This window comes from Amblyomma americanum, chromosome 8 (genome assembly GCF_052857255.1).
Source record: "Amblyomma americanum isolate KBUSLIRL-KWMA chromosome 8, ASM5285725v1, whole genome shotgun sequence".
Taxonomy (NCBI): Eukaryota; Metazoa; Arthropoda; class Arachnida; order Ixodida; family Ixodidae; genus Amblyomma; species Amblyomma americanum.
In genome coordinates this window covers 71,678,730-71,750,818 of record NC_135504.1, presented here as the reverse complement: position 1 = coordinate 71,750,818, position 72,089 = coordinate 71,678,730, and the positions used below count along the sequence as shown (strand labels likewise).

At 45.8% G+C, this 72,089-nt stretch overlaps 1 protein-coding gene across 1 annotated transcript; it reads left to right on the top strand.

The window, feature by feature from the left end:
• The first annotated feature begins 51,077 nt into the window (after positions 1-51,077).
• LOC144102491 (uncharacterized) lies at positions 51,078-65,247 on the top strand. Its single transcript, XM_077635754.1, has 3 exons — positions 51,078-52,100; positions 63,437-63,558; positions 65,241-65,247. The coding sequence occupies exons 1-3, from the start codon at positions 51,195-51,197 to the stop codon at positions 65,245-65,247; spliced, it is 1,035 nt and encodes a 344-aa protein (XP_077491880.1). The 5' UTR covers positions 51,078-51,194.
• Positions 65,248-72,089: the final 6,842 nt, after the last annotated feature.

Below are 72,089 nucleotides of genomic sequence, written 5' to 3'. Positions count from 1 at the left end.
AAAAAATTTAATTCGGGTAGGTCTAATGATCTCTGGCAAACTGGTTAAGGTAGAAATGAGAAGCTTTATCTGCGACGCACCTGCGCACGCATTTATATTCTTGACAAAAGGACATGCTGGCTACGTGGCGTACCCTAAATGTACTGCAGAAGGCAGTTTCAATGAGAAGATGTTTTTTCCTACCTCAGAATCGACGCTAAGAACGGATAAATTATTCCGGAAACAGGAAGATTTTGAGCACCACCACGGTGTGTCATTGTTGACGGAACTTCCTATTGACTGTGTGAGCAATGTGCCACTTGGTCTCATGCATTTGCTGTACCTTGGTGTAGTTCGTAAGCTGATAAACTTGTGGTTTGCGGGACCACTGACAGTCCACCTTAGTCCCGCAGATTGTAAAGAAATATCAGCCAAAAGGGCCGCCCTTGAGGGTTGTGTTTCACTTGAGTTCGCTAGGAATCCTTGTGGACTCTGGATGAGAAAGGCTGCTGGAAGGCTACAGAGTTTAGGCTTTTTCTGCAATACACTGGCCCACTATTGCAAATGGAGTCACTGCCAAGTCCCATGCTTTTGAATTTTCTGACTTTGCATGCAGCTGCAACTATTCTTAGCACTCCATCACTTTGCCGATACAGTATGCAGACTATGCAGAAACACTGCTTCAGCATTTTGTGAAATACTTTGCTAGAGTTTATGGACAGGAGGAGGTTTCGTACAATGTTCACTGTTTGTTGCATCTAGCAGCAGACGTTTGTTTGTATGGAACGCTTGACTCTTTTTCTGCATTTTCTTTTGAGAAGAACATGCAGGCAATCAAAAAACATCGTAAACCTGGTCGTGCATTGAATCAGATATATAATCGGTTAGAGGAAAAACGTGCCACCAGAGCACAGCAAAGTTACTTTGAAAGGCGGGCAAGGGAACTCTCCCTCCAAGCTGTAGACTCCCGCAGTACAAAGGAAGCAGCTTTAAATCCTTCACTCTGAGCTTGAGACCTAATGACAGCTGCTGCCAAATCAATGAAGATGTCATTCTCATTGAAAATATTGCCCATAGAGTGTCTGACGGAGAACCGTGCATAGTTGGCAGAAAGTTCTGTGAAACGGAACCATTGTACAATAGCCCGCTTGACTCTAGACGGGTTGACATTTCAGTTGTGAGCAAACTCTCCTCAATAATGTGTTGGCCTATTAAAAATGTGAAAAAACTGGTGAAGCTGCCGTATGAAGGCAAGTCTGTTGTCTTGCCACTTTGGACACAGCATAATTTTCGGGTAGTGCCTGTATGAAGGTTGTAAAGCTTCCTAAGAAAGGTTGTTTTTCGGCACACAAGCGTGGACTTTGACATCATTTGGGATGTTCATCTGGTCTGATGGCTTCTTGAATTTCGTTTCGCAATGTGCTTTGTATTTTCATTATCACAACTTTACAACTCCTTTCATTTGCTCATTTCTTACGGTTTTTGTGGTGAAGCACCGTTCAGCACGCCTAAAGCATTAGGATGCTTAGCACCAGTATTTATTTGGCTCAGCTAGATAAGCTGTATTCTGGTGCTAAATTTTTAGCGTATTTGCGCTTTAGTTTTTTGCTCTCTGGACGCCTACCCAGTTCTTGTATGCGCTTGGAGCGTTGGACTACAGTTTGTCTTATGTGCTACCTTGTAATGTTCCACTCATGCACATGTGCACATATGGAAAGTGGCTCAGTCTTTTCTTGCTCTGAGAACAATAAAAATTCTAATTTTGTGACCTTGTTAAGAATGCTACGAGCATTCAGCAGAACTATCCTGGGCTATGAATTATTTGCACTTTTGGAATGCGATCTGTTATGGTAGTCACCTGCTGTTGGTGATTCGTTATGGTTTTTTCAAGCACCCTTACGTTGGGTCCGGCAGAGCAAACGCTTGTTTCGAGTGTCGTCCAGAAAATACAAATGGTCATCGATCTTCAGCTTATCGTGAACCAACGATACCCTTTGTCTGTTCAATCTCTCGACAGCAACGGACTTCCACAATTTCTTGTACAACTTGTACAATATCTTTTGCATCGTCATTGCTGATGCTAACAGATGTGCCTTTACGTTTCTGACAGTTCTTAAAAGCACTGTCTTTTTCTTTGGAGTCATAGAATTTCTTAATTACTGGTCTAGTGGCATAAATGATGTAAATGTACTTTTCTCAGCTCCTAATAAACTTGGTAAGGTGGGGAAGAGAAAGCGGGAAGATTTGAGACGAAAAAGCGCCTGCAGTGTAAACCATGCGAATAATTTCGTTGCCTGCAGGTGGGCGTAATACATCATATTCCCTTTGGTTTATAGCCTCGCTTACATGAACCAGACAGGCCGTCGCATTGTCAGGCTCATAGAACACAAGACGTCTTTGGAAAAGAACGCAAACCTAGCAGAACAATACAACTTGTCAAAATCCAGTTGTAGGTTCAGTGCCGTGTTAGTCTCCACGTTCTTTGTCCTGCTGTCCTGTGCTGCTGAAAAAAGCTCGTTATGGATTACCAACTCACTCAATATACCACTCTTCTGCTCTAAAGTTACATATGCTAGGGGCGTTGTTTTCAACTCGTGACTCTAATGGCATTCGTGCATCCTTTGGCGCAAGGTGGCCAAAATTTGTTGAGCAACAATGCCGAGGGTGATTGCATTTTTGCCAGATCTAACGGCCCGGCACAAATCATCGTAACCACATGTCTAATCGGGAAAGTTCAAAGGTTAGCTATGAGCCATCATAAATTAGAATCATTTGACGAAGTTGGTACAATGGTACGATGCTACAACTAAAAAAAATAACACTTGGCCATGGTCCGTGCCATCACATATTACTTGGCTAACCGATCACAACAATACATGAAATGAGCTTTTTAAAGTTTGATATCATTAAAGAACCTGATATCAAAACACTCGAGCATACAATTTCTTTTTCTTGCGATTAGCTTCTTGTTTAGGTAACAAGATAGCTTTTAACTACGGACTATTTTTTTTGTCATAGAGAAATTTCGTGCGGTGGTCCTGAATGGGGCGAAGCTTCACTGTAGACATAGTCAACATGCTTCGCTTGTTTTCTTATGTCTATCAACACTATTTCTATGCTGCAGAAGCCATCTTTATATCTCAAAAAACCCATTTTATTAAATTAGTGACGAGCTTCGTTGAAACACCTGGAATTATTTGAGTTCTGGTCTGGAGTAACTTGTCTCGAGCTAGTTGAAGGCTGATTCTGCTCTTTGTATCTGTGCGCATTAACCCACTGTGCATGCATGTGCTGAACCTCTGCATGAGAAGCAAGCCGCCGCGGTGGCTCAGTGGCTATGGCGCTTGGCTGCTGACCCAAAAGACGTGGGTTCAATGCCGGCCACGGCAATTGAATTTCGATGGAGGCGAAATTATAGAGGCCCGTGTGCTGTGCGACGTCAGTGCACGTTAAAGAACCCCAGGTGGTCGAAATTTCAGAAGCCCTTCACTACGGCGTACCTCATAGCCTGAGTCTCTTCGGGCGTTAAACCCTCATGAACTATAACCCATCTGCATGAGAAGCAAGAGTTCTAGCAAGGCACGATTAGACAGAGGGCCTCTTCGGGAAACAAATGAGCGAATTAGTGTGTGTTGAATGTATACTGTCCCAATTCTCTTCTGTGGTCAGGTGTCCTTCAGAAATGTGCAGCACAAACCACTGGTTCCTGTCGAACCGTTGCGTAAAAAGGAAGCAGTTTCAGTATTCCACAAAGCTCTTTGGCATAGAAATCATGCATGTCTCCTACCAAATGCTTTTCTACATCTTAAAGGGACCATGAAATGACACATACTGAGGTTAAGAAAAGCACGAGTGATAGGTATTCTATCAGTCGTCATCGCACCGCAAATATTTTTAAGCCACCTTCGTTAAAACTGAAGGTCATCATCATCATCATCACCAGCCTTACTACACCCACTGCAGGGCAAAGGCCTCTCCCATGTCTCTCCAATTAACACTATCCTAAAGAAAAAAAATCCGCGTGTCGATGGAATTGCATAACCAGGCCTGGAGTGCGGCCTGATCTCGGTGACCAGAACCGACAACGCACTCTCGCACCAGAGCAGGATTTGGCCACCCTGGTGTAGTACTTGGCCACAACCTTCTTTGATCAAACCAAAACTGAAGGTATCGGCGATTAAAAATGGTGCTCCACTTCGTATCCCTCAACTCATACACGCTGATGTTCCAGAAAAAAAAAAGATAATAAAAACAGGCTTGGACTCTACCTCTGTACCCCATCCTGCCCACTCGCCCACATACGCTCTCTCAGCATGCCCGATGACGTCAGTAGGCTTGTCCAGACTGCCCTTTAATGTCATTGAGGTAGGGGATATGTGGTGAACAGTCGCCGTAATCGGTTCTGAGCTGCTGCGATAAACATTTTAAAAAATCTATTTGTAAATTATAAGGTCCACACAGAGCTTATAAATTTGATTCGAATACTCACAAAGATCATCTCTACAGATCTGTTGCATTAGAATGTGACCATCAGAGTCATTCCAGGGACCCTCTAGTACATACTTGACTGTGAAGAACTGTTATTACCCAAGGCCATCTTAACTTCACTAATCCGCTCTTGAAATCAACATAGTTCTGCCATATTATCATCATTTGCTCTTAAAGTAGGTAAACATCTGAGCGAACGGAATTTGGGTTTTATTAGACTTTTTAGCCTTTGTTCTTGAGTTTACAGTCCAATCTAGGCCAACAATCGCAAGCTGTTGAGAAATGACCTTTCTGTTATGAGTACATTGATATTCAAGGCGTGTAAATTTACATCTGTAGTTGCAGTAATGTGTGGTGTATGCACACACCTGCATCATTAGCACTACCTCATGATGCCTTTCCAATGCACGATTACCTGCTTTTGCAGATGAACAATGCCCTTGTGTCTTTGGGGCTTTTCACCTGCATATGTGACTATGCTTTGCTTCACTTTCAGGTATCAGGGCCAACAGAGAGAGTTAAAGGAATACAGGAAGCCTAAGGGAGGTCCTCCAAAACAGCTGCTGCCAACTACGTTGTCCCACAATGTTTTGCTCGTATCCTTTATTGTTGCATATTCAGTGATTTGCATGCGCAAAGATGAGTGCATAACAAGAAATGTGGTGGCGCTTTGGGCAGGATTACTTCATCATCGTCATTAGCCTGATTGCACCCACTTCAGGGCAAAGGCCTCTCCCATGCTTCTCCAATTCACCCTGTCCTTTGCCAGCTTCTGCCACCTTATGCCAGCACACATGTTAATCTCAACCACCCACCTAACTTTCTGCCGACCTTTGCTACACTTGCCTTCTCTTGGAGTACACTCTGTTACCCTTAAGGACCAGTGGTTATCATGCCTTCGCATTGCATTACCGTGGCTGAAATGCCATGGCAAGGATTGAGAATGATATCGTGTGTGATATTATTTGGATCCCGTAGAAAAACATCATGTTTAGAACTTTGTAATCATATCCTGAAGCACAGTACCAGGTGTACTTTTGTTTTCTATCCTTGTTATTTGAAATCTGCCTGAAAGAGAACAAATGGGCAGCTACATGTGCTAAGGCAGTTCTTGACCTCGCCTTTTATTCATTAGACCCTTTAGTATTGCTCATATCCTGTCTTTGCTCATGTACCGGGATCAAGCTCCAACTTGTTTCACTGCTGTTTGTTTCTGGTTTTCTTTTTAGCTTAACAACATCCTTGGAACCTTCTGATGAGACTATATGTCATGATGGAATTACATTAAAGGGGCCATGACAGCCTATTTTCACACATACCCTGCTTACTACATTTAATTCTCCACTTGTTAAATTAAAATTCTCCCAAGTTTCAGTTGATTCTGTGGGGTAAATATTTTTAAAATGATTTTTTGCCGTTTCTTCAGTGAACTGCTTGCTGGTCTGGCAACTTGTGATTGCTCACGTCACAGGGACATACCCATCCCGCGTCGTCTGCTGCGTGCTGTTGTGCTGTTGAGGTGCTTGCATACACACCGTACACGGCGGTCGCTCGGAATTTTTCTCTTTTTTAGCTTATCGAAATAAAATGCATTTTCAGTGTTTTCTTTTTGGTAGCCCTCGGCTTAGTACGCGACCTGAGTGATCCTTAAAAAAGCGGACTTACTCGTGGCACCCCTTTTCTGTTTGTTGAGGAAAGAGAAATCGGTGGACCCTTGCTTTATTATTTACGCTCATAAACATGTTATTTTTATGTTATGAGTGTAGTTTCTTTTGAACAGTCAAGCTCTCCTGTATGTGAAAAGCGGCATGTGTCGTGCATGCCGTCGTCAATGTGCGCCATGATAGCCGCTGCGTTTTGCAGCTGTCTCCCAATTTCTTGTCCGCTATTCTTCGGCTCGATAATTAAACTCAAATCATCACAAGGTGGCACTAGACTAACCTTGAGGCACGAAAGGAGCAGAGAAAAGTACCGAATGAGACAACTTCCTCCCTGCATGTGTGCATTTGTAAGTGGAACATACATTCCCTTCGGCTCGTAAAACCCTTTTGCAGGAACCAAGCCGCTTGCAAAACCCTAAGCGACTCGAATGCTTTCACTGCCCGCGCCGATGAATAGTCTCCACCATCTAAATGAGCGCTTGAATACAATAGTACATCATTTAGCGTTTACTGTGCGTGCACATTGTGGCCTAGGAATGCGACGATCACGACAACTGCAGCCCCGGGCTGGGGTTGTTTACATAGCTGTGTGCAAACACTACTGCTCGTTTGCTTGGCATAAAACGCAAGGTGGGCTCTCCTTATCTTAATTATTACATAGTATTGCTCACAAATTGTAGTTTTACTCATTTACACGCTATGATAACACTGCAATAAGCACCGCTGATGCTATATCGCCTATTGGGAAACGCTTCGCGTAGGACCGCGCTTTCCGCAAATTGTATCTGCTTCCTGTTATGTCGTCAGTATTTGATTTTAAAGCGCTTTAGCTAAAAATACGTTCGGACATCACTTGAATCAATGAAAACAACCAGATTTGTTGTCCACAGTCGACGCCGACGGCTGCTGCCGGCTGCCTTCAGCGCATGTCGGCACTTTCCCCTTATTGTACTTGCACCCTGCAATGTAGGCTGCCGTTGCGTTTAGGGTTCTGTGGCCAAAATTACGTTTGACAGCTATTTTCAGATGCTAAAGCTTGCGAATTCGCTGTCCGCAATCGCCGAAATCGCACACACGAATCTTCCGTACCCACTAGGCCTCGTCACGAAAGGGGCGGGCAGTCCACTGTCGGCCAAAATTCAAGCATCTGGCAGGAGTTCCCCACTGATTAATAAGAAAGTAGTAGTAAGTCTTTTTTAAAAATAATAGTAAAAATGGAAGTTAAAAGATTTTTTGTGACCCTGGCATCTGCCATCACTGTGCTGATGGCACCTGAGCTGGGGCAGCGGAAATAAAGGATAGCAGGCAGCTGTATAAAGAAGTGAGATGAAAGAAGTGAGGGGACAGCAAGAAATGACATAGGGAGTGGTCATTGAGACACTATTTACAAAGGGTAACAATAAAGTTGTCCAGGTTGTGCGCATGTACAGTCAAGAAAGAAAAAATAAAAACGCGCGCACAACACTTTGCACACAACAGCTTGGTTGGGGCTCCCAGCTGTTTCTCGTCCTAGGTAGTGCACGCGGAGGGTTCGGTTCGGTCACTGCGCGTCACTACGTGGCGCAAAATAGACGGGATGTCAAGCCCGTCTGTTCGAGAAATGCTCAGAGGCTCACCAAGGCTTGCTCACGGGTGCGTGCACTGCCCTGCGGCCACAACAGCGTCTTGAGCGAGTCCGGGAGTATGCCCAGCACCCTGTAGTTGCGAGCATATCGCGACGAGCGTCAGCGAACATGGCCATGCGAAGTAGCAGGTGCTGCAGTGTCTCCACTGCACCGCATCCATCAGGCACATCACTCGTATCGAGCCCGAGACGCACCTTTAAAAAAACAATGCCTGCTCACCTCGCTCGTAAGCAGGCCATTCTAAGAAAGTGTGAAGATATGAAATGCAGCTGCTCGGTTCGCTTTTTTCGATAAGGATAAGGTGCACAAGCGCAGTTTTTTTTTTGGCCGTCTATTCACCGGGCGGGAAGCTTTTACTCGGCCGCACAAGCCCTGGCGACGGCGACGAGCGGCACCGTCGTTTGGCGTTTTCTGCCCATGTCGCTCAATTGCCTCGCTGATATGTTCTATGCGCAGGCACCAAATGAAAGCACATCTTTGCTGGTGCACGCACATCGCATATGTCGCCGCGGCTAGCATCAGGTACAATAAGTTATAAAATTCTTAAGTTTATATAATGTCGTACCAGCTAGTCCCCCACCACACTCTGCCAGTTCACACTAAGTTCACTCTTACACTACTGCGATACGGGGTCGTCTGTCGTGCTGGCGTCGTCGTCGGTTTAGCTTGACAGACCAGTGCGTCAGCGATGACATTTGCATACCGACCAGCCAACCGACCGCCGATCGCCGCCCCATCGGCCTAGTGTAGCCGGACCCTATACCTATTCCGAAGAATAACTGCGTTACTATTATTAACGCCAAATTTCAGAAACTGAATCATAAGCTCTTGTATTAGTTACTGAAGCATAAAGCTGCAATATGAAGAACGACCATGTCATGGCCCCTCTAAGAGTTTCACAGTTGTAATCAAATATTGAGTGATACATTGTGAGCAGAAGCATTTTCTCTGCTGCTACTGAATAGGATATATGCTTTATTTTATTTTGTTTTGGGATTAGTGTTTGTAAATATTCTGTGTAAACACTGCTGGTAGTAATTTTTCTTATGTGTTCTCTCGGCACGTTTAATTGTATCCGTAGCATTGGCAGCAACATGTTAAACGAACCGACAACTCACCAAAAAGAAAACATATCATGAGAGTATGATGGGAATTAAAAGATCTCTATTCATATTGTAAAACTTAAGCACTGTAATTAGAGAAATAAGGATCTGTAGTGTAAAATTGGCATAGGAATAAATTGTAGGGGACACTTAAGCTCTGCCTTCCGAGTGACCAATAATTAATTTAGCTGCCATGTGCCATGGTGTGCAGTTAGCTCACTACCCAGTGGGCAGGTTGTGATGATGCCATAAGGTCACATGACCTAGGTGGCCCAGCTGCCTCCTAGGTTATTTTCTGGGGACTGCCTGGCAGACCCATGCCCGTGACTTTTCGCTCACAACGCCGGCAGCACTGATAATTGATTTTTGGGTGAACGGGGCCTTTAGCCCTGTCGCGATGAGAACGCATCATACCTACTGAAGCACCATCCCGTGGTGAAACCTTGGTGTTATCGGTATATCCCATAACATGACCACACCTCTGTAAACTATTACTTATTTCTGGATAAGATGTGTCCATCATATCTGATTATAATTTATGCTCTCTCCAATGCACCTTTTGAGCAATGCTCCCTTCACCACGGTGGCTTAGTGGTGAGGGCGCTCGGCTACTGAGCCGAAGTTCATGGTTTCGAACCTGGCTGCGGCAGCCACGTTTCGATGGAGGTGAAAGGCAGGAGTGCCCATGTACTGTGCAATGTCAGTGCACATTAAAGATCGCCGAGTGGTCAAAATTATTCTGGACAGGACTATGGCAGCTCTTTCTCTTTCTTCTTTCACTCCCACATTCTTCCCTTCCCTTGTGGTGTGGTCCTGGGTGTCCATGACATAAGTGAGACAATTACTGTGCATTTCCTTTCCTCAGAAACCATTTTTCAGTTTTCAATTTTTGCATCACTAATGATGTGCTTTCAACTTTCATTCCTAGATGGTGCCACAGTGCTTTACATTTCTTGGTTGACATGGTAGCCATGTTCCACTGAAATTTCCAAGGAGGTACACATCACTGTACATAACAACTCTGGGTGTGGAGACTGAAATGGTCGCTATGCTCTACCATCACTGCCTAATTAATATTTGACGGCTGTAACTGTGTCAGCTTTAGTTCATTATTTTTTTTCTGGTGCATGATTGTCGTCATGCTCACTGATCATTGTTTCCAACATAGGGGCACATGAAACAGGCTCATTGACAGTTTGAAAAATTCCTGGTAAAAACTTTTTATCGCATTTTTCACAAAACCATTGTGGAGTCGAACACCTTAGACAGTAAGCTTTTTGTTGTGGTGAAAAAGTATTGATGCCTAAAATTAAGCTGTCGGTCTTATTAAGAGTGTCTGTCTTTCCATGCTCTGTAGGTGGAATTCTTTTCCTTGTGTGTTGTATTACACATTTAAGTTGCCATGCAAATAAAGTGTTACCCTTTTTTTTTACTGGTTTTGTCAAACACTGAAAGGTGATGTAATTGTCACTCACGATGTGTCATTCTAGTTCAAGCCAGGCTGTGTTTTTTGTATTAATGTGATGACACCTAAAGAAAGTGCCCTTTTCAAGCTTTCTCTGGTGCTCCTGCGGACCTGCTTGCTTGCTTTGCGGGTAGAACTTGTTGCTCTAGGCAGTCCAAAATTTTGGCTTAAGTTATTGTTTTGGGGGACGCACTGTGGTGCACAGAAGCAGATGCTTTGCTTACATGAATTGATTTAATACCAGTCCTGTTGACATTGCAGAGTGAATTCAGGAATGAACATATGCACTACGGTAGTGTATAGGTGGCAGACGGCTTGCATAAAAATTTCCTCTTTTTTTCTGGCCTTACCTCACACACACTGGTGCTCTGTTGGTCTGCTACCGGTGTTTTGTACCTTTTAATTTGGTCACAATGTGCATCCACTTCTCTAATTAGTTCTGACTTCTTTTCCAGCTTAGCTGCTGGCATCAGATAAGTACCAACACTCTAGCAAAGAAACCCCTTGCTTTAAATCTATGGGTGCCTCTCAAAGGCGTTTCTTCCAAGAAAAGTGTTGAGGAGGCAACAAAGTGGCCTCATTGGCCTGACAGTGAGTGTGTCCTGTCTACATGTGTACCTTTCCACTGGTGTATGCACTCTTTCCTTAAAGACAGTGGAGCTGTTTCAAGTTTCGAGTAAGACTGCGAGGGCTACTGCAATGTTGTTTTCATGCTGGTGCCTTAGCAGTTTTACTGCATTCAACTAAAGTACCGTAGTGGCCTCACCACTGATTAATGTACGCAGAAAGAAAGATGAACCACTTATGACTGGAAAGGCAGAACAACCACCGTGCAGGGGATTCAATTAAGGGCCTTCTTTGTAGCTGCCAGTGCTCCTTATTTATGAGCAGAATGAGAGTATGAGTCTCTTCACTGGCATTGTTGCAGTTGGCATTGCACTTGACTTCTTTCTAGGTAAACCAAGCAAGTTGTGCACCATGAAGTGGCACTATTCGAACACTGCAGTCTATAAGCACTCGTGTTGGATGTATGAACCTCAGACATCCAGTGATTTTAGTGGCTGCAATTGGGCTCTGGTTGTAATATCACTGTTATCTTCTCCCCTGCAGATGGGAAAGCTGGAGACTTTTTTTTTCTAAATGCATGCATCCCACCCACACTTCGTCTTTCCTGTAAATACCTTCTTGAGTTAGGTTACTGTGCGTGCGCTGAAACTCTAGATCAGGAAGCATAGGGACTGCAGGGCAGAATTCGATAGAGTGGTCTGACTTCGAGGAAGAACTGTCTGATACACTGTGTACCATAAGTGTTGTTTTGGTAATGCTTTATTGTCAGCAGTCTCTACTTGGAAGAATACAGCGCCAATCAGGTGTTGACACTGAAAAACATTAAGACCGGGCACAGGTTTCAGTCTGTCACTGAGCGGTTTTGAAAGTGAAGAGTTCCTCTGTACCAAATGAATATGCTTGTACCGAATCTCTTGGACATGACTAAAAAATTGATTGTTTATGCTGGAAGCACCTCTGCTTGCGGCAATGTGTGAGGCTTATGCTGCTTTGCTCTGCCTATCTTACAAGACAGCGCAGACAAGCCAAGAAGCACCTGCTGCCGGAAAAGCACTTTTCCGAACAACTTTTGTGAACATTAACATTTCTAAGTGTTTCAGTGTTCTTGGCCATTCAAATACATCCTGGGTAATCATTGTCTTGTGTTGGCATGCAAAGCACAATACATCAGGCCTTGTCTTTTTTGAACCTTGAGTACAGAAAGATCCCTTCTTCTTCCAAGTTCACTTTGAACTTGAGTATTGGAATACACAAAGAATGCTGCTATGGCTTTGAAGCTTTGCTTCTGCATGAGCTAATTTGCTGTTCTTTATTTTGCAGGCATTATAACCAATGCTGAGAAGACAAGATGCTGGAAGAATGTTTCAGATCAACTGCAGTCAAACTATACGCAAATGCATATAGCTTATTGCTCACATTCTGTACAAGAGTATATTCAGTGATCCAAAGGGGTGAAACTCTGCAGGAAAACCAAATCGGTCTTCATATCCAACGTCCCCAATCACTAAGGCCTAAATTACGAGCATTGTAGAAGATGCAATATGTGGCATTGCACTTAAGCATACAGGAATTGTCATGGTCAAAGCTATGTAGGCATATCATAAGCAAGACGCCTGTAGTACTTTTTTTATTGTCCGTTATCTTTCCTATCTTTTTCCATCGAGAACTAATGGTGAATCCAGAGTAGTTTTTGCGTGTTGTTTGTTGTGCAGTCATTTCTAAAGCAAGCATTTTTGCATTGCTTCTTGTGGCACTGCAGTTTGTATTTTACTTACACTGCTTTTCTCTGCTTAATTTTGCAGGCTAATATAAATAAGCCAAGGGATATATGCTACCACAGGAAGAAATCTTCAATACCTTTCCTCATAGACTCAATGGCCTAATGTTCATAGTCTGTAAAATAGCTTGTTTGCAGACCTCTGTGCATAGTGTATATGGACAAAAGGGGGTGCATAATGCCCATCTATCGAGAGCACAGATACTGGGACATCAGTGATGGTTATTGTTTATGATACCATGGGCAGCATGGTCTAAGCATAAAGAAGGGTATACGTATGCAGGTCACCTTGTTATCATTTGATGGAGCACAGTGCATGCAGAACATTTTTTTTCCCATAATCTTTCAAGATATTTGCTGAAAGAATAAGGTGCAGCAAAATTAATAAATTCTGTGCAATGAGTAGCCATTGAATGCATGTGCCTTTGGTCAACCATCCTTGAGATCTCGCTTCTGGTGCTAAAGGGCCTTCAGTTTTTGGAAATGTCTTGACTTTCTTGTCTTTCTTGTTACAATGTCATGCGAGTGCATTTCTCATTATTTTGTTCATTTAATCTGTTGTTTCTTGTTTTTTTTTTTGCTTCAATCATGTTTGAGGCATTATGAGCATAGAATCTGTACCAAAGCTGCAGTAACAGCTTTTATTAGTGCTCAGCCAGATATTCGGTGTTGAATTTTAACCTGTTCTGTTTTACCTGATCTTGAGTGAAAGCCGTAATTGGTTGCTAATTCAAAGTACACGTTATAATCTGTTTTATTGTAGTTGGACATAGATGTGTGTTGGTATTTTTGATGTGTCTTTCTGTTGTCATTTTTCATGATCAAATCACCTGTTGCAGATTGCTAAGGGGAGATGTGTGTCAAAAAGCGGCGATTTTCATTTAAAAAAATTCAATTTATTTTTTTTCACTGTGTCCATAACTTTCATCTCCTCTTTTACATATAAAAAGTTCAGAGCTGTAAATCACACAGAAATTATTAAAAAAACTAGGTTAATGCTGTCTAATCAAACACTACATTTCTGTGCACACCATTTTATTTTGTATCATGCTGAGTCAGTATAGTGTTCTATATTTTGGTTGAAAAGGCCTTACACTTTTTTGAATAAGAACTCTGGGCAATGTTTGCTTATTATTTCCTAAAATTTTTTTATTCATATTTAAATATTCACAGACTCCTAATAATTGGGCATCTGGTTTGGTGGGAATTTCTTTGCCATGTTTCTTACTTAAATCCAAAATTTTAAAGATTTACTTCCACTGGTCAGTTCTTCTCGACCGAAGGGCCTAATCTCGGCATCCAGATGTTTGCTGAAAAATAAATATGATTTTATTTGGTTAATACTAAATTTGGCGTTTGTTCCTTAGTTATAAACAAGCTCTGGCATCTTGGGCCCTAGGTTTTAATGAAAGTGCTCTGGTTTTGAAATGCAGGATCAGTCATGGCAGACCACAACTTTGGCGTGTTTCCTGGACAAAGTCCACCTGATGAACAGCGCCTTCTCAACCACAGTGTGTCATCCACTAGTACAAGCGTGAATACTCACTGGGACAAGCCCACAGGCAAGCAGATTCACCAGTGCACCCACTGCGGCAACGTTTTCAAGCAGAGATCACACCTAGTGGAGCACATTCGCACCCACACAGGCGACCGCCCGTATCATTGCAGTGACTGTGATAGCACATTCGCTTATAAGGACAGCCTGGTCAGACACCTGCGCACGCATACGGGTGATCGTCCATACTGTTGTGACCACTGTGACAGCAAATTTTCAGTAAAGAGCAGTTTGGACAGACACCAGCGCACGCATACAGGTGATCGACCGTACCGTTGTGACCACTGTGACAGAAAATTTTCAGTAAAGAGCAGTTTGCACAATCACGTGCGCACCCATACGGGTGATCGTCCGTACCGTTGTGACCACTGTAGTAGTGCATTTGTAGAAAGGAGCCACCTGGTAAAGCACGTCCGCATCCACACTGGTGAGAAGCCGTACCAGTGCCAGCTGTGCCCCATGGCATTTGCACGAAAGGGAACCCTTGTGGCACACGTGCGGTCCCACAAGGGTGAAAAACCATTCCAGTGTGACTCGTGCTCAAAGGCGTTCTCAGTTAAGTGGAAGTTAAAACACCACAAAGAGACAAGACACTAAAGGAATAGCATTGTTCCATGGTGCCCTTTGGAACACGTTTTGGTAGCTATCCTGTTGGCAACCAGATAACAGCATGCTGGCTAAGTGACCTATGAGAAGTGTTCTATCCTAACATGGTACTCGACTACTGTCCCGAAACATGCGGGTTCGATCCCGGCTGCGACAGCCGCATTTCAGTGGAGGCGAAATGTTGAAGGCATGTGTTTTGTGCGATGTCGGTGCATGTTTAAAGGACCCCAGGTGGTCGACATTACCAGAGCCCTTAACTACAGCTTCGCTCATAGCGTGAGTCGCTTTGGGATGTTAAACTCCATAAACCAAATGATACCCTATGTCCGTAGTTAATTTAATTTGCAAGCATTCTTTAATGCTGACACTACACTGGCACTGGGCTATTCCGTATCTTCTTTTGGAACCACTAGCCTTCTATGCTTCCAGACTTATGTGGAGTAGAGGAAATTGTGACACATAGGGATGACATCACTTCCCATTAAAGAAAGGTTTTCAGTGATAATGTGTCCAGGATTTATACCTCGTGTTCTCAGCTTTCTGATGAAGATCAGAAGAAGAAAATCTGGCCTTATTGTTTATTGAGATTTGTTGCCCTAAGCACACTTGTGTTAATTAAATGTTTTATCACTTTACGGATTCCTATTGCAGCAGCTCTATTTGCATAACATCAAAAGAAAACATGCTGCTGTGTGATTTTTTCAGTGCGGCATTCTAGTTCTAGCAGAATGTATGAGAGAAGAGAACAAAAGATTGCATGGCTAGCTTTTGTTTTTAGGTTTTAAGAACTACTTTTTTTAACCAAAAACATTGAAAGAGGTTCACTGCACTGGTATCACTTGTCAGATTGCTCTTTCTGTGCGGCGTGCAAATGGCATATTTTGTGGAATATCGTGGCCTATTTTCAGCCTTTTTGTCGGAGTAGCTGTAGTGCTGGAATTGTGCTTTGAGTTAGCTTCTTCGGCTGTTTGCAGTGCTTTTTTTCTTTATTTATGCTCTGTACTTTAAAACTGAAAACCATTGGTACTCTTTGGTTTCCCATCTGTGTAGGTTTTAGCCCTCCCCATGATTTGTGGCATCACTAGCTGCATTAGTCAGCTCTGTGCCTGCAAGATTACAACTCTGTGTGGTTGCATTCCCTCACTACTGACACAACAGTGAACAATTGTTTTGTTGGTTGGATTGGAGAAAGATGCTTTCATTCTTTGCATCAGGAGTCATTTACATGAGTTAGGATTGGTAACAATTGGATGGGCAGCAATTAGACCTGCCTACTTAAAAACTATTCCCCAAAGTGGTTGCATTACTGTTGTCTGAAACACTTGTGGAGAAACACAGTGCGGCATTTCTAGAGTGGAGCTCTAATCTTGTTTGACATGTATGCTGGTCGTAAAGGTTTATCTGGCATAATTGTCTTTCTTTTATCGGGCAAGTTTAGCTCACAGTTGCGCTGTATTGTTTGCAATAAAAATGGTTATGTGGCTTTTTCTTGCTGTACTGATGTTTCTCCACCAGGAAAGAAATGCATTTATTGCCAAGAAAGTTGGATGAAAAATGTTCCCTCCACCTGATTCAAACTCAAGATATCAGTATCAAAACAGATCCACATTTTCTTTTCATAAGTGAATGGCAGTGTATCCTCAGCGATCCACATGAAAACAATTTTCTTGATGCACTGCATGTTTGCTTGCAAAGACGGCTGCTAGTTGTGACACCTATATTTCATGTCGGTAGAGTGTGGTGATGTATCTGTTTGGGTCGGCTTCAAATTCTCTTGTGTTTCCTTTTGGTGTGCTATTTCTTGTTTTCATCAAAATCAAATATTTTTCAGTCTCAATATTATTTTTATGCCTTAAGGAAGACAATTTGTTAGTTTTTGTGCGCAAAGCGCTGGGTGTTTATTGCGGAAATGTGGGAAATTGTATACAAAGTGTCGTAATTGAAAACAGCATCGTAGATAAGCTGCGACTTGTAAAGTAAACATCCGAAGGGTCGTGGAAGTAATTTGTTTTTCAAAAGTGCACATTATGCTTGACATTGAGAGTAAACAAATTGTTTTACAACTGCCCGCAAAATATGTACTCAGAAAAATGGCAAATGGCTTCCTACCACACTCACTGTTTTGTGAAATAATATTTACTGCATTCGCTATGTGGCGTAAACAATCTAGCTTATTTGTAACTTGAAGGATTCGAAATTTACCTGAAACTAAGAAGTCACTGTTAGATGCTGCCCACTCTCTGCAAAAGCTAAGAGTTCGCTTTATACATCGTGCCCTTAACGTGTCGGAAGGTTAAAGTGTATTTTAGAGCGAGTTGCTATTCCACTTTGTAGCAGACAGGGATAAAAAATAGTAAACGGAGAGATACCAGATCATTATTGTCGCACTTTATGCTTCACCATTTTTCTATGTTTAAGCATCTCCCATTTCTGCTTGACAAAATTTGAACTATATTTCGAATATTCTTCAATACTTTGTGCATTGCTTCCCTTTCAGTTACAGATAATTTCTGTGGAAAAATTTATCCCCTGGAACAAAAAAATCTGGCAATGCTTGCCTGACATGCTGAGTACATTGTGACCAGTTTCCTACAATTTTTCAAATGATTCACTTCACATCCTTCTAGTCATCACCTTAACACTGTGTCATCTTTTGAGGCGAGATATGCTATTCACACTATTCTTTAAGCTAAATAGAAGATCTGGTCATTTTTTCCGGGTATTGCTGTGGTATTAAAGGGACTCCGAGACGTCTTCCGAGGAGAGCACATTAACTCGCTTAATCACTCCACTGTGTTGCCATGAAAACAAGAGCCAAATAATACTCTTCTACACGCAGCAGACGACCCACAATCACGCGTCAAAGTTGACGAGCCCTTCCCTCCGACTTTTTCATCCTAGCACCCACCTGCGTCCCCCGCATCTGCGTAGACAAGGTGAGAGGTGGCCATTGGTTAGATTCTTGCAGACATTAGGCAGCTACAGTGGCCACGGCCAATAAGCCGCTTTGCTCCTGTGTGTCGGGAAGCTTCGCTCCCAGAGGGGGGTTGGCGAAGGAGCGCCTACCTTCCAGCGTGCAAAAAGTAACGAGAGCAGAGGGAAAGGCGCCAAGGTGCTGAAATTCGAATTTTAACTACAGATGACTCAGCCCCTACAAAGCGCATTTAAATATGCCTTGCTAAACACTATTCGTGAAGCGACGTGCTTCAATATCACATGCATGCTACAACTTTATTAGAGCACCCTTCACAGCGCCTTTAATACTTCTGTTTAGGTGAGCGGGTTCATTTCTAATAAGGTACGTACTTGCGTGAAGAGGACTGGATGCAACGAAGAAACACATTTGACTTGTTTCGCTCTGTTCATGCCGTACATGTTTGTTCATAGTGTCCTGTCTCCCTGCTAGTATGTACCTTATTAGAGATGGTGTGGTATGCGATAAAACGTACATATTCATGCAAACTGTCGCGATGGCTAAGTGGCTGTGGCGTTTGGCTACCGAGTGCAATGTTGTGGAATAAAATCCTGGCTACTACGGCTGCATTTCGACAGAAGTTGAATGCAAAGAAGTTATCTGTGTGGTGTCAATGCACATCAAAGAACCGCACGTGACAAATTATTTGAAACTAATAGGTACCATGTTTTGGCAGAAACGAAGCCTCACTGTTTCCCAGCTCCAAGATCCCAATTTGCAGCCACTGACCTTCAAAAGTGAGCTGTGGCCTAGGGCGGCTCTAGGCACTGATTTCCAATCATACTATGGGCCGCCGCGGCGGCTAAGTGGTTATGGCGTTTGGCTGCCGGACCGAAAGACGCGGGTTCGATCCCGGCGGCGGCGGTCGAATTTCGGTGGAGGCGAAATTCTAGAGGCCTGTGTACTATGCGATGTCAGTGCACGTTAAGGAACCCCAGGTGGTCGAAATTTCCGGAGCCCTTCACTACGGCGTCTCTCATAGCCTGACTTGCTTTGGGACGTTAAACCCCTATAAACCAAACCATACTATAGGCTAGGTAGTTGTATGTTAAGCACAGTGCCTGTTTGCATATTTTTCTTGTCCAGATTCTTTCATATCTTTTGCTTCTTTATGTAATGAATGGTCCCGTGTTTTTTTATGTGTTGTCCAAAGTGCAGTCATATATAAAGGAAGCATATTAACATAGCTGCTTTGGGCATTACAGTTTTTATTTTACTTCCGCTGCTTTTCTCTGTTAATTTTGCAGGGTAATATCAACGAGCCAAGGAATATATGCTACCAGATGAAACCTGCAATTACAAATCTTCCCAACCCTCATAGACTCAATTGCCTGATGTTCATAGCCTGTAAAATAGGTTGTTTACAGACCTTAGTCTGTGGTCTATACGGACAAAGTGGGATAGATAATAACACGTTTATTGAGAGCACAGATGCTGAGACATCAATAACGGTTATTGTTTTAAGATACCATGAGCAAGATGGCCTAAGCATAAATAAGGATATAAGTATGCAGGTCACCTTGTTGTCATTTGATAGAGCAAGCAGAATATTTTTTTCCGTAATATTTCAAGATTTTTGCTGAATTAATAAGGTGCAGTTAAAGTAATACATTCTGTGCAGTGAGTAGCCATTGAATGAATGTATGTGTGGTGAACCATCCTTGATCTCGTTTCTGGTGCTAAAGGGCTTTTAGTTTTTGGAAATGTCTTGCATTACTTTGTTGTTATAGTACCATGCGCATTTCTGATTATTTTGTTTATTTTCTCTGCTGCATCTTGTTTTTGCTTTAGTCATGTTTGAGACCGTATGAAGTATCTCTACCAAAGCTACAGCAACAGCTTTTATTACTGTTCAAGCAGATTTTCGGTGTTGAACTTTAACCAGTTCTGTTTTACCTGCTCTTGAGCAAAAGCCGTAATTGGTTGCTTATTCGAAGTGCACATAGAAGTCTGATGATATTTTTTATGTGTATAACACTGATGACACTAGCTGGCTAAACAGTATCTGTTGCTACATGAGTTTAACTGAAACCTTGATGTCAATTCCATTTTTCGGTTTGTGTTAACAGCACGTGTCTGTTTGCAGAATGAACTGTAGCTTTCTCATCTTTAACCAATTTTTAAAAATCTTCCTTATCTTTAAGTGTGTTTTTTTTTATTTTGTGTCTGAACATGGAAACTATGTTTATGTCTATTACTAAGTGTATGTTAGCTTGGTATGGGACGAGGTATGAACCAGCTTTAAGATAGGAGGGTTTTGCACTCTTACGGTCTGCCGGTAACATGAGCTTTTTGCCAGGTGAAATGCGAACTGTATGCAGAATTCAAAGAAGGAATTTTCACTTTACATCTATGCTCTTTTTAATCCCTCCAGTCATAGTTCATTCATGTGTGCACGTTAATTTGTGTCTGTTTTTACTACTGCCGTGAATTTTTTTGCTGAAAAGGGCTGCTAAATACATATATGGAACCCTTTGCAGCACGCTTTGAGAACCGTCTCAAGCCAGTTATATAAAATTAACGAAAAAGTGTTTGATGTATGCCTCTTGTTTATTAATGCGTGTACTATGCGATGTCAGTGCACGTTAAAGAACATCAGGTGGTCGATATTTCCGAAGCCCTTCACTAGAGCATCCCTGATAGCCTGAGTTGCTTTGAGACATTAAACTCCCCTATACCATAAACCATCTTCTATATCAATATTAATAATAGCTCTGGCAAGAGTACTTCATGTGTGCTTTCATTTGCTTGTTTTGATACCTTATTTCTAAACTGGTACTCTAGTGGCAGCAATGAGTCGGAACGGTTTGAGGCCTTGAAGTTGCGTCAGATACAGGCTTATGAGAGGATGTCGATATTGAAAATAAGGGTGGGAGTGTAAATATTCGAAATTTTTATATCGAATTGAACATGTTTGTTATTCGGCTCGTACTCAGTTCGAGAATTTAGTATCTGAGTTTTTTTATTTTCGAAAGTTTTGAAATATTTAGTTAGCAGCAGTCGAATATATTGTGCTTACTTTCATTAATCCATTCATGGCAGAACCAAAATATCTGGGCAAATTATCCAAACATTAAGTTTAAGGTGTCAGCTAAACTGTGCAATGGAATTTGTTTCTGTCATTCATCGGGTCGACCGTTATCACGCGGGCACTGATTGTCTTGGATGTTTAGCAAATTTCTGCAGGTGGGCTGGTTACATCACACGAGCTGAGAACATGATCGGTGACCACCTGCTTCAAACTATCACAGAATGAGAACACATCTTTTAATCATCAGCAGCAGCAGCCTGACTACGCCCACTGCAGGCCAAAGGCCTCTTCCGTGTCTCTCCAATTATCCCTGTCCTTTGCCAGCTGTGCCGACTGTATGCCCGCAAACTTCTGAATCTCATCAGGCCATCTAACTTTCTATCGCCCCCTGCTACACTAACCATAGCCAGAAAAAAAAGGTTGGGAATTTTCTTTCGATCCAATTGGACATTCGAACTGGTTTCATTTGGATCTTCGAATTGGTTCTAGCTGTGTTTTTAGCCACACGACCAATTGAAGCTCACTGGATCCAACTGGACAAACAGATTGGACGAATCAGGTCCTAGCAGTTGTTGCATCCAGAAAATATTCCCAAAATATGCCTCACAACATGTGAGAAATACTTCTGCAACTTAGCATATTATTAATATGGAAAAGGAAAACTGATTTGTGAGGAATTTAGGGAAACATTGCGTCCTTGTGGTTCTTCCAGTACGCCGAAACTGCACATTTGTCACGGGCTTATCACTGTTTGCACTGTGAGGCTCCTCACAAGGATTTACCGCAATTTTTTTTATCAGTGATGTGGGAGGGGGCGTTTTATAACTCAACCGTTGGATAAATCGGTAGTTTCTTCCAGTCCCTGGAAATTCAATTTAATTAGGTTTTGCTACCCATAATGTTACCTCTAATTGTTGCTTCATATGAATTCATTGATATCATTTTGTTTCTCATGTTGCGTGATAACATCACCTGTGGCATACTTTTAAGTACTGTTTCTGTTAGCTTGATCTCTCCTCCTTTACATATAAAAAGGATCAGAGCTAGAAATCACGAAATTATTAAAAACCTGGGTTAATGCTGTCTAATCATACAATATACACTTCTGTGCACACCATTTTATATTGTATAGTGCTGAGTCAGTATAGTGTTTTATCTTTTTGTTGCAAAGGATATACACTTTTTTTTTTGAAAAAGAAGTCTGTGCAATGTTTGCTTATTTATATCTTTTTAAAATTTTTTATTCATATTTGCAATTTAATTGTTCGCAGACTCCTTATAATTGAGCATCTAAGTTGGGGGGAATTATTTCTTTGCTATGTTGCCATGTCCCTTACATGAATCCAAAAAGTTTGAAGATTTACTTCCACTGGACAGTTCTCGACTAAAGGGCCTAGACTCTGCATACTAAATATGGCTTTTGTTCTCTAGTTGCAAGCAAGCTGTGGCATCTAGGGTTTGAGGTTTTGATGAAAGTGCTCTGGTTTTGAAATGCAGGATCAGTCATGGCACACCACGACGTTTGCGTGTTTCCTGGACAAAGTCCAGCTGATGAAAAGCACCCTGCCAACCACAGTGTGCCATCCATTAGTACAAGCATGAGTACTCACTGGGACAAGCCCACAGGCAAGCAGATTCACCAGTGCACCCACTGCGGCATGATTTTCCAGGAGAGATCTGACCTCGTAGCGCATATTTGCACCCACACAGGCGATCGCCCATATCATTGCAGTAACTTTGATAGCGTGTTCGCAACAAGGAACAGCCTGCTCAGACACCTGCGCACCCATACAAGTGATCGTCCATACCGTTGCAGTTTTCGTGGCAGTGCCTTTTCTAGAAAAGATAACTTGGTAAGACACGTCTGGATTCACACTGGTGAGAAGCCTTTCTAGTGCCAACTGTGCCCTATGGCCTTTGAACAAAAGCTAACCCTTATGGTGCACGTGCGGTCACACAGGCATGAAAAACCATTCCGTTGCGACTTGTGCTCTAAGGCGTTCTCAGTTAAGTTCAGTTTAAAACACCACAAAGAGACATGACACTAAAGGAACAGCTGAGTTCCCTGGTGCCCTTTGGAATGCATTTTGGTAGCTGTCCTGTCGACAACCAGCTGGCAGCATGCTAGCTAGGTCACCTATGACAAGTGATCCTTTTTAAGCTATGTCGGTAGCTAGTTTGATTTGCGGCCATTCTTTAATGTTGACGCGCTCCTTGCCGGAATGGGACGCTGACATGCTGTTGTACTGCACTGGTGCTGGGCTATTTCATTTCTTCTTCCAGAGCCACAAGTATATTGGACTTCCAGACTTACGTGAACGAAAAAAAAAAATAATCTGACATATGGGGTGGCATCACTTCCCATTGAAGAAAGGCATTCAGCGGCAGTGTGTCTAATATATTTATTGCTGGTACATGTTCTCAGGCTAATGATGAAGATGGGGGAAAAAAAAGGGTGGCCTGACTGTCTGTGTAAATTTATTGTCCCAAGTGTACTTGTGTTTTTAAAGAGATGCCATTGATGCAATATAATATTGTGACAGGTTTTGCGTAATTGGAATGTAATCATAATTGGAGTGTTGGTGAGTGAAAAAATAGAGTCGGAATGGAATACATTGCCCCGCCGTGGTGCCTCAGTGGTTGGGGTGCTCGGCTACTGATCTGGAGTTCCCAGGTTCGAACTCGACCGCGGCGGCTGCATTTTTGTGGCGGCAAAACGCTAAGGCGCCTGTGTGCTGTGCGATGTCAGTGCACGTTAAAGATCCCCAGCTGGTCGAAATTATTCCAGAGCCCTCCACTACGGCACATCTTTCTTCCTTTCTTCTTTCACTTCCTCCGTTATCCCTTCTCTTAGGGCGTGGTTCAGGTGTTCTAGGATATATGAGACAGATACTGTGCCATTTCCTTTCTTCAAAAAGCCAATTATTATTATTATTAATGGAATACATTGGAGAATGGAAAGCAAAGGCTATCACATGCCCCCCACATCAGTCCAATTGATTGCCCGTAAATTTTTTAAAATGGTTTTGCAGTACTGCCTAATATCACTACAGCTTTGTTTGCTTACTGTCAAAATTCAAAACTGCGGATGTGTTGTGTTTTCTATTTGGCATTGGAATACTGCTAGCAAAACGTATGAGAGGGGAGAACAAAAGTTGAGCCTCAAGGTTACGTGGCTTGCTTTTGTATTTAGGCTTTAAGAATTACGTTTTTTGAACAAAAAATTTGAAGAACTGGTGTCACTTGACAGATCACTCTTCCTGTGTTGCATGCAAATGGCATATTTTGTGGAATATTGTGTCCTCACTATATTCAGCTATTTTGTCAGAATAGCACTTGTGCTGAAATTGTGGTTTGAGTTAGCTTCTTTGTATGCTGCACATGTTACTGAAGCTAGCCTTGTCATATTTTCATTGGGTGTTAATGACAAGAAGGCTATTGGGTCTGTCACCACTGATGTCAGTGTTGTTGTAATTGCTGCGATTCATTATAAGCTGTTCAGCTGATGTGCTTTTAGAAACATTTAGTCCACTGAGGCAAGAAGTCTTTCAGTCTATTTTCCGATTCTATTTTATTTCTTCTTGTGTGTTCTTGGTTGCTTCCCACGAGTATTTTGTTACACTTGCTGCCAAAAAGTGGTCTTCACATACTGACTGTTTGTTCTAGTATTAATGCCCTTTATTTGTGTTCTGTACTTTAAAACTCCACAGCACTGGCACTCTTTCGTTTGCCATTTGTGTGACTTTTAGCACCCCCACCCCCAGAAAATGATTTCTGGCATCACTTGTTGCACTGCTCAGCGCTGTGCCTTCAAGAGTAATACTGTGTGTGGTTGCATTCCCCACTAGTGTCACAACAGTGGGCAGATGTTTTGTTTGTTGGTTTGGAGAAATATGGCAAGTGTTCATTCTGTATATCAGTAGTCGTTTACGTAAGTTAGGGTAATTAACATTTATATTGTTACAAGTGGACGAATCATGAACGAAGAAGTGGCGGTGCGCGGAACGACGACGACGTTGACAGTTGGTAGCTGGGCGCTCGGTTCTGAGCTGAGTGCTGGCCTTCTCAGAGCAGCCGCCATATAGACTTACCGCCGCAATACCCCCGTAACATCTTTTGGTGGAGGTCGCGGGTTCAAGCCGACATGCCGACGACCCGACGAGCCGACGAGCCGACGGGCCGAACCGGCGAGATGACTACCGACCCGGCCCCTCCGTCTGTGCCTGCCACGCCAACTGTCGTCGTAGCCCACCCTCGCGACCCGGGCACATTCTGCGGTACAGATGGCGTGGACCTCGAGGACTGGCTCTCGCTTTATGAGCGTGTTAGCCAGCACAACAGGTGGGACGCCACGCTGATGTTGGCCAATGTAATATTTTATCTCGCCGGCACCGCACGCGTCTGGTTCGAAACCCGCGAAGAAGAGATTGCCACGTGGGATGCCTGCAAGCAAAAGCTCCGCGACCTGTTTGGAAAACCAGTTGGCCGTCAGCTTGCTGCCAAAAAGAACTTGCAGCTCGCGCCCAAACGGCCACTGAATCATATATTACATACATCCAGGACGTCTTGGCACTGTGCCGAAAGGTCGATCCCAACATGACCGAAGACGATAAAGTAGGCCACATTCTTAAAGGCATTGCCGACGATATATTCCACCTTCTTCTCTGCCGGGACTGCTCTACGGTTGACTCCGTTCTGCAGGTGTGTCGACGCTTCGAGCAGGCCAAGCACCGGCGCATTGCACACCGCTTCGACCGCCTGCCTAACACAGCTGCCAGTTCCACGTGCGAGGATCTGCCGACACTAAGGCAGCCTTCCAACCCAGACAATGTGACTCGCATCGTGCGCCGTGAACTGGAGGCGCTGGCTCCTGTTACGCCCAACGCGCCCTTGTCGAACAACACCCTGGCCACAATATCCCTTATTCAAGCTGTCGTCCGCCAGGAGGTCGCCAACTTGGGCATGCCCTCCAGCCATCGTCCCGTCGAACCTCGGAGTGCGAGCCCCATCTCTCCCGTGGTCGCTACTGCTACGGCCCGCAACACCTTCGTCCCACGTTACACAAGGTATCGCAATCCGGATGAGTGGCGTACCCCTGACGAGCGGCCGATCTGCTTTACGTGCTCGCGCGTAGGCCACATCTCCCGCCACTGCCGCAGCCGTTGGTCCGCACCTCCCCGACCTTTGCCCTACGTCGATCGCCGTTATGACTATGGACCCCGCCGCTTCACGCCTCGGAATGACCCACCCAGCGCCGAGTCCACACCGCCTCCTCGTAGAACCAGCCGCTCTCCCTCCCCAACAGCCCACCGTTCCCGCTCCCCTCTTCCGCACCGCAGTTACTCACCGTCCTCTGCAGGCCGCTTCGCGGGAAACTAGCCAGTGCAGCTCCCGGAGGTGATGCTGCATTGGTGCCCCGACCTGAAAATCCTCTACTGACCCAGCCTTCGCCCTGTAATCTGCTCGACGTTTTTGTGGACGGTGTTCCTGTTTCTGCCCTCATTGACACTGGTGCCCAAGTCTCGGTTCTTAGCTCATCCTTTTGCCGTCGCCTCAAAAAAGTTCAGACCCCTGCCGCTTCGCCCACCGTTCGCGTTGCCGATGGCAGCACTGCTGCCGTCACTGGCCTGTGCACTGCCCGCGTCACTCTTGCCGATCGTCACATCCCAGTTTTGTTCACCGTCCTCGAACACTGCCCTCACAATGTGATCCTTGGTCTAGACTTTCTAACCGCTCACTCTGCCCTTATCGACTGCTCCAGCGGCCTTCTACGATTGGACCTGCCTCTCAGCTCAGCCGACACACCCTCAAGCTCCACGCCCCGCCTTCGCTCCACCGAGTACGCTCGCCTGCCCCCCGACTCTGCCGTTTATCTGCCTATGTCCCCATTTCCTGCGGTTCCTGATGGGGATTATCTTGCCTGTCCACTCGCCGATTTCGTTCTCTCCCGCAATGTTGTTCTTCCGCACCTCATCGTGACCGTCACCAAGAATAGCACCTCCCTTCCTGTCCTCAACTTCAGCTTGTCACCACAAGTTCTTCCTGCAGGCATATCACTTGCTACTTTGTCTTCTCTCACCGACTGTACCGTCACTGCTCTCTCACCTGGACCGCCTTCTACTGTCTCTCAAGCGGCCGACATCCCGGCCAACGTTCCGCAATCCATTTCTGCGATGATTGCTTCTGACCTGAGCCCCGAGCATGCACAGGATCTTCACAACCTTTTGGTGTCCTACTCCGACATTTTTGACTTCGCTTCTGCTCCTCTGGGTCAAACGTCGGTAGTGACTCACCAGGTTGCTCGACACAAGCTCTCCGCCTCCCAAGAGGCTCAAAAACACCGCTACGATGGCCTGCACCGTGATGTGCGATACCCTGCCGGATCTCTCGTCCTGCTGTGGCTCCCATCCCGTCGTGTGGGGTTATGTGAAAAACTTCTGCCGCGCTACACAGGTCCTTATCGTGTATTACGGGCAGTGACCGACGTAACGTATGAAATCACGCCGCTGCACCCAAAGTCGACGTCCGCTCCACTGAAGTCCGAAGTCGTTCATGTAGCTCGCCTCAAGCCCTATCACCCACCATCGACATCGCACGCCTAACACGCACCGGGACGTTGCCTTCAGCTGAGGGGGATAGTGTTACAAGTGGACGAATCATGAACGAAGAAGTGGCGGTGCGCGGTACGACGACGACGTTGACAGTTGGTAGCTGGGCGCTCGGTTCTGAGCTGAGTGCTGGCCTTCTCAGAGCAGCCGCCATATAGACTTACCGCCGCAACATCCCCGTAACAATATTAGCAGCAACCAGAACCGCACAATTAAAAATTATTCCCCATGATCTGGTTGCATTACTGCTGTGTGAAAAATTTGTGGACAAATGCAATGTGGTATGACTAGAGTGTAACTCGATTTGTATGCACACGATAAATGTTTAACTGGCATCGATGTTTTCACTTTGTTGGGCAGTGTTAGCTCACAGTTACACTGTAATGTTTGCAACAAAAATGGTTATGTATGGAATGCACCATTTCTTGTTTTATTGAAATGGAATATTTTTCAACCTAAATAATATATTCAGGTTTTTATGAAGACAGCCTGTCAGTTTTTCACCGCAAAAATCAAACATATTATGGCAAGAAGGTGCGAAATTTTATACAAAGTGTCGTAATTGACTAAAATAGCGACATAAATATGCTTTGACTTAGAAGGTAAACTCGCGAGGGTCCATGAAATTAATTTCTTTTTCGAAGGTGTGCATTACATTTGAAATTGAGGCAAAAAGTTATGCTAAAAATGGTGGCAAAATATTTTTGCACAAAAATGGCGGACGATATGCTACACCGCTCACTGTTTCACAAAATATTCACTGCATTCACTGTATGGCATAAAAAAAATTCTAGCGTATTTGCGTTATGAAGGATGTGAAGTTCACCTCAAAACAAAGAAAGGCTACTAGATGCAGCCCACTCTCGGAAAAACCTGCAAGTTTGTTTTATGTGCTGTTACATAACGTGTCGAAGGGTTAAGGTGTGTTTTGGGGTGAGTTGCTATTGTACTCTGCAGCAGATGGATAAGAAAGATGATACAGAGAGATACCAGATCACTACTGAGGTGCTTTATACTTTACCATTTTTGTATGTTTAAGCATCTCCCATTTCTGCTTCACAAAGTTTGAATTTTGTTTCAGAAATTTCTAAATACTTGGGGAATTTCTACTCCTTCAGTGGCAGATTATTACTGTGCAGAAATTTATCCCCTGAAAAAAAATCTGGCAATGCTTGCCTGACATACTGGGTATATTCAGTTTTTTTCGGAAACTTTTCAAATGATTCACTTTATATCCTTCTTGTCATCACCTTAACTATGTGTTGTCTTTTGATGTCGGATCTGCTGTTCACACAGATTTTTTTACACCGAAAGAAAATATCTAGTCATTTTTCTCTGTTATTGGTATGGTATTAATACTATTGTTTGGACGAGTTTCACTCTGACCTATTTTCTTTGCACAAGTACGTACCTGATTAGAGATGGCGTGGTATGCCAAGTGTATTAAACTTGCATGTCACGTCAGCCTTGTACTTGTGTCTGGAAGACTTTTCATTTCATAGGATGGGCCAATTGGTGGAAACTGAGGGGAGAGATTAGCGATACTTGCACGAGAGAGGATAGTACTGTTACACGCACATGACAATTTCCTGTTTGGTCATCATTGCTGGTCACGTTAACACCAGTGCATTGCTTCCACAGGACCAGGTAGAGCGGAAAGCGCTACTCACTTCTCTTGAAAATTATTGCCCCACGAAACTTCCCATTGTTGGGCCTTTCACACACTGTAATGGCAAGTAGAAAACACAGATCAAGAAAACGGTACCTGTCAACTCCTTTGTCTGCCCAGAGCTGTATGCAGCACTAGAGGAAGCAGATATGCTTACTACTAGACCCTATCCATTGCATAAATATACAGATATTTCTATAGAGCATCGGAGGCACTCAGAGTGTGCTTGGAATGCTACCAGGCCTTGCTTTAGAGAGTGCTTTCAAGGAATTCCAGAATGTGAAACAGATTCCAAAACAAGCAAATGAAACAACTTCCACATGGTGAAACAGCCTCTAGGAAATTAGGAGATATAAGACCCCCTGAAATGCAACACAGTGCAATTTTCTGCAGATGTAACGAAACGGGTTTTTTCAGTGCCCTGTCAACCATGTTTAGCCATAACTGCAATCAGCATGTAGCTTGACGCAGCCAAGAGCTAAAAAATGTCCTTGTTTGTAGCCAGCTCCCGTGCTCGAGAGGAGTTTGATTGCAATTACTTCAATGTTATGCACAACTGTGGACTTTCATGAACACACCTGAGCCAAACATTCCAGTGCATGCAAATCTTCAAATGTGTATGCAACATCCGGTACCTATTTCATTGCAAGGCCAGAAACGCTTTTCTCATAAGTGAACAAATAGAAGCAGCAACCTGGCAACATGTGAAACATCGACATTCATGCGAACTGCTGTACTGGCTCAATGGCTTTTTTGTTTGGCTGCTGAGTGCAATGTTGTCGAATGAAATCCTGGCAACGGTCACTTCATTTCGACGGAAGTTAGATGCAAGCACACCCATACGGTATGCGGTGTCATAGCGCATTAAAGAACCTCATCTGATAGAAATTATTCGAAGCTATCACCATGTTTTGGCATAAGCCAAGCCCCACTGCTTCCCATCTCCCAAGTCCAGAGCTACAGCCACTGACCTCCATAAGTGAGCTGCAGTCCAGGGCTGCACTAGGCGTTGACTTCCAGCCATAGTATAAGCTAGATAGTTGTATCATAAGTATGATGTCTGCTGGTATTTCTTTCTTGTCCACATTCTTTCATTTCCTTTTTTCTCTGTAACTGATGGATGGTTCCGGGTACTTTTTGTGTGTTGTCCAACGTGCAGTCATTTGTAAAGAAAAAATTTAAGCATCGCTGTTTATGGCAGTGCAGTTTTTATTCACTTACACTGCTTTTCTCTGCTAATTTTGCAGGCTAATATTGACAAGCCAAAGGAATACATGCTACCACAGGAAGAAGCCTTGAATATAAATCCTCGCCTTCACAGATGCTTTGGCCTGATGTTCATAGCCTGTGAATTAACTTGTTTATAGACCTTAGTGCCTGTCGTCCATGGACGAAATGGTGTGCATAATGCCCCATCCATGAAAAGCACATACTTTAAGCATCGATGAGGGTTATTATTGAAGATATCATGGGGCAACATGGTATAAGCATAAAGAAGGGTATGAGTATACAGGACACCTTGTTATCATTTGGTAGAGCACAGTGCAAGCAGAATATTTTTCCCCAATTTTTCAAGACTTCATGGAGCAAGCTGTTGGAAACAAAAATACAGTCTGTGCAATAAGTAGCCATTGGATGTATGTGCCATTGGTGGCCATCCTTAATCTCCCTTCTGGTGCTAAATGGACTTTAAGAAATGTCTAACCTTACTTGTCTTTGTTGTTACAGTACCATGCGAGTGCATTTCTTATTATTTTGGTTATTTTCTCTGCTCTTTCTTGTTTTTGCTTTAGTCACATTTGGGACATTATGATGAAGCATCTCTACCAAAGCTGCAGCAACAGCTTTTATTACTGTTCAGCGAGACATTCAGGGTGGCATTTTAATCCGTTATATTTAAACTGCTCTGAAATGAAAGCCACATTTAATGTGCATTTCACTGCAGTTGCTAATTCAAAGTACACAGTGTAGCGTGGCTTGTTGTGGCTGGGCATTGGAGCTTGGCATTATTTTTCATGTGTATAACACAGCTCACACAGGTTCGCTGAACAGTATCTGTTGCTACATAGGTTTAACTCGCACTATGACGTCTATTCTATTTTTAGGTTTGCGGTAATAGAAGGTGACTTTTTGCTGAATGAAGTATAATATTATTATATTTACATGTAATTCTTTATAATTTTCTGACCAAAAATGGAAACCTTGTTTATGTCCATTGCTCATGATGTATGTGTTTGTTATGCAATCCATGACTGTGGTATGAACTATGAACCAGCTTTGAGAAGAATTGAGGCAGGGGGCTATTTATAGCTTAACCTTTGAATAATTAGGGAATATCTTCCGGCCCCTTGAAGTCCGATTTAATGAGGTTTTACTATTCTTCCTGTTAGCTTTAAATGTTGCATCATATGAATTCATGGTTTCGTATTGTTACTTATTCTGCGTGTCTACATCACCTATTGCATGCTGTTAATGCTGTCCAATCAAGAAATCTACATTTCTATGGACATCATGATTTTTTTAGTATGGTAGAGTCAGTATAGTTTTGTATATTTTGGTTGCAAAGACCAGATACTATTTTGATAAAGAACATGGAGTTACGTTTGCACATTTATATTTTTAAATTGTTTTTATACAAAACGTACATTCGATTCGATATTGGAAGGTATATTTTTCTTAATATTCACATTTGATAATTTAAGCATTAACACACCCCTAATAATTGGGTAACTGGAACGTTGGGAATTTTTTCTGAGCTGTTGGATATGTTCCTTATAGAAATCTAAAAACTAAAAATTTACTTCTAGTGGACTGTTGTTCTTGACTGAAGGGATTAAGCTCTACATATGAAATTTAACTCTACTCAAGTAACGCAGCTATTGCATAGCACTCTTGTCTACAGTCACAATCTGATAGCCCTAGCAGTATGTGAGCTGTGGCGTATTGGGCCCCACGTTTTAATAAAAGTGGTCTGGTTTTGTAATGCAGGAATGGCCACCACAGACTGCAAGGCTGGCGTGTTTCTCGGACAAAATTCACCTGATCAAAAGTGCCCAGTCAACCACAGCGTGCCATCCATTAGTACAAGCACGAGTACTCACCGGGACAAGCCCAAAGGAAAGCAGATTCACCAGTGCACCCACTGCGGCAACATTTTCAAGAAGAGATCTGTCCTGGCTGCGCACGTTCGCACCCACGCAGGCGACCGCCCGTATCATTGCAGTGACTGTGATAGCACATTCGCTTATAAGAACGGCCTGGTCAGACACCTGCGCACCCATACCGGTGATCGTCCATACTGTTGTGACCACTGTGGCAGCACATTTGCTGTGAAGAGCAATTTGGACAGACACCTGCGCACGCATACGGGTGATCGTCCATATCGTTGTGACCACTGTGACAGAAAATTTTCAGTAAAGAACAATTTGGACAATCACCTGCGCACCCATACCGGTGATCGTCCATACCGTTGTGACCACTGTGGCAATGCATTTGTACAAAAGAGCCACCTTGTAGATCATTTCTGCATCCACACTGGTGAGAAGCCATTCCAATGCCAGCTGTGCCCCATGGCATTTGCACGAAAGGCAACCCTTGTGGCACACGTGCGCTCCCACAAGGGTGAAAAACAATTCCAGTGTGATTTGTGCTCAAAGGCGTTCTCAGTTAAGTGGAATTTGAAACACCACAAAAAGACACGACACTAAAGGAATAATAGTGTTCCATGGTGCCCTTTGGAGGAAGTTTTGGTAGCAATCTTGCTGGCAACCAGATAACGGCGTGCTAGCTAGGTGTCTTGTGACAAGTGTTCTATCCTAAAATGGAGCTCGACTGTTGTCTCGAAAAGCACAAGTTCGATCCTGGCTGCGACGGCCGTATTTCAGTGGAGGCGAAATGTTGAAGGCATGTGTACTGTGCGATGTCGACCACCCTAGGTGGTCAAAATTACCAGAGCTCTTCACTTTGGCGTCGCTTTGGGTCGTTAAGCTCCATAAAGCAAATGAAACCGTATGTCCGTAGTTAGTTAAATTTCAAGCATTAATTTTTAATGCTGACACTACACTGGCACTGGGCTATTCTGTATCTTCTTTTGGAACCACTAGCCTTCTATGCTTCCAGACTTATGTGGAGTAGAGGAAATTGTGACACATAGGGATGACATCACTTCCCATTAAAGAAAGGTTTTCAGGGATAATATGTCCAGGATTTTTACCTCGTGTTCTCAGCTTTCTGATGAAGATCAGAAGAAGAAAATCTGGCCTCATTGTTTATTGAGATTTAGTGCCCTAAGCACACTTGTGTTACTTAAATGTTTTATCACTTTACGGATTCCTATTGCAGCAGCTCTATTTGCATAACATCAAAAGATAATATGCTGCTGTGATGTTTTTTCGGTGTGGTGTACGAGTGGTACTAGCAGAATGTATGAGAGAAGAGAACAAAAGATTGCATGGCTTGCTTTTGTTTTTATTCTTTAAGAACTACTTTCTTTAATCATAAACGTTAAAAGAGTTTAACTGCACCAGTACCACTTCTCAGATCACTATCGGTGCTGCATGCAAATGACAAATTTGGTGGAATATTTCAGCCTTTTTGGTCAGAATAGCAGTCGTGCTGGAATTGTGCTTCGAGTTTGCTTCTTTGTAAGGTGTATGTATTACTGAAGCTAGCCTTGTCACATTTTCATTGGGTGTTAATGACAAGAAGGCTGTTGGGCTTGGCACCATTGATGTCAGTGTTGTTCTAATTGCTCCGTTTCATTATAAGCTGTTCAGCTGATGTGCTTTTAGAAACATTCACTCCACTGAGGCAAGAAGTCCTTCAGTGTATTTTCAAATTCTATTTTATTTCTTGTGTGTTCTTGGTTCCTTCGTATGAATATTTCGTTACACCTGGTGTCAAAAAGTGGTCTCAACATATCGGCTGTTTGCAGTACTAATTCCTTTTATTACTATTCTGTGCATTAAAACTCAAAAGCATTGGTACTCGTTGGTTTCCCATTTCTGTGAATAGCTAAGCTGCTCCTCTCCCTAAACTGAGCTTTTATGTTGACAGGCAGTTCTAGTTTCCCCCTTGAAACTAATTTTTGGCATCACTAGTGTTTTGCTCAGCGCAATGCCAGCAACTATACTACTCTGTGTGGTTGCATTCCCTGCCTATTAACACAACATTGTACAGAGGTTTTGTTGGTTTGTTTGGTGGAATTTGGTTACTTTTCATTCTCCACATCAACGGATGTTTACTTAAGTTAGGGTTGTTATCAAATAAACATGCGGCAACCAGAACTGGGCACTTATAAATTATTCCCCAAGTTCTGGTTGCATCTGTCTATAGGGCTGTCTGAAAAATTTGTGGAGAAAAACAGTGCAGCATTCCTTGATGGCAGCTTTAATCTTGTTCGACATGTTTGCAGGTCATAGATGCTCAATTAGCATCAATGTTTTTACTCTATCGGGGCAGTGTTAGCTCAAAGTTACACTGTATTGTTCGCAATAAAAATTATGTGGCTCTTTCTGGCTATGATGATGTCTGTTCAGCAGCAAAAAATGCATTTATTGCCAAGAAAATTGGATTATAAAAATTTGTCCCGCGCCTGAATAAATTACTCGTGACAACAAGATCAAGAAAAGGTCCACAATGACTGTTTATAGGTGAATGGCGGCGTAGCCTCGGGGATCACATGAAAAGAACTGTCTTGATGCACTGCAGACTGCTTGCAAAAGCCGCTGGTTGTGGCGACATGTATATTTCAGTATTTTTTTTAATACAAAAGCATTGCTTGTCCCATTATGAGAATCACCAGCAGCACGTGTTAGTGTACTCGCAGGTGGTACAGAAAATCCCAGGGTTGGAACCCTACCGCGGCGGCCATGTTTCAACAGAGGCGAAACACAAAAGGCGCCGTGTGCTGTGTGATATTGGTGGATTAAAGATGCCCAGGTGGTCCGAGCCCTCCACAACAGCACCTCTCTCTTCTTTTCTTCTTCCACTGCCTTCTTTATCCCTTCTCTTATGTGGTGTCCGCCAAGATAAGTGAGACAATTACTGAGTCATTTCCTTTCCTCAAATCCAATTTTGATTTTCAAATGCTGGGACTTATCACAGCCACAGCTAAACACCCAAAGGATTGTAGAAATAATTTCTATTATGAATGTGCACTTTATACTTGAAATTGTGATGAAAATAATGCAGCAACTGGTAGCTAAATATGTGCACACAAATATGGTGAACGATGAGCTACACCGCTTACTGTTTTGCAAAATGTCATCGGCTACGTACGTTGACTGCACAGCATAAAAAACAACCTTGTTTGCTGGATGAAGGATATAAACTTAATGTGATACAAAGAAATCACCACTAGATGTAGCCCACTATCGGAAAAAGCTGCGAGTTTACTTTTTATGTACACAATAGTGTACCTACATACATACAGTGCCAGAGGGTGTATATTGGGGTGAGTTGCTAGTCCACTTTGTAGCAGACAAGGATAGAAAAGGAGATGTAGAGAAACCAGACCACTATGCTTTACCGTCTTATGCTTTACTATCTTTACGTTTAAGCAAAAGGAAGTACAAACGGAAGATGGCTGCCATGGGAAGACGCCGAAGGGCGATGGATGGATGGAAGGTAGGAGCGTCCCCTTTCAAACTGGGCAGTGGTAGTTGCCACCGTGCTCAGTTTTTTTCCTTTATTTTTGTTTAACTCTGCTGTAAGTTGTTAATAAAATTCGCCATTTTCATTAAAATACGTTTTCCTTCTCTTTAAAACTTATGTCACGGCTCTGCTTTTGTGCCACCAATCCTCCAATCTCTTTTTGCTAATTTCCACCGCTGATTTATTTACATGACTATTTTTATCTCTAAACCCTAAGGCCTCAGGAAGAGTGACTGTGCATGCATCGACAACTGGATGGATACCATCACAATTTAGAATTAGGTGTTCTGTTGTTTCTACAGATTTACCACACACAGCACATGTGTCATCTTTTTCGTTAAATTTCTTTTTGTAGCTGAGTGTTCTAAGACTCCCTGACCTATATTTCAAAGAGGAGGGCACTGCCCCTTGAGTTATCATAAAACGTTTCCTTCCTGATCTGCCTTTTCCAGCATCGATATAGTTCTACACTATGCTTCTTTTCCATTGAATCTGTCAAATTTTTACCTTCGACGTTTTTAACCTGCCGTTTAATGCTCTTTCTTTCTCCTTCCTCGTCCCTGGCAAACTTACTGGTCAGCTTTCTAGTTCGTTTCCGCCACTGTGTGTCATCGCTCTTTCTGTGCAGGTATTTAAATACATTACCTGCCCAACTGTTAGCATCCAACTTCCCCAGGCGTTCTTCGTATAGTACTTTACTCTGAGCTTCCCGTGCTTCGAACGTTGCCAAGTCCATATCCCCCGGTACTGCCTCGTTTGTGGTTTTCCCGTGGGCACCTAGTGCTAATCTTCCAACAGTTCTCTGATTTACTTCTAATCGCAACTGAAATTCAGCTCTTAAGCATAGAACCGCATTCCCGAAAGTAAGCCCCGGCACCATTATTCTTTTCCAAATACCGCTGAGGACTTCATACCTGTTGTACCCCCACAAGGCCCTATGTTTCATTATCCCGGCATCTCTTCGCCCTTTTGCTATGAGAGACTGTTCGTGCTTTTCCGTGTACATATGCCCTTTGTTTGCCCATACCCCGAGGTATTTGTATTCGGCCACTCTGGGTATTTCATGGCCCTGTATTGTAAGCTCTTGATCAGTTGTGCCATTGAAAACCATCACACCTGACCTAGTAGCGCTAAAACTGAAACCTAGACTGTCTCCTTCGTCTCCACGGAAGTTCACCAAAGTTTGCAAATCTTCCTGGTTATTTGCTAACAGTACAATATCGTCCGCATACATTAAACCCGGTAGTCGTTGCTCAACAACCTTTCCGCCTAATGTGTATGACAGATCATAACCTAATAATAATAATTGGTTTTGGGTGGAAGGAAATGGCGCAGTATCTGTCTCATATAGCGTTGGACACCTGTACCGCGCCGTAAGGGAAGGGATAAAGGAGGGAGTGAAAGAAGAAAGGAAGAAGAGGTGCCGTAGTGGAGGGCTCCGGAATAATTTTGACCACCTGGGGATCTTTAACGTGCACTGACATCGCACAGCACACGGGCGCCTTAGCGTTTTTTCTCCATAAAAACGCAGCCGCCGCGGTCGGGTTCGAACCCGGCACAGATCATAACCTAGGTTGCTTCCTTGTAGCCTTCTCTCCATACTTATATAAAGCATGAACAGCAGCGGTGATAGAGAACAACCTTGCCTTAGTTTTTTTTGTACCTGGACAGTTGATGTACCCTTAATTCCTTCTCATGTATTTCAACTTTATTCTTTCGATATATTTCCTGTAGAAAATTAATTAATCTCAAAACCGCTTACAGCGCCGCTTCAGCAGCGGCGGCAGCGGCATGATCGAATGTTGTTTTTGCCTTCTTGTGTTAGCAGCGGCGTGGCAGCCGTTGCGTTCTTTAGAGGGTCTCGTGTGGTCGTCGTGTGGTCGTCGGTGGTCGTGTCGAGTGTGGTGCGCGGGTAAAGTGAACTAGAAGAGAGGGTGTCAAACGCCTATGCCGCCTGTGTATCAAAATCTAGGTAAAAAAAAAAGGTAATTTCCGCTTGGAGCGCTGCGCACGTTATCCTTGCCTAGGTGCCTTTTTAGAGGCGGCAGAACCACTGGGATGCCGCATCGGGCGCCCGAAAGTGAAGCCACCTGAAGTTGGGCAGCATGTCCCGGATGTCAGCCTTTGGCAGTGCATGAACAAGCCGTGCTAGCTAAAAAAAAATAACCGAAACCGAAACTGAAGTTTGTGCCGCGCCGTCTTGCTGCTGCCGTGGACTTTGACTCTCCGTGCCACGCAGCGCCACTTTTGAATGCGCGTTTAGAGCACCCACGACTTTACTCTCCCAACCCCAATAGGTGCTTTTGGCAGATGAGTACTACAAACACGCCCTTCAAACCGTGCTGGGAATTGTTTCGTTCAGCTTGACGTCTTCCAGCTGCAGAGTGCGTCACGCAAACGCACGCTGTCGATCACTGAAAGGAGTTTTCGTCTGCGAGGTGACTGTAGTGTTTTCTTTCAGCTTGTGGAAGAGGGAAAATAAAGCACAACTGGATCAGCTCAGACTTGGCGGCGGCTCCCTGCACACAATGCAGCGAACGTTGCATTGTTAAGGATCCTACAGCCACCGGTTATACATGTCAGCCGATGGATGCGCGAGCTGCATGATTGCGAAGCATGGACGGCTAGCTCATCGACAAAGTGGGCACACTTCGTTCTAGTCAATGTAAAGGTATGAGTGAACTCAGAAGTACAATCAAGCCGCCTTGTTGAACTTCAGTGCAGCGTATGCAACAAGGATAGCGTTATTCAAAAGCATGGGCGCATTGCACTTAACTGCACGAAGAAAAAGATTGCAGTAATTTAGACATAATAGCACCTATCTCCGCACATATCAGGCTATAATGAGAGCGTATACACGTGTGCAGTAGAAATGAAAGAAAAATCAGCTAAAGTAGATATTCTTCATTGTTTTTAACTCGAAAATGTTGTACATAAATAATATTCATTTCCAATAGGAGGCAAGGAAAAGGCTATATTAAATCGGCTTGAGCGGGCCTCCAAAACTCCACAACTGCACCTTTAAAGGGGGAAGGAACAAAATTTGTGTTTCGCATTTTCTCATACATTGGCAAATATAGATAAGCACGTGGTAATCAACTATAGGTACCCGGTAAACATACTGTGATTGAGGTCACGAAGACATAGCTGTTTGTTCGGTCGCTCGCATTCCGGCTCATGGGGAAGGCTAGTACGGTTAAGAGACACAGGTTAATAAAACCGCGAGGGAGTTATTGTAGCTCTTTGTACATATGTGACGGGAGCACTAAATTTACATGTTACACCACTTCACTGCTGATACCAAACTGCATGAAAGAAACATTTTTATATAGTGTTAAGTGGACAGGTTTTATATGGAGCAAGGAACACGGCGCGGAACAGATGTCAAGTAAATGCCGCTCTTATGGGTAACACGGCAGGCCGCCAGACGCCGTTCTCCTCTTCTCGCCGGCTTCGCTCTAATCGTCTTCATCAGGTACGTCTCTCACACGCAGGTTCTCCCTGGATCCCTGGGCAGCCGAAGTTCCCTGCGTGATGGTTAACCCCTCGGGCATGGCAGGCAGGGCCATGTGGTCGACTGCAGTCCTAGAGGAACCACGTCCACTGCTAACCTGCAACTGTGAGGTCGCTGAGTAGATCGACAACAACGCGAAGATGGAACGTAATGCGGCAACATTTATGTTTACATGGTGGAGAGAGGGTGTGCAGATGGTGTCTTTGCACTCACAAAGTGAAGAAGGCCTTCTGGTTTGAAACAATTATTTTTAAATAATTACCCTATGAATCTCCTATTACTGAACACCACAATGTAAAAAAAGAAACGCTCCTTGTTTTCGATGACTTTTGGCTTCTATCAAAGGAGGGGAAAGCCTCGGAGTGATTGCCAACGTTTCAACTAGAGGAGTTGTCGTCGTGATGGTAAAGCATTCGTCAATGGCGTGGAGTATCGCCTTGCCTCCGAGGAAAAAGGCCCAGTGAGGGGGAAAAGGTGGGAAGGGTGTTATAGAATGGGGAGGGTGAATCTTGTCCAGGCTTGGTGGCTGCTACAGTGGCTTGAAATAAAAAGGCCGGCTCAACAGAAAGGAATACGGGGGTGGAGAGATGTGGCGAACGTGGAGGCTTTGTGTCCAGCTGCAACAGGTGCACCGTGACACGACTGGCTTCGTTGACCTGAAAAACGAAAAGAATATGATGAAACAATGAAGCAGCATGGCAGAGTGAAATGCGGGAGAACAAAAAAAGAAGGAATTAGAGGAAAAGAGAGAGAATGGAGGCGAGATTAGATGAATTGTGAGAGGAAGGGGAGGGAATGAATGCTGAAGCCATGGGTTCCTGAGAAATGACAGCAAGAGCTTCAGGGCATAAGGAAAAAGTAGAACGATCAGAAATCAGAGAGAGGGAAAAAAGGAGACTGAAGGGGAAAAACTCGGGTTGGGGCGGAGGGACAGAGTGAAAGAAAGGAGAAAGCGGCGATATTGAAGCAGTGAGAGAACATATTCTATTACGTTCCAGACCTTTTTAAAGAATTACGCCAGTACTGTAATAGATTCTAAGTTTCCTTTGCATCCATAGAAAGTGAGAGTAGCGCAAAACGGGACAAGGTGACAGAGAAAGACAGACACAACACAGGCGCTAACTTCCGACTGAAAGAAACCAGGGCGGCCAAGACGAACGTAATCCGTGAGGGGAAACAGGCGCATGCGCCCAGGAAGATAATGAAAAACAGGTGAAAGAGGATCTACGGATGTGCACGATTCAGCGTTTCTTTAAGAAGGCCAGCTCTCTTTTGGACAGGGAGATAGACGGCTTGCTTACACATTTATCGTCCAAGGCAGCGATACGAGCTGCTTCAATAATCTCTCGCGTTAACTGATCCCGGTGTCTGGCAACGATCGAGCACTTGTCAAGAAATGGCACACAACCACACACACCGACTCGCCCAAGTTTCTACCCTTGTGAATTCCTTTGCATATATGTTGCTCCCTGCAAGGTTTGCAATGTTTTAAACTTGTGGACTACGGATACAACTTTTTGTTTTCTATTTCTTGCAAATTTCAAGCCATTTTTTGCTTGTTATATAGAACACATTTTTCTCAGCAGCCGATCATAAACAAGGTGTGTGGCTCGAGCCACCTTTTCTGCAAAGACCGTATGCCAGTGCTTTTGTCCCGAGGACTCCGTCCTGTATGCAGCTGTGCAGAACGCAAGCTTTATGAGCACCTGCTTTTTTTTTCTACGGTTTGCCGCTGGCTGAAACGGTCTCTGTAGGGCACCAACTGGTTTTTTGCTTTGATCTACTGGTCCCAGAAGGAATGCCTTTCGGTTTTGTGCTGGGGTCTACTGGTTTCAGAAGGAAGCCTTCGGGCTTTGTGCTGTCTACTGGTATCAGAAGGAAGCCTTCTGGTTTGCGCTGCTGGTTGAAATGGTCCCTGTAAGGAGCCTCTTCTGGTACCTGCTGGGCTTCTGGTTCTGAAGTGGGACCTACTGGCTCCTACAGAGAGCTTTTTGTTGTTCGATTGACAACTTTTTGCTGTTGTTTATGTTCCAATGTTATTTCTCAATTAAGAAAATTTTTCACTTAAATTTGTTTGTGTTTTTCTGCTGTAAATTGCAAAAATAGTGGTGAAATTTAATGAGAAAACTATGTTTATTAACTGTTCCCCACTAACAATTGTGGCATGCCCTTAATGAGGGAGTATATATAAGCATGAGCTCATAGTAACAGTTTGTATACTAACGTGAGTGTATGTTTCTCATATAAGTTATGTATAATGCAGTGCTTTGTTGCTGGGCTTGTTGGCGCTTGCTACGATTAAAGCTGTGTGTTCTCACCACCCAGTAAACCACAAATATCCATTCGACGTGCCGGAAAGATCCAAACGTCATGTGATGAAAGGAGCGTCTATTAGATGTACATCATAAGGATCATCATTTGGACGTGCTACACGTTGATAGGACGTCAATAATATGAATGTTTTTATATCTAGAGCACGTCCGCAAAGCGTGGACACTAGATGCCTAATATATAATCTAGTACATGTCCACCAAGCGTGAACACTCGGTGGCGCTGCGAGCAGCCGAGGAGAGCGGACGCACTTCACATGCGCTCTGCAGTTTTCGGGACTTTTGACCCGGTTAACTCGACTGGACTGCCAAAATTTTGGTGGGAGACGACGTCGAAAGCGAAGCGGGCCACGAGGACACCTCTTTCAGACCACTGGGTCCAATATTTTTGGATTTATACGGTTTTGAAGATCTCTCACGTGGCCGACCGAGGCTAGGCCTATTAGGCCTAACACAGTAGCGGGGCTCTGCGGCCCTCCCGGCCTCGGCCAGCGGTAGAAGCGACGGAGCGATGACCCATGCCCTAAATCCCAGCGTATATCGCGCACCGCTAAAAGACCAGACGAATTTTATGGCGGAAACCCAAGAAAATATGGACGAAGACTATCAAGACGCTACCGGGGAGACCTTCGCCCACGGACCAACGACAGCCTTTCAAGCCCTAAAAAGCAGCACCCCAGTGACAACAACGCTACAGGCAAGTCAGAACAAGGTTTTGGACGCGGACTGAGAGATAGCCATGTCCAAGCGGCAAAAGAAACGTCAACGTGGAAGCCAAGCAGAAGATTTGGCGGGAAAAGCGCTAGGGAACGAAAATTCCCTAGGCGCGGCGAAGAGCACAGGTGGCACGCCAACTGCACCTAAACAAGGAGAGGGGGAAGGAGCGCCGAGGAGAAGGCTGCCTCCGCTTCCCAGGGATGATTTAAAAGTAGTACTTCGGCCGAAAGGACTGGCAGTGAAGAACCTGCAGACGCACCAAGTGGCGCGGGCGGTGGTCGCGGCTACCGGACACGGATGCAAGGCAGAAGATCTCATCATCCGACTGCGCACCGGCTCGAATATCATAATAATCAGTACCGATAACGAAAGCGCTGCTCAACATATCAGGCGCGTCACGCAACTGAAGTTTGGAGAGCATAGCTACGGAATCAACGCACACGTGGCGGCGCCGGAGGGAACGCTGCGCGGGGTCATCCACGGAGTGGACCCGGGGTCTCCGGCCGAAGAACTCAAGGCGAATTTACGAACCCGCTCACAAGGGGTGAAGATCCTGGCGGCAAGGATGCTAGGCCGATCGAGCACAGCCGTCATCACCTTGGATGGCCCCATCCTCCCCAAGCAAGTCTTGTACTACGGGGGATCGAGAGATGTGGTGCTACCCCTATAGGCCGACGCGGCAAATATGCTACGTTTGTTGCCAACACGGACATCGATCGGACGTCTGTCCGAACCCGGGAATCAAGGCATGCAGACAATGCGGCCAGAAAGATCCGGAAGAACGACATCAATGTACACCCAAGTGCCTGCTATGCGGGGGCTCCCACGCGGCGGGCACGAAGGACTGTGCACAACTACTGAAGACAATCAACGAACTGCGATGGGGACCCCAGAGCCAGCAGCGACGCGGCCGCAGCCGAAGCAGAGGCGGGGCACGGAGACCGCGCTGGTTCCGGAACGAGGACCAGGAGCGGCAAGGTGACTACCGGAGCGAATCCAGGAGTCGCAGCCGGGGGCGCAGCAGCAGCCAGGGCCCGGATTACGGAACTCGCTCCGACCGCTCTACAATTGAGAGCGCTCTAAAATGCCCGCTCCTATTGGTCGCCGGCGCCATTTTGAAAAGTTGCGTCACGGGAAGCTGCAATGGCGTCACGGACAAGAAAAAACGCATGACGTTGAACACCTAATTATGCCCGCGGTTTTAGACTGTTTTTTGCGACCGCGAAGAGTCGGTCTACAGAGTTTTAGAGGGAAAATGGCGGCGGCGTCGTCTGCTGTTTATTGGTGGCGGAGGCGGCAACGTCGGCGCCAGCAACGACGACGGACGGTGTACGAGGACGAGCTGTTCCGTCGGTTATTTCGACTCGATAAGGAGAAAGTGGAGTGGTTGTGCGGCGAACTTGCAGACGAACTGCGAGGCGTACGGACGAGCGTTTTGTCGGTGCGGCGGCAGGTGCTGTGCGCTCTCCGTTTTTTTTGCCTCCGGGGGCTTTCAAGTGTGCGTCGGCAACGAGCAGACCGTCGGCCTCGCACAACCGACGGTGAGCAAGTGCGTGCGGCGTGTGGCTGAGGCCATCTGCAAAGTCGGCGCACAGATGGGATGGGTGCGTTTCCCGGCGCACCCCGAGGAAAAAGCGGCAGCGAAGGCGACCTTCCTTCCCCGCGGCACCATCCCATGCGTCGTCGGCTGCGTCGACGGCACTCTGATTGCCATAAAAGCGCCGCGGGGAGACCCAGCAAACCGGGCAGCATTCTGGAGCCGCAAAGGATACTACGCGATGAACACCATGATCGTGAGTAGACTGGCTTTCTGACCGCATGGGTTCGAAAGCCGCAACCTCGACAGTGGAAGTTCACGTCCAAGATTGTCTGCCTGTGTTTCTCGCAGATCTGCGACGCAGACATGAAGATCCTTGCGGTCGACCCTCGCTGCCCGGGGTCTTGTCACGATGCCTTTTCTTGGCGCTACTCACGGCTGCGTCGGAAGGTGGAGCACGGGCTGCTGGAGGATGGAGAGTTTCTTCTGGGTAAGCAGCACTTCGACAGCACGTATTAAGCTACAGCAGTGGCTCATACCTAAAAGAGGCGCGTTATAACATGGATGACATGCAACAATATGATGTATCGTATTTATTTTTGTGTATTTACTGTTACTGCTGGTGCAGAGGCACAAGAAACATTGTTATAAAGTGAATCGTATTTCAAGCGTAAAACATCAAGGCAGAAGAGGTGTGCACATCGTTATTGTCGTGTAAGATATCACAGTACATCATTAACCTAGAAGGCTGTGCTTACAGAGGTACCCCTTAGTCATGAATATTCTGCATGCCTATGAATTCTGGTTCAGCATACTGGCTTTGAGCTGCTTGATATGAATCATTTATTACATAGGCAACAACACACTTCACTGCAAATTTTGGTCGTGCAGGAGACAGTGGATATCCACTGGAGCCGTGGCTGCTCACACCAATGTCAGGGCATCCTGGTGCAAACACTGCAGAAGGGCAGTACAACGCAGCACACGCCTCAATGCGATGTGTTGTGGAACGCTGCATTGGTGTTCTCAAAAGCCGCTTCCGGTGCCTTCAAAGGTACCGGACACTCCACTACGAGCCGGAGCGGGCGGTGGTCGTCATTGCAGCGTGTGCTGCGTTGCACAACATCTGTCTTGAAGAAGCCCTGGCTGCAGACGAAGACGACACTACTGATGACCCTGACAACAATGGACCACCTCTGCTTGCCGGGTACTTGGCGGGGACAGGATCCCGCATGACCTACCTGCGTGGTAGAGCCATGCGAGACCGTATAATTGGCCTCTTTGGCACAACCCGTCCGCAGAGGCAAGCACACCTGCAGATGGTGCGGCGACAGCAGCAGCGGCAGCAGCAGCAGCAACAGCAGCACCACCGGCAGTAAGCCCTAGACCATCTGGCAGCTGTGGCTGCAATGACTCGCCGTGCTGGCGTGGCGAGTTGTCGTAGCCACTCTTGCTACGGGCAGTGCCATTGCCCTCTGTTAGTGCACGAGCCCCTGTGTGATATGATGCCCTTGGCCACTGGTAGCCACATTCCAGCATTTGTAAATTACTTTTTCTTACGTGTGCTTGAAAGCCTCCAGTGTCAAGATATGAAGTGCACGCACCAACTGCTGCTCCACCGGCAGTGGTCACCAGTACGCCTTTCAGTGCATCAGCAAGCTTGCCGCACAGCTACTGCACTTTCTCCTTCTCAAGTCGAAATACACGCCGAAACAGCTCGTCCAACAAGTGAAATGCATCCTTGTACACCGTCTTTCGCCGTTGCTTACGTCGCCCTGCCCACTTAGGCAAACAGTTGCTTGCTGTAACTATGTGTTTGATGAATGTGCACGAGGGAAAAGTGTGGTGTGGAGACTGCTAGGAACCAGTAAAGCGTTTGTTTTTGCACCACGTTTATTCATTGGTCACAATAATTTTTTTCGCCACAGCTGTTCATACTAGTTTGCCAACTGTAACACACAGCAGGGAAACAAAAGCATGCAGCATCAACAGTGATTTGCATATGCCTTGTCGAGTGCTGAGCAGAGATTGCACAAGAACAGTTGTATCTTACACTCTGGCCAAACGGGCGAGTTGGCTGTACATTTTTAAGGCGAACAGTGCGAAAGACATAGCCGGAAAGCACAGGAAACACAGGATAAGCACTCGTCCTATGTTTTCTTTGCTTTCCGTCTAAGTCTTACACGCTGTTTGCCCCTTAAAAAAAAAGCTTCATCTTGACTGCCAGCTTGAATGCTAGTAATCACAGGTTTGGCATGTTGTGCAGACTTGTAGGCTCGATGCAGCCCTGGTTTGCAGTTTTCTGAAACACATTGCATAACTGGTGGAATGCACAGCAAGTGCTACACAAGACATTGCTCTTCGTAGATTTTACTGGACTAAAAAATCATGTTACGTGTAAAAGACACACGAGTATCACAGACGATGATGCCAACATGGCTGCGTTTGAAGTTGTAAAGGGATCCACAAACGAGAGATATTAACATTGTTGCATCATACCTTTAAAGGCGGAGCTCAAGCATCCGCCAAATTTTTTTTTGCCTGCATTCAACACTAGTTCAGAAGCGACTTTGGACGAATGCTGGCAAGCCTCATTTTTCCTCGGGTCTACTGAGGATAGAACATGTTACAATGCACACAATGGACACTTTACGGAAAAGCAGGAAAAGTAATGCGAAAAAAAAACGACTCAGGAACATGCAAACAACCTTAACAGACACAAAATCGAAGTGTTCAAAATTTATCCAGAATCCCCATATTATGGTGCCCTTCATAACTACAGTCACTTCAGAACAACTTTGCCCCACATATTGCAATGAAAGAAAACAAGCACTAGAAATTGCACCTTGTGCACCTGCCACAGCTGCAGGTAAACATTTGAAAGGAATGGAAAATAAAAGAGTATAGGAGGCTTTCACACCTGGCAGAGCTTAAATTACACAACTGGAAGAAAATAAACAGTGTGAAGCATCCGGGCCTGCAGAGCTTACAAGAAATAAAAAAATGATGCTATGGCACATGACAGAGATGATCTTGAATAAATACAAAAACAGAAACCTGACAGAGAAGCAGACAATGTAAATAAACAAACACATAAAACAGAAATTTTAAAAAGCAAACTAAAAATAGTTCAATGAGTCTGCACCTGGCAGAGAAGTAAATAATGTTCTTGAATAAATATAAACATATGAAGAGGTTCTTTCATAAAAATAAAAACAAGCAAATAATGACATAAATATGAACAATTCAATGTGGTGCAGGTGGCTCAAGCAGCTTTTGTAAGATTAGCGTCAGTAGGTTCACATTCTGGATGAGCAGCTCTTGCTGACCATTTGACGCCTGCACAGCATCTGTCACCTCCCATATGGCCTGCATGTAAAAATACTTCCAATTACAAATTATTACTGACAACCAATTTTGAGATCTCGCTTAAGCTCTATGTAAAATTTCAGGTGCTGAGATATTTTGGACAAAGTATGGCTGTAGAAGACTCGTGTCAGTTTCATAAACTCAGCTGTCCCAACCACCTCCCACAAGAGGCGTCAAAACAGAAGTAGAGGTGCTCAAAAGAGAGCACTGATATTTATGCTTCAGGTGACGGCTTCGACTCTTCAAAGTGCAGTGTGCGCAGCGAGTACACACCTCCAGCATGCTTTGCTGAAAAGCAGTGTCCTGGCGGTTCCGGGCGTCAGTAAGGGAATCCAAACGATGCGATTCATACAGCATCTGGCGCAGCACCTTATTGGCCCCATCGTCTCGCCGTCGCTTCCCAAGAAGGCTAGGCGTGGCACGTGTTGAGGGCTGCAGTGGGGGCTCTGGTGTGTGCTGCCATGAGGGCTGCGGCGAGGGCACCGGTGTAGCTGTCGGGAAAGAAAATGTGCTCATCACGTGGTGGAATACGCAAAACATTTGGTACAATGTGTTAGAGGACTTGACATAAATATACAGGACAGCAATCTTGGGCAGCATTGTAGTAGCATATTTCATGTGCACATTTGCTAGACTGCTAGGAGATGTCACAGCCTCACTGCAAGAGAAATAAACATTCTGCACTGCGTGGCAAAGCCAGAGAGAGATAGTTTTGTGTGTACTGTAGAATCTCTGCAGTATTTTGGCTACTGCTGCAAATGCTGCCAGAGAGTATAGTGCTATTACTTTCAATCAGCTGCCAGAAAGGGTAGTATGGAGCTTGAATAATGGAAAGCCAACTCACGGTCTGTGGGGCTCCGTGTGTCTTGTCGACAACTTGCTGAGGCTCCCCGTTCATCTCCTCTGCTGTAACAGGGTAAAAGGTGCGGCTGATTGGTACTGGCAAACCATGAAACTAAAAGAGCACTAGCAAAAGAGAAGCAATCAATAATGCTCAACCACTTGTCTATGCATTCCTGCACCTCCTCCGAGACTAAAATACACCACAGATGGAATAAACAGTGCTAGCAAGGCGCAAGGCAAAGACATCATGTTTTTAAACGGCCGACCCCTTGTTGTTGAGAATCGACGCAAGCTGGATCCACAGCTCGCGCTTTTCAACAGCTGTGTATGAGTTTGTTAGGTCGGCAGAAGCCCGAGCCAAGAGCGGATGGCTCTTCATAGACTCTATTACGATTAGCTCTTGCTCGCTCGGCATTCTTCGTGTTGGCGCCATTTCGAGACTATAATTCCCGCTTAGAGAATTGCAGCAGCGAATACAGCGGGGAAAACAAACAGGGAATAGTTTCTGTTCCGCTTTTCGAAAGCAGGGAATAACAGGGAAAAACCTTTGCTCTGAGTTCGGGCTAATATGTTTTTACAGGAACATATGCGTGTGCTGCGCTGCAGCAACTTATAGCACAGCCAAGAACGACCGAAAACGAGCAAGGTTGTTAGCGTGCGCCCAACCGCCTTGCTTGGTTCTTGCTCCTTCCCAACTGAATCATTTGTGCCAGACGTTTATGAAGCCAAAAAAGTTGATTTTATCCAACAAGCCGTGCTTCGTGGACGTCTTGTATTTGCTAAAGTGAAAGAAACAGAACCCAAATCATATGCTTGGCATGTGGCATCTTTAAACCAATAACACAGACTTACCTCAAGTTGTCTTCGTCGATTTTCGGGCCCGACGTTTCGTGCAGGTTCCTTTCTGGAGGCCCGTGACCTTCACTGGCTTCGATAATTGTTATCCGCTCACTTTGGACAACCAAATAGAACCTTGATTTCAGACGACGCCTAAAAAAGCAGGAACTAGCCGTGGGATCAGCTGTTTTTTAGAAGGCCGCCATGTTCAGTGTTTACATCTGCCAGCGCGCTCTCATGGCAACAAAACTTACCCACGAAAGCAGTTATTTGCAAAAGTGAATGTCCTTCTTGTTTTACTTCATGGCAGTGAGAGTGAAATACACTTTTATGAAAGAATAAAACAATGTTTATTTTATTCACTGCGTATTCTTATAAAAAAGTTAGCATACGGCCCCTTGCCGTGCAAATTGGCCTCTTGTCGTTCAAATAAGCGCTTCCGGGGCGGCACCCTACTAGCCATTGGTTGATTCCGCGTTCCGTCACGCGTTGACGTCTAGCCTTGTCGTCATGCTGTCGTCATTTTGACGTAACGCTCTACAACTTTAGAGCGAGTTCCGTAATTCGGGCCCAGGGCCAGGGCCGGAGCCGGGAGCGGGACGAGTCCTACCCACCCCTGGGCGGCCAGCAGTCCTGGGTGAAGCCGAAGCAGCAACAGAAGAAGAGCGGCGGAGTCAAGGTGAGCTGGGGAGCCGGCCCTCCCAAGGCGCTTTTTGCTCCGCACAACAACAACACAAACACACGAACAGAAAATGAAAAAAGGCTTGCTGCCGATATTAATAACATCAGGAAGGAACAAGAGCAGACCCGAGAGGAAAACAGACAGCTTAAGAAACAAATTAGCGAATTAAAAGCGGAAATGCAAGAGATGCGAAAGGCAGGCTGCTCGCCTGTCAGGGCACCCTCACCCCCACAACAGAGTGTAGAAAGTTTACAAACTAATGAAGGAGGAAACTCAACAATAGAGGATCTAAAGACATTCATGCAGCAGCAAATGCAGCAGATGCAGCAGCAGATACAGCAACTAAATCAAAAGATAGCCCTGCAAGATCAGAGCTTCCGCAACTATGTAAAGAGTCAAAACACACGGAAGACAGTAAATGACGCTAGGGACCGCCTCTATAATGAGCGCAGGTTTGGATCAGATTCCCAGGGAACAAACAACAGTACCAATACGATAACATGGCAGGACAACAACAACTAGAGATATGGCAGTGGAATTGCCGGAGCTACAGGCGTAATCAAGGGCTCTTACAGCAATTCATTAACACTAGAGGAAACCCACCAGATCTAATACATCTACAAGAGACAAATTGCACCCCAACCCTAAAAGGACACTCATGTCAGGAGAACGGAAGAACAGCAACTCTCATTAGGAACAAAATCACAAGCATAGCTCATAAGGAGTTTGAAGACACACAGCTAGAACACATAATAACTGAAGTGATTCCCAAGAGAAAAAGAAAAGCTAAAAGCACTTTTATAGTAAATTTGTACAGCCCACCTAAAAATAAAGGAGACTTCATTAAGCTTTTTGCGGAAGCAAAGAAGCTTGCAGGGCAGAATGCCCTAATAATAGCAGGGGACTTTAATGCGAAAAGCCCACAATGGGGCTGCAGTATCGAAGATAAAAAGGGGCGCGGCATCTGCACAGCAGCGGAAAACATAGGCTGCGAGTTAGTCGCAGATGAAACTCAGCCTACTAGACAGGGTAATAGCGTAAGCGTGGACAAATGTCCCGACCGAACCTTTGTCAGGGGCGCTAAGCAAGTCGAATGGGAGAACCTGCAAGAAAATCTCGGCAGCGACCACTACATCATTAGGGTCAGCACAGAGGCAGAAAGCATCAAAAGGAAGAACGGCAAGGCAAACTTAACTGACTCCATGGGATGCCTTCCGCACCTACTGCAAACAACTTAAGGACGACATAACTTCGGCAGAAGATTGGAGCCAACAGCTTAGACAAATCGGGGATCTCTACACTAAAGAAGTGGATCGAACAGAACAAGCACCAGAATTGTGGACAAGCGACTTCTCAGGCTCTGGGAGGCAAGACGAGGCCTGACCAAGTGGTGGAAGCGCCAAAAGCTAAAGAAGAAGATTGCCGAAATCACCAGGCAAGCAGTCCGCATGTAGCAAAAATTAGCGGCGGACAGCAGTGGCAGCAGTGGTAACAACGGTTGTAGCATTTGGAGTATCGGTGGTGGTTGGCCGCGGTCGTGAAACAAAATACGTTGGCAGTGGTGTGGACGGTAGGTGAGTGGGCGACACATCCGGCATCCAAGATGTCGTCGTCGGATACCCAAACGACGAATCGGACCTGGGAGCTGAGCCTGTACGAGCTCCACCGTACGCCGCAGGAGATGATCACGGACAACACCGAGATCGCCGTGTCACCGCGCAGCCTCCACAGTGAGCTCATGTGCCCCATCTGCCTGGACATGCTCAAGAACACCATGACAACCAAAGAGTGCCTGCACCGATTCTGCCAGGAGTGCATCATCACAGCGTTGCGCAGCGGCAACAAGGAGTGCCCGACGTGCCGCAAGAAGCTGGTATCCAAGCGTTCCCTGCGGGCGGACCCCAACTTCGACATGCTGATTGCCAAGATCTACCCGAGCCGGGACGAATACGAGGCCCACCAGGAGCGGGTGCTGGCCAAGCTGAACCGGCAGCACTCACAGGCCCTGGCTCACAGCATCGAGGAGGGCATGCGCATGCAGGCCCTGAACCGGAACCAGCGTGTACGCAAGCACGGCACCGACGAGAACAATGGCGGCGGCAGCAGCGGGCCCGCAACCCCTGCAGCAGTGGCAACCGCCACTGCTTGCGTATCAGTGCCATCCTCTGGCGGTGGTGCTGCCAATAGTGGCCACCAGGTGGCAAGCGCTGCCACACCAACCATGCCCACCTCCTTCTCGGCAGCGTCCGCACCAACAGCCAGTAGTACGGTGCAACAACAGCAGCAGCAGCAGCAGCAGCAGCAGCAGCAGCAGCAACAACAGCAGCAGCAGCAGCAGCAGCAGCAGCAACAACAGCAGCAGCAGCAACAGCAGCAACAACTACAACAACAACAACCACCTCTCCGGCAGACACCCACTCCTGGAAGCTGCAGCGATGCCACCACACAGAGCAGCACCAGCAGCGTCGGCTCCTCACAGCCACGAAAGAGGCCCAAGACGCAGCAGGGCGCTTGCAGGTCGCTAGGGGCGCATGTCGACGTCCTCTCCTGGCCAGGGGAACTCCCCCTGGTCGGCCAGCCTCCCCCCTAACCAACTTCCCCTGGACGCCTTCTTTCGGGGTGGCGTCGGCACTATTCCCGTGGCCTTGGTTCCATCGGATGGTGGCGACATTCGACTGAATAACCCGGATGCGGTTCAGACTGCGCTACAGGCGATTACGCCTCACTTCTTAAAAATCAGTGATGTCCGGCAGTACGGCAGAGGAGGCGTGGTGTGCAGGTCGGCCGACCAGGCCTGCATCATGGATTTGTTAACGTCCACAGCTTTTGGAAGCCAGTCGGTAAGCGCATTTATACCGCCGCACTTGGCGTGCTCTAAAGGGCTGGTGCGAGGGGTTGACCCACGCCTTAGCCCTAAGGAAACGCTAGAGAAACTCTCCTCCGCAGGGGTGATTTCTGTACATCGGTGCACTCGGGTCGTTGAGGAAACAAAACTTCCAACTGAAACGGTAATTGCCACCTTTGCGGGTCTCTCCTGTCCATCTGAGTTGAAGGTGTGGCCCCTGGTTTTCAGGGTCGATCCGTATTCTTCAAGGCCACTTCAATGCCGCAACTGCTGGAGGTTTGGCCACAGCGCGAACGCCTGCAAGTCGAGCTCAAGGTGCAGTGTGTGTGGTGGTAATCATGACCGTGTAGGAAGGTGTTCAAAAGATGAGATGTGTTGCTTGTGCAGCGGTAGTCACTCCGCCACATATTCTAATTGTCCTGCAAGGGTTGAGGAGGTTAAGGTGCTGGAAGTATTAGAAAAGCGCCGGTGCTCAAGGCGCGAGGCTATGGCTATTGTTAAGGAAAGGACGTACGGGTACTCAAGTGTGGCAGCACGGCAGACGACTGCGGTCGTGGATTCAAGTCTGTCAGATGCGATTGCTGCAGCGGTTGAAAAGGCAATGGCCAAGGTCATGGATCGGCTAGTGAATTCCGTAACAGAGTGCATATCGCAAGTCATGGTGGCGCAAATGACCTCTTCAATAATGACCTCCAATGCTGCGTTCAAGTCATCCGTGGATCCTGCAGTACCTACTAAACTCAGTGCGGAGACACCTTCCCTTGTTTCAATGCAGCCGCAAAAAGAGCGCACGCCTCCAACTCATGTACCTGAAGTCACGACCGGAGCAATTGATGGGTGTGTTGAGCTGATGGAGCTCGATGCTCGAGCTCAGAAACGTAGCCGGTCTCCTTTAGCTGTTGCTGGTCCGTCTAGCTCCCCTCAATCCAAAACAAAAAAGAGTAATTCAGGAAAAACTGGTCACCACAGCATTTTGGAAAAGGCAGTTGCTGCTGCAGATCTCTCGCCAGAATAGGGTCTCTGAGAGTGCTGCAGTGGAACTGCCGTTCCATTCAATCAGCTTTCACTGATTTAGTAACTCTTTCAAATCGATTTTCTCCTCATGTCATTGCGCTTCAAGAAACCTGGTTGTCGAAAGAGTTTTCATTTCAAATGGAACATTATCGAATTTTTAGAATGGACCGCCCATCAAGGGGGGGCGGTTTGCTTCTGCTGGTTTCATCCAGATTTTGTCACAAGGCACGATTGGTGTTTCAGCGGGTGGACGCTCATTGCGAAATTCAGGCAGTGGATCTTTCAGTTCCTGGTTTCCATCCCATTACTGTCGCAAATGTATATTTTCCATCTGGGGTTCATGACTCACGGCCATTAGATTCCTTACTCTCTGTCAGCAGATCACATGTGTTGCTTGTTGGGGATTTCAATTCGCATCACTTGACTTGGGGTTATCGAACAGACCAGTGCGGTTTGCGTTTATGGGATTGGGCTTGTGTGAATAACCTAAACTGTCATAACTCGGGTTTTCCGACCTTTCTCCGTGGGCACTCCCGATCAGCATTGGATTTAACGTTTTCAACACCAGGGGTAGCAGTTTCCTCCTGGACTCCGGTTGACTGTGCCACAAACAGTGACCACTTCCCACTCACTTTTGACATTGTGTGTCCGATGACTTCTATCGGCGGATTCAGTTGCACCCTAGTCGATTACAACAAGTTCAAAAGTTCACTCAGTTCAGAACTACACTCTTTGCCGAATTGGTCTCAGGAGAGCAGGGTGTTAGGCTTATGCTCTATTTTAGATCGGGTACGGAGGCAATCAGAGTTTACAGTGTGCGATAGCATAGGCACTTCTCAGAGCCCTTGGTGGAATGCAGAATGTTCAAAGGATTATAGGCGGCGCAAGGCAGCCTGGAAGAAACTTATCCATAATCAATGTCCCCGGAATTGGATCGATTATAAGTTTCTTGCAGCTACCTTCAAGCGCACAGTCGCTAGGGCAAAAGAACAATATGATGAAGAGAATTATGCCCATCTATCAAAATCTAATAACAGACAAGCCTTGTTTCGCTTTCTGAGGTCAAGGAACAGGCTGCCACCGCCTAACAACATCCCCTCTAATGTGCTGACTCCAGTAGAGCTTGCCAGGTCATTAGAAGAAATTGGCAAAGGCTTGGAACACCGTTTTTCGGCTGCGCTTTCTCGCCCACAACTGCTTGGGAATCACTATGATGATTTCCTTAATGTCTCGGTTTCTGAGCTCTCCCAGGTGATAAATCGGTTACCTTCTGCAGCTCCTGGTCCTGACCGTGTCACCTCTGCGATGATTAAAATACTGTTCGACGAATCCCCCAATGCTATATTGGAGCTGGTAAATTACTCTATTAGAACCCCATGGATCCCGGATGTATGGCGTGTTTCTAAAATTATCCCGGTGCTTAAAAAGCCAGGCGAAGGGTTGGTCTTAGACAACATTCGACCAATTTCATTGACATCGAACCTGGTGAAATTGGTTGAACGCGTGCTGTATGGACGAATCATGCCCATTATTACTGAAAAGGGACTACTTAACCCCTGTCAGATTGGTTTCAAGCCTGGGTGCTCTATATGGTGTGCGCATACTGACCTCGAAAGCCGTGTCCGACTGGCGCGCCGGCGTCGACAGTATGCTGCGCTGGTAACTCTTGACATCTCGAAAGCATATGACAGTGTCGAACATGGGCCTCTGATGTACAGACTACGTGCTCTGGGATTGCCAAGTTATTTTGTGGAATGGGTGTCAGCTTTCCTGGCTGACAGAGAATTTTATTGTTGTCAACGCGGAGTTTCTACAAGGAAGTTTCATCAATCTAGAGGTGTGCCTCAAGGTGCAGTTCTCTCCCCTGTTCTATTCAACCTCTTACTCAGTTCGATTCCGACTTCCCCTGACGTGACTACGTACGTGTATGCAGACGATATAGCTTTCTTTGCTGCTGCGAGTGATTTACATTCGGTGTATATGGTTTTACAGTCATATTTAAATTCCCTTGACCGATGGTTATCTGAATTACACTTAAGTCTTAATGTAAACAAGTGCGCTTTATTACCTTTTCCGGTTACTCAACAGGTACACATTTCATTGTCTTATCGTCATCATGTCATTCCTCAGGTATGTTCCCTAAAGTATCTCGGGGTAACTTATGATTCCTCTCTCTCTTGGCGGCCACATATAGATCAGGTTGCTGCGAAAGGGATTCGGGCGGTAGGCCTTCTGCGAAGGATGAGTAGCCCTCGCTGCGGTTTGCGCAGACATGCTCTGCTGCTGATTTACAAAATGTATATCCGGCCAATCTTGGAATTCGGTTGCGTTTTGTTTTCTGGAGCAGCTGCATACAAAATGCGCCCTCTTCTGCTCTTAGAGCGAGAAGCTCTGCGCCTGTGTTTGGGCCTCCCTAAATACGTGGCAAACAATGTTTTGTATCTGGAAGCGCGGGTGCCGTCTCTTACTGCAAGGTTTCGCCTTTTGACAGTACAAACGTTTTTAAAGTTTTGCGACTCGGACCAGCATGCATCCGAGTTGATCTTCCTAAGGCAGCGAGCGGAGTTCTTGGGTGTCGGATGGTCTCGCCTTCAAACTCCCCAAATCTGTTTCGTTGAATCTTTGCTGGGCCCACTGAATGTGCGAATACCTGAAATTGTTCCGGTGCGGTCCATCCCTGCAAATGTGTCTATCATCTACGATGATATTTATCCACGTAATGCAAAATTACTGCCTTTCTCATGGTTAAATGGTATGTTGCAGGATTATTTGTCGACCTTCAGCTCACATGTTGCAATTGCGACTGATGGCTCGGTGTGTGCAGAAAAGGCAGGTGTAGGTATTTACTCCCAGTCCCTTGTCTGGTCTTTTTCTCTCCGTCTCCAAGATTTCACTCCTATCTATCTGGCTGAGTTTCTAGCAGTGGTTCTCGCTTTGCGAAAGGTACCAGTTTCTTTATCAGCAGTAATAATAATTACGGACTCGTTATCTTTATGCACTTCCCTCTCGGTGTCCACTGGATTGCAGCTCTTTCGGATTCTAAAATTCCTGATCCCTCCACACATCACATTAATTCGATTTCTTTGGGTTCCTGGGCACAGGGGTCTTCTATTAAATGAATCAGCTGATGCTTTAGCGAAGGCAGCCCTGAGTGGACCGATTGTTGACCCGCTTCCAAAAACTGCTTACATCACGGCGGCACGCTTCCGACGGTACACTGTAATGAACGAACTGGGTGCATCAGCGCTTACTTCCTTGGACGACTTCCAGCACCTACTGTTCCCATGGAGAAGCTCAGTCTGGCGATCGCGCAATCTTGAAGTTTCCTTCACGAGGCTTCGCTGCCGAGTACCGCAACTAAATTTTTACCTATACAGGCCTGGTCTGGCGATCTCCCCATTGTGTCCGTATTGTGCGGAGCCGGAAACAATAGAGCACTTTCTTCTTTTTTGCCGTCGTTACTCATCGATTAGGAGGCGACTATTAGAAGTTCCAATACAGAATCTCAGTTTGCGCCTGTCTTCTGTGGTTGTTCTGTCTCTTGGCGCTTCTATGCTTGGCCATACCAATGGGAATGTTTGCTCTGCCGTTCAAAATTATCTACTGGAATCAAAACGTCTACCTTCATGATCTTTCGTCCTGCCCCTCCCATTATCAGCTTCTGTATTTCGGTTTTCACAACCACTTATAGTAATCCCTACCCCTTCTTTGCCCAAATTTTAGTTTGTATGCCCCCCTAACCTCCTGCAACCTCCTCGGCTACGAAAACTGTGCGATCCAAATTTTGGTAGGTCATCCCATGCTTGCCACATGCAACTGGTCATTTAAATAGTCACCGCCTGGTTATGGCCAATCCCCCTTGTGGGTATGTGCCATTGTGTGAGGTCAACAACAACAACAACAACAATATGCAACGCAGCTGGCAAGACAAGGGTGGCAGCAAGTACCTCGCTGAATGGCACCCTCAGCACGGCTAGAACGTGGCAGATCCTCAGAACACTCATAGATCCGAGCAAAAGCAAGGCGGGAAGCAGCAAATCCATCCAAAGGCTAATTCACCAGTACGAAGGTACAGAAGAACAGCTGCTCCAGGCAGTACGAGAGAATTGCTACGGGTAGGACCAGGTAGACGGCTACCAAGGCTACTACCAGGGCGAAGAAAACCCAACCACGGACAGACCCATCACAAGAGAAGAGGTCGTCGAGGCCATAAGGGCAACAACGAAAAATTCGGCAGCAGGGGCGGACAAGATTCATAACTCGATAATCCGAAATTTAAGCGACGAAGCAATCAGCCAACTCACCCTATACCTAAACAAACAATGGGAAGAAGGGACGGTCCCAGCGGAGTGGAAACACGCCATAGTCGTCATGATCCCCAAGCCCGGCAAGAAACTCCAAATTGAAAACCTCAGACCGATCTCGCTAACATCATGCCTAGGCAAGCTGTACGAGAGAACAGTAACCCGACGAATACAAACGCATCTAGAAGACGGAGAATGGTACCCCAACACCATGTTCGGATTCAGGGCAAATTTATCAACCCAAGACATCTTGCTACAACTAAAAGAAGAGGTACTCGAAACAATGCCAAAGAACGGGGAGAACGTTGTCATGGCCATCGATATTAAAGAGGCCTTTGACAACGTATCCCATGCCGCCATTATGGAAGGACTTAACACCACCAACTGCGGGAAGAAGGTCCATGACTACGTTAGAAGCTTCCTCATGGACAGAACAGCGACGGTAGGCCTAGGAGACCTGCGGAGTGACACCTTTCAAACGCCATGCAAGGGCACTCCGCAAGGCTCAGTAATCTCGCCAATACTCTTTAACATAGCGATGGTCAACCTCGCCAAGAAACTCAGCCAAGTCCAGGGGATTAGTCATGCAATGTACGCAGACGATTTCACCATCTGGACCACCCAAGGCTCACTGGAGGAGAAGCAGGAGGCGCTACAAGAGGCTGCCACCTGCATTGACGAATACACAAAACAAAGAGGACTTAAATGCTCCACGGAAAAATCTGAGCTCCTCAGAGTGGGTAGGCACCCTACGGATGCTCCACTCGAAATAAAACTAGAGGGCCGGAACATCCCGGAACAAAAGATGATCAGAATCCTCGGCATGTGGCTGCAAGGAAGCCGGAAGTGCAGTCATAAACTCAGACTGCTAAGCAAAGCGGCAGGACAAGAAAGCCGGATGATCAGCAGAGTAGCGCACAAGAGGTATGGCATGATGGAGGAGGACACACTCAGGCTAGTCAACAGCCTAGTGGTCATCCGGGTAACATATTCATTACCGTACCATGTGACTATCAAAGCAGAGAAGGAGCAAGCGGAGACAATATTCCGGAAGGCATACAAAACAGCTCTTCATCCCCCAAGAAATAGATCCAACGACAAGCTCATGCAACTCGGAATCAGTAACACCTTCCATGAATTAAGAGAATGCCAGCTCAAGGCACAAATACGAAGATTTAGCAACACGACGACTGGAAGGGCGCTCCTGACAAAGCTAGGTCGGGAAATAGAAAAGCCACAAAATAGCAGGGCCGCAATACCAAACCCGCTAAGAAAAAAGCTATGCATACAACCTATCCCCCGAAACATGGATCCAAACCTCCATGCTAACAGGAGAGAGGTTAGGGCAGAATTTTATGAGAGGAACATGGGGCATCGGGACAACACAGTCTACATTGATGCCTCCCTATACCCCCAAGCACACAAAAATAGCGCGGTAGCAGTAGTTGTAAATTACCACGGAGAACACATCACAAGCCTCACAGCCGAAGTATCTAACATAACGGAGGCAGAGGAGATTGCTGTCGCCCTGGCCGCGAATGAAGGATATAGGACAGGGAGATCCCTTAACATCTTAACGGATTCACAAGAGGCGTGCCGGAACTATACTAGAGGCAGAATTAGCAGCACGGCACTCAAGATCCTCAGTAGAGCTCTGCTCCCTGAGGGACGACCAATACACAACATAATCTGGATACCGAGTCACGCAGGGATCAGGGGCAACGAAGGGGCAGACAACCTAGCTCGAGGAATGCCCAGCCGAACAGGAACGTCATTACCCCCGGAGGGGCCCCAGATTAATTGCGGGGACAGCTATTCGGAATTATTAAACCTATATAAGGGGCTAAGATTCCAATACCCCCCACCACATAAAGCATTATCCAAGGAGGAAGCCACAGGATGGCGAAGACTGCAAACAGGCTCCTTCCCAATCATATACATATTAAACAAGATGTTCCCCACACAGTATAGCGCCACCTGTCCGTGTTGCCGAGCAAAACCAACACTATATCATGTCACATGGGAGTGCGGAAGAAATCAAGCATTCCACAAACACAAAACACCAAGTGCGGAGCAATGGGAGAGCCGGCTCACCAGCTGCGAGCTAGGGGTCCAAAGGGCCCTCATAGCACACGCAAGCGAGGTGGCCTGACTCAGTGGAGCCCTGGACTAGGGGCCCACCCACGGCCAAGGAGGACCCAAGCTTCAAGATGAAGACTTCGTCCTCTACCGCTACAAAGGAACCAATAAAGTTTTTCATTCACTCATTCGATGCGCAAGTTATGTTCTAATGTTTGTCCAACAAACACAGATATTGGACGCACAAACTATCAATTAATATATCCCATATATCTCTGGCAGCTTTAGTGCCGCATTCGAACATAAGAAAAGCCTGAATCCTAAGACGCATGTCATATGGAATTAATTTATTAAGGTTTTCCATGGGCAATTAAAGAGCTTTTTGGCGATAATGCGGCACATTGATAATGCGAAACATTCCCATCGTTTGTGATGTAACCACGAGGTAGTGGCGGTGTTGTGACCTTGTGACCTAGAGGAAAGCGCGAGAGGCATGCAAAAAAAGTCACGTGCTACGCCGCACGTGTTCTAGAGCGGCGCTCGCGCACACTTTTCCTTTCCTAAACTTCCTCCTTAATTATTGGTTTCGGCAAAACATACACTCGGTCATGAGGCTGAATATGCAGGCTTAAGAATGGCTTGGAGGATATGTTCTGTGTCCCGCTAAGCACCCGCCACAGGTTGTTGGCCTTTCAACATAGATGGCATGCCTTTGTCAAAGAGCTCCCGTCTGCAGCTCTGGCCAATTCAATGCCAGATTCAACTTAGTGCCGCCCATAAATTACCAGAGCCGGTGATCGTTGGTGCTTTTCTGGGCCCTGCAAAGCCAAACTCTGCCAATGAATTCCTTCGCCCTTTTGTTCTCAAGCTAAAAAATTTAGCTCGGGTAGGTCTAATGATCTCTGGCAAACTGGTTAAGGTAGAAATGAGAAGCTTTATCTGTGACGCACTGGCGCGCGCATTTATATTCTTGGCAAAATTACATGCTGGCTACGCAGTGTGCCCTAAATGTACTGCAGAAGGCAGTTTCAATGAGATGTTTTTTCCTACCTCATAATCGACGCTAAGAACTGATAAGTCATTCCGGAAACAGGAAGATTTTGAGCACCACCACGGTGTGTCATTGTTGACGGAACTTCCTATTGACTGTGTGAGCAACATGCCACTTGATCCCATGCATTTGCTGTACCTTGGTGTAGTTCGTAAGCTGATAAACTTGTGGTTTGCAAGGCCACTGACAGTCCACCTTGGTCCCACAGATCGTAAAGAAATAGCCAAAGGTGTCGCCCTTGAGGGTTGTGTTCCACTTGAGTTCGCTAGGAAACCTAGGACTCTGGATGAGAAAGACCGCTGGAAGGCTACAGAGTGTAGGCTTTTTCTGCATTACACTGGCCCACTAGTGCTATGGGAGTCACTGCCAAGTCCCATGCTTTTGAATTTTCTGACTTTGCATGCAGCTGCAACAATTCTCAGCACTCCATCACTTTGCCAACAGTATGCAGACTCTGCAGAAACACTTCTTCAGCATTTTGTGAAATGCTTTGGTAGACTTAATGAACAGGAGGAGGTATCGTACAACGTTCACTGTTTGTTGCATCTAGCAGCAGACGTTCGTTTGTATGGAACGCTTGACTCTTTTCCTGCATTTTCTTTTGAGAAGAACATACAGGCAATCAAAAAACTTCTTCGTAAACCTGGTCGTGCATTGAATCAGATATATAATCGCTTAGAGGAAAAACGTGCCTCAAAAGCACAGCAAAGTTACTTTGAAAGGCGGCCAAGGGAATTCTTGCTCGAAAATGATGATGTGGGAACTCTCCCTTCAAGCTGTAGACTCCCACAGTACAAAGAAATAAGGTTTCAATCCTTCACTTTGAGCTTGAGACCTAATGACGGCTGCTGCCGAATCAGTGAAGATGTCATTCTCATAGAAAATTTTGCCCATAGAGTGTCTGACTGAGAGTCGTGCATAGCTGTCAGGAAGTTCTGTGAAGCAGAACCATTGTACAATAGACCACTTGACTCAAGAAGGTTTGGCATTTCAGTTGTGAGCAAACTCTCCTCAATAATGTGTTGGCGTATTGAAGATGTCAAAAAACTGGTTAAGCCGCCGTTACCGGGATCGAACCTCGCTGCAGCAGCCACGTTTCCATGGAAGTGAAAGGCAGAAGTGCCCGTGTACTGTGCAATGTCAGTGCACATTAAAGATCGCCGAGTGGTCAAAATTATTCTGGAGAGGACTATGGCAGCTCTTTCTTCTTTCACTCTCACATTCTTCCCTTCCCTTGTGGTGTGGTCTGGGTGCCCATGACATAAGTGAGACAATAACTGTGCATTTCGTTTCCTCAGAAACCATTTTTCAGTTTTCAATTTTTGCATCAATAATGTTGTGCTTTCAACTTTTATTCCTAGATGGTGCCACAGTGCTCTATATTTCCTGGTTGACATGGTAACCATGTTCCACTGAAATTTCCAACAACGAGGTACACATCACTGTACCATAACCGCTCTGGGTGTGGAGACTGAAATGGTCGCTATGCTATACTGAAACTGCCTAATTAATGTTTGACGGCTGTAACTATGTCAGTTTTAGTGAGTCAAAAAGCGGCGATTTTCATTTTAAAAAATTCAATTTATATTTTTTTTAACTGTGTCCATATAAAAAGTTCAGAGCTGTAAATCACACAGAAATTGTTAAAAAACTAGGTTAATGCTGTCTAATCAAACACTACATTTCTGTGCACACCATTTTATTTTGTATCATGCTGAGTCAGTATAGTGTTCTATATTTTGTTTGCAAAGGCTTTACACTTTTTTTGAAAAAGAACTCTGTCTCATGTTTATTAATATTTCATAAAAATTTTTTATTCATATTCAATATTTGCAGACTTCTAATAATTGTGCATTTGGGTTGGTGGAAATTATTTCTTTGCCATGTTGCCATGTTTCTAGCATAAATCCAAAAAGTTTAAAGATTTACTTCCACTGGACAGTTATTCTCGACCGAAGGGCCGAAACTCGGCATCCAGATGTTTTCTGAAAAAAAAAATATTATTTTATTTGGTTAATACTAAATTTGGCGTTTGTTCCTTAGTTATAAACAAGCTCTGGCATCTTGGGCCCTAGGTTTTAATCAAAATGCTCTGGTTTTGAAATGCAGGATCAGTCATGGCAGACCACAACTTTGGCGTGTTTCCTGGACAAAGTCCACCTGATGAAAAGCGCCTTCTCAACCACAGTGTGCCATCCACTAGTACAAGCGTGAATACTCACCGGGACAAGCCCACGGGCAAGCAGATTCACCAGTGCACCCACTGCGGCAAGATTTTCCAGAAGAGATCTGACCTCATAGCGCATATTCGCACCCACACAGGCGACCGCCCGTATCATTGCAGTGACTGTGATAGCACATTTGCTTATAAGAACAGCCTGGTCAGACACCTGCGCACCCATACGGGTGATCGCCCGTACCGTTGTGACCACTGTGACAGAAAATTTGCAGTAAAGAGCAATTTGGACAAACACCTGCGCACCCATACAGGTGATCGTCCGTACCGTTGTGACCACTGTGGCAGTGCATTTGTAGAAAGGAGCCACCTGGTAAAGCACGTCCGCATCCACACTGGTGAGAAGCCATACCAGTGCCAGCTGTGCCCCATGGCATTTGCACGAGAGGAAACCCTTGTGGCACACGTGCGGTCCCACAGGGGTGAAAAACCATTCCAGTGCGACTCGTGCTCAAAGGCGTTCTCAGTTAAGTGGAAGTTAAAACACCACAAACAGACAAGACACTAAAGGAATAGCATTGTTCCATGGTGCCCTTTGGAACACGTTTTGGTAGCTATCCTGTTGGCAACCAGATAACAGCATTCTAGCTAAGTGACCTATGAGAAGTGTTCTATCCTAACATGGTACTCGACTACTGTCCCGAAACATGCAGGTTCGATCCTGGCTGCGACAGGCGCATTTCAGTGGAGGCGACATGTTGAAGGCATGTGTACTGTGCAATGTCGGTGCATGTTTAAAGGACCCCAGGTGGTCGAAATTACCAGAGCCCTTAACTACAGCGTCGCTCATTGCGTGAGTCGCTTTTTGATGTTAAACTCCATAAACCAAATGATACCCTATGTCCGTAGTTAGTTAAATTTCAAGCATTAATTTTTAATGCTGACACTACACTGGCACTGGGCTATTCCGTATCTTCTTTTGGAACCACTAGCCTACTATGCTTCCAGACTTATGTGGAGTAGAGGTAATTGTGACACATAGGGATGACATCACTTCCCATTAAAGAGAGGTTTTCAGTGATAATGTGTCCAGGATTTTTACCTCGTGTTCTCAGCTTTCTGATGAAGATCAGAAGAAGAAAATCTGGCCTTATTGTTTATTGTGTAATGGGACCGACAGGCGCAGCACAGCGAAGAAGCGGACGAGTTCAAGCGGGACAACGAAGAAGCAGACGAAGTGCAGCTGGGTTTTTTCGAACGACGCCTGTGAGTGTGCCCGTCGTGTCGCCGGTCAACCAAGACCAACCGACCTGTACTTCAAATAAACGCCTTGACACTTGGTGGAGGTGCCTCGGTTCCCGTCCCGGTCCTCATCCTGGAACTTCGAAGTGGAACGCTCCTCGTCTCCGCCACCATGCCGGAAGGTCCGAGTGAACCGAGTGACAATTGAGATTTATTGCCCTAAGCACACTTGTGTTACTTAAATGTTTTATCACTTTACGGATTCCTATTGCAGCAGCTCTATTTGCATAACGTCAAAAGAAAACATGCTGCTGTGTGATTTTTTCAGTGCGGCATTCTAGTTCTAGCAGAATGTATGAGAGAAGAGAACAAAAGATTGCATGGCTAGCTTTTGTTTTTAGGTTTTAAGAACTACTTTTTTTACCAAAAACATTGAAAGAGGTTCACTGCACTGGTATCACTTGTCAGATTGCTCTTTCTGTGCTGCATGCAAAGGGCATGTTTTGTGGAATATCGTGGCCTATTTTCAACCTTTTCGTTGGAGTAGCAGTAGTGCTGGAATTGTGCTTTGAGTTAGCTTCTTCGTAAGGCGTACATATTACGGAAGCTAGCCTTGTTGTATTTTCACAAGGTGTTTATCACAAGAAGGCTTTTGGGTTTGTCACCACTGATGCCAGTGTTGCTGTAATTGCTTTGATTCATCACAGGCTGTTCAGCCGATGCGTTTGTAGAAACAATCACTTCGGGGCAGCAAGAAGTCTTTCAGTGTGTTTACAGTTTACATTTTATTTCTTCTTGTGAGTATGAGTATTTTGTTGCACCTGCTGCCAAAAAGTGGTCGCGACATTCTGGCTGCTTGCAGTGCTTATTTCCTTTATTTGTGCTCTGTGCATCAAAACTCAAAAGCATTGGTACTCTTTGGTTTCCCATCTGTGTAGGTTTTAGCCCTCCCCATGATTTCTGGCATCACTAATTGCATTAGTCAGCTCTGTGCCTGCAAGATTACTACTCTGTGTGGTTGCATTCCCTCACTAGTGACACAACAGCGGACAGTTATTTTGTTGCTTTGGCTTGGAGAAAGATGCTTTCATTTTTTTCATCAGGAGTCATTTACATAGTTAGGATTGGTAACAATTGGATGGGCAGCAATTAGAACTGCCTACTTAAAAACTATTCCCCAAAGTGGTTGCATTACTGTTGTCTGAAACACTTGTGGAGAAACACAGTGCGGCATTTCTAGAGTGCAGCTCTAATCTTGTTTGACATGTATGCTGGTCATAAAGGTTCATCTGGCATAATTGTTTTTTTTTTTCGGGCAAGTTTAGCTCACAGTTGCGCTGTATTGATTGCAATAAAAATGGTTATGTGGCTCTTTCTTGCTGTACTGATGTTTCTCCACCAGGAAAAAAATGCATTTATTGCCAAGAAAATTGGATGAAAAATGTTCCCTCCACCTCATTCAAACTCAGGATATCAGGATCAAAACAGATCCGCCGTTTCTTTTCATAAGTGAATGGCAGTGTATCCTCAGCGATCCACATGAAAAAAATTTTCTTGATGCACTGCATATTTGCTTGCAAAGACGGCTGCTAGTAGTGACACCTATATTTCATGTCGGTAGAGTGTGGTGACATATCTATTTGGGTTAGCTTCTAATTGTCTTATGTGTCCCTTTGGTGTGCTATTTCTTGTTTTCATCAGAATTATATATTTTTCAGCCTAAATAGTATGTTCATGCCCTAATAAAGAAAATTTGTTAGTTTTTCTGGGTGTTTATTGCGGAAATGTGAGAAATTGTATACAAAGTGTCGTAATTGAAAACAGCAACGTAGATAAGCTGCGACTTGTAAAGTAAACATCCGATGGGTCGTGGAAGTAATTTCTTTTTCAAAAGTGCACGTTACGCTTGACATTGAGAGTAAACAAATCGTTTTACAGCTGGCCGCAAATTATGTACGCAGAAAAATGGCAAATGGCTTCCTACCACAGTCACTGTTTTGTGAAATAATATTTACTGCATTCGCTATGTGGCGTAAACAATCTAGCTTATTTGTAACTTGAAGGATTCGAAATTTACCTGAAACAAAGAAGTCACTGTTAGATGCTGCCCACTCTCTGCAAAAGCTATGAGTTCGCTTTATACGCAATCGTGCCCTTAACGTGTCGGAAGGTTAAAGTGTATTTTAGAGTGAGTTTCTATTCCACATTGTAGCAGACAGGGATAAAAAATAGTAAACGGAGAGATACCAGATCATTATTGTGGCACTTTATGCTTCGCCATTTTTCTATGCTTAAGCATCTCCCATTTCTGCTTGACAAAATTTGAACTATGTTTAGGAAATTCCTCAATACTTTGTGCATTGATTCCCATTCAGTTTCAAATAATTACTGTGGAAAAATTTATTCCCTGGAAAAAAAAATCTGACAATGCTTGCCTGACATGCTGAGTACATTGTGACCAGTTTCCTACAATTTTTCAAATGATTCACTTCACATCCTTCTAGTCATCACCTTAACACTGTGTCATCTTTTGAGGCGAGATATGCTATTCACACTATTTTTTAAGCTAAATAGAAGATCTGGTGATTTTTTTCGGGTATTGCTGTGGTATTAAAGGGGCTCCGAAACATCTTCTGAGGAGAGCACATTAACTCGCTTAATTACTGCACTGTGTTGCCATGAAAACAAGAGCCAAATAATACTCTTCTACACGCAGCAGACGACCCACAATCACGTTTAAAAGTTGGCGAGCCCTTCCCTCCGACTTTTTCATCCTAGCACCCTCCTGCGTCCCCCGCATCTGCGTAGACAAGGTGAGAGGTGGCCATTGGTTAGATTCTTGCAGACTTCAGGCAGCTACCGTGGCCGCGGCCAATAAGCCGCTTTGCTCCTGTCTGTCGGGAAGCTTCGCTCCCAGGGGGGATCCGCGAAGGAGCCAGCGTGCAAAAAGTGACGAGAGGAGAGGGAAAGGCGCCAAGGTGCTGAAATTCGAATTTTAACTACAGATAGCTCAGCCCCTACAAAGCGCATTTAAATATGCCTTGCTAAACACTATTCGTGAAGTGACGTGCTTCAATATCCCATGCATGCCACAGCTTTATTAGAGCACCCTTCACAGCCCCTTTAATACTTCTGTTTAGGTGAGCAGGTTCATTTCTAATAAGGTACGTACTTGCGCGAAGAGGACTGGATGCAATGAAGAAACACATTTGACTTGTTTCGCTCTGTTCATGCCGTACATGTTTGTTCATAGTGTCCTGTCTTCCTGCTATGCTAGTATGTACCTTATTAGAGATGGTGTGGTATGCGATAAAACGTACATATTCATGCAAACTGTCGCGATGGCTAAGTGGCTGTGGCGTTTGGCTACCGAGTGCAATGTTGTGGAATAAAATCCTGGCTACTACGGCTGCATTTCGACAGAAGTTGAATGCAAAGAAGTTATGTGCTGTGTGGTGTCGATGCACGTCAAAGAACCCCACGTGACAAATTATTTGAAACTAATAGGTACCATGTGTGATAAAGATGAAGTGTGGCAAGTGCGCTGCACGCACTCGCGCGCATGGGGGGAGGGAAGACGACGAAGTAGGAGAATACAGATCGGCTCGACCGTATGCTACGTGTACTGTTTCATTGCTAATTATCATTACTACGGTACAACATATTTTGGCGACGAGGATGCTGTTTTGATTCGGGACCTTCACGTGGCCTGCTCACCATCCGTCATGAGCTTTTCTGGGCTTCAGCCACCACCACCATTCCTGCCGACTCCTGGTCGTCCTGCCCTTCCATGGGAGCAATGGGAGCTGGCGTTCCGGAATTACATGCTGGCCTCTGGTGTCTATACTCTGGGCGCGGACACGCGGAAGGCCATCCTGCTGAATTGCCTCGGACTGTAAGGTCAGCGCATTTTTTATACATTGGCGCCGCCGTCGTCCACTCCAGCGCCTACAGCTGCGGCTTCGCACTCCGGTGACGAGGCGCCCCGCCTTGGCGAATTTGATGCGGCGATATCCATCCTGTCGGAGCATTACAAATCGTCCATGAATGTAATCGCCGCACGTCATCGCTTTCGCCGTCGAGTTCAGGCTCCAGGAGAGACAACCGATGAGTACGTCGCTGTCCTTCGCAGCCTTGTCGGCGACTGCGGGTTTGGGACCATGGCGGACGATATGATCAGGGACCAGCTGGTGGAGAAGACCTCGAGTTGCCATCTGCGTGAGCGCCTACTCATGGAAGGCTCCTCCTTGACTCTGTCGCGCGCCATGCTCCTTGCTCGACAGTGTGAGCAAGCTTCCCGGGAAGCCAGGGAATTGGCTGAGGAGGACGCTTCAGTACATCGTGTGAGATGCGAGCGCGGATCGAGACAAACACCACCTCAGGCCCATTGCTGCAAGTGCCAAAGTCAACCATCACAACCTGCTGCTGCAATACCAGAGCGCATGTGCTACCGCTGCGGTTCTACAACTCACCTAGCAAACAACCCTGCATGCCGAGCCCGCAATCGCAAGTGTCGTCGGTGCGGCAAGGTGGGCCATTTCGACTCTCTCTGCTAGTCGTCCGACCGTCCTGTTCAAGTTCAGCAAGTTGCAGATACTGCTGACACATCGTCGATGCCGGATGGCTCCAGCAGTGCGTCTATTCTCAATGTTGAAAGTCAAAAAAACAGAATTTTCGCCTCAGTCCTGATTGAAGGCAAGTTCATCCGCTTCCTGATTGACACCGGCTCATCTGTGTCAATTATTTCTGAAGATCTATACCACCGATTCTTCGCTAAATGTTTCCCGCTTAAATCAACTGCAGTTCAACTATTGGACTATTCTAAGTCTCGGATTATAGTCCAAGGGTGTTTTGTTGCCACAGCAAAGTTCCACGACCGTACCGCCTGCATCCTGTTGTACGTTGTCTCGGGAGGCACAACGCTACTGGGCCTGGATTCTATTGTCGCTCTACAAATGAAGATCAAAGGTGCATCGTTGGAACTTCTTTCCATGACACCTGATACGCCTCTGTTACCTCCTGAACTACGTCCACACTTCGAACATCTTTTCTCCAAGGAACTCGGAGTTGCTCGTGGCTACGTGCACCAAGTCAGAGTGCAGGATTCCGTTTCTCCTGTTGCTTGCAAGCTCCGACGGCTGCCGTTTGCCATTCGTCAGCAGGTGTCCGAGGAACTCCAGAAGCTTGAAGCTCAAGACATCATTGAACGGGTCGACGCTTCCAAGTGGATTTCACCCATAGTCGTGGCTCGGAAAAAAGATCCATCCGAATGTGCGTCGATTTGCGTGAGCCGAACAAGGCTATTGTGGTCGACAGTTGTGGTCGACACCTCCCGACAGGAGCACCTGACCAACCATCGTGCTTTTCTCGAGCGCCTGTCCCAAGCCGGACTCAAGCTCAACCACATATGTGTCTTCGATGTTCCGAAACTCAATTTCTTGGGGCATGTTGTCAGCGGTGAAGGACTGTTTCCGCTTTCTTCTGCCATCGAGGCGATTACGAAGGCTCCGACTCCATCTAACATCAGCGAGCTTCGCTCCTTCCTTGGACTTGCGGGTTTCTACTCCAAGTTTATCCCGAATTACTCCGACGTCGTTGAGCCTATGCGCGCCCTACTTCGAGGCAGCGACTCCGCCTTCACTTGGACTGCTGCTGCGGATTCAAGCTTCAAACTACTGAAGTCCATGTTGACGTCATGTGACGTGTTGCATTTTTTTGATCCTGCCCTTCCCGTGGTCGTAACGACTGACGCTTCCGGATATGGCCTTGGGGCAGTGCTTCAGCAAGACAATGGCCATTCCCTGCAAACTGTTGCGTTTGCCTCCCGTACCTTGACACCCCAAGAAAGAAAGTACTCTGTTGGTGAACGTGAGGCCCTAGCTTGCGTTTGGGCGTGCGAACGGTGGCACGTGTATTTGTGGGGCCGGCCTTTTGTTCTACGCACCGACCACAGTGCACTTGTCATTTTGCTGTCGACAAAAGGAACGGGCCATCGGCCGTTGCGAATTTCACGTTGGTCGGCTCGCCTGTTGTGCTACAACTACACTGTAGAGTACCGCAAAGGCAATGACAACTCTGTTGCGGATGCTCTGTCTCGCCTTCCCTTACCGACCACATCGTGCAGTGAGCCCAGTGAGTTCGACGCCAGTGACGACGACTTCGTCTGCCTGCTATCGCCAGCCGTGACTCTACAAGAGCTTCAAGAGGCAACCATCAGCGACGCGGCAGTTGCTCAAGCCATTCAGTTTACATCGGCGACATGGCCGGACAAGAAATCCCTACCGGAGAACCTTAGGCCATACTATCTCCTGCGCTCGGAGCTGTCCGTCGTGCAAGGCGTCTTGTACCGAGGTGACAGGCTCGTCGTTCCCGAAAGTTTGCGACGACGCCTCATGGACATCGCGCACGAGTCACACCCCGGGATCAGCCGCACGAAAAGTCGACTGCGAGAGCTCTACTGGTGGCCGCGAATGGACGAGCACGTCGAAGAAATGGTACGGACATGCGTCGTGTGCCAGTCCTGTGACAAATCGGCTCGTCCGGTGGCAGCTCCTCTGCAACCTGTCGCCTTCCCAGAGAAACCTTGGGATAAGGTTGCCATTGATATCGTGGGGCCTTTCGACCAAGCTCCCAGTGGCTGCCGCTTCGCGATTACTCTCATGGATTATTACAGTAAGTGGCCAGAAGTTGTCTTCGCTGATGCCATCACAACTCAAACCGTTCAAGAATTCCTGCTTGGCCTCTTCGCTCGTGAGGGTTACCCTCAAGAGATTGTCTCTGACCACGGACCTCAATTTTCATCGATGGCCATGCAAACTTTCCTCCGCGAACGGGGGATACGCCATTGCTACTCTTCAGTGTACCATCCCCAAGCTAATGGACTCGTTGAACGATTTAATCGAGTGCTTAAGTCCTACATTCAGCTAGCTCTGTGCGAGCGACGCGACCTACGTACAGCGATTGTGGACTACCTCGGTGTCTACCGCTGTACGCCCCATGCCACGACAGGAATTGCACCAGCTGTCTTACTTCATGGCCGGTTGCCCCGCACAAGACTTAACGTCGTAGGACTGCCGGATCGGTCCTTCTCAATGGATCCGACAAAAGCGCTTATGCTTTTGCGGCAGAGGCTTGACGAGAAACAAGCGCAATACAAGCTTTACGCGGACCAGCGGAGTGGCGCCCAGTGTCGTGACTTTCAGATTGGCCAGTACGTGCGTGTCCGCAAACCAGATGTGCGAGGCAAACTGTCAGCTCGGTTTTCGGAGCCTCGGAAGGTTGTGGAGCAGTGTGGACCTGCATCTTATCTGCTGGATGATGGGCGAGTGTGGCACTCGTCCAAGTTTTCTGCGGTTCGCCCAGAAGTAGTTCAGTAGCAACTGTCCTCCTCAGCTCCAGCGGCCCTTTTCGCTGATATTTCGCCGCCTATCGATGGCAACCGAATGCCGCCGCCCAGTCCACAGTCCGGAACCGTGGTCCAGGGTCCTTCTTCGGACGCGCCTTCAATCCATATGATGCCAGCCGTTCCGCCCGCTCCGGAATCGGCAGCCGCTCCTCAACCCTCGTGTAGTAAATCCACAGCGGCAACTGCGGCTTCACCTCCTGTGCCGCCTCGCTGAAGTACTCGCAAAAAGAAGCGGCCCGCATGGTTCAAAGACTATGACATCCGCTAGACATTTTGTTTTTTTTAAGTGCGGCGGAAATGTGATAAAGATGAAGTGTGGCAAGTGCGCAGCACGCACTCGCGCGCATGGGGGGAGAGAAGACGAAGTAGGAGAATACAGATC

Excerpts from the sequence above, each read along its gene's own strand:
- LOC144102491 (XM_077635754.1), top strand. The coding sequence starts at position 51,195 with ATGTCGTCGTCGGATACCCAAACGACGAATCGGACCTGGGAGCTGAGC. Across the intron at positions 52,101-63,436 it reads GGCCCAAGACGCAGCAGGGC|AAGCACGTCCGCATCCACAC; the intron begins GCTTGCAGGTCG and ends AGCCACCTGGTA.